This window comes from Rhipicephalus sanguineus, chromosome 2, assembly GCF_013339695.2.
Source record: "Rhipicephalus sanguineus isolate Rsan-2018 chromosome 2, BIME_Rsan_1.4, whole genome shotgun sequence".
Classification (NCBI taxonomy): Eukaryota; Metazoa; Arthropoda; class Arachnida; order Ixodida; family Ixodidae; genus Rhipicephalus; species Rhipicephalus sanguineus.
Window position 1 is genome coordinate 219,445,981 of NC_051177.1, and position 63,887 is coordinate 219,509,867.

The window sequence follows — 63,887 nt, forward strand, 5'->3', positions numbered from 1 at the left end:
GAGGTGTGCTCGCACATTGCAGCGTGCTGTACACCTTGGCATATTTTGCCAAAAGTTCATGAAAACCTAAACTTATTTCACTTTTCTCGAAGAGCTGATGCTAATCGGCACCTTTGCTGCTTCTCACCGACGACACATAAGTGCTCGCTACTGCAGGTTGATACTCAGCTGTAATCAGTACGCCGAGAAACTGGTCGCGGTCAAGGCTGCGGTGCACAAGTTGGCTTGTTGCAGTGTCGATGCGCGACTTCTTCATCGCCGATGACGACAAGCCCATTTCGGCAACGGGCCGCACCTCAAGTTTTTTCATGGCAGGAGGGAACCAGCTCTAGGAGCCGTCTGTGCACGAGCGCTTTTCACGCGCTCGCAGGCCGTACGCCACGTAAAAGAGGAGCGCTGCGATGTGGGACCACGCCTCGCCGTTTCAGGCCGTGCGCGGCAAGGATTTCTCCGTCACCCTTCCCAAGGAACCACACTTCGACTTGAGGCTTGTCACCTTACAAAAGAATGCAATGATAAATATCTAAAACATCCTTACAAGCTTACCTGTGTCATGATGATCCCGCTATCGGCAGCATTTTGCTTCATTCGCGGCTCGCTTACCGAGCCGCTTGTCACGAAGTTGTGGCCGCCAACGGCCTCCCTTTCTTTGAGCTGCGGCCGCGTAACAAAACACGTCCGCAAGACCACAAATTCACGAATGTCCGAGGCATGGACGAGTGGTCAGAAGTTCACAGCCGGCTGCCTGCAGCGTGAACGGCTCCACTTCGGATAGTTGGATTTTCTCGTTGTATCGCTCGCGGTGTTTAAGGGAGAGCGTGGGCGTACATTCGGTCTTCGCTAACTTCGTAGTTCATGCTCGATGCTCCTCACAATGAGAACATGCGCGATCGCGCCGGCACGTCTGTTTGTTTACTCGGAGCTGCCGCACGCGCACGCTTCCCGGCTTGGTTGACTATGACTTCAAAATGGCGGACTACCCACAATGCTCAGCTCCTCCGCCGCTTGTGAAAGCTCCCTATATACGCAAGCAAAATTGAAAAATTTCGGGGGGGGGGGTTTGAACCCCCCCAACCCCCCCCCCCCCTTGGCTACGCCCCTGAACGGAACACAAGCATTTAACATGCCATTCAGTAGCGCTTGTGTCACAGCCACGGAGAAAGGTCACAGCCATGCTGAGACTCTAGCCGTGTACTTCACTCGCATGTTGCAGGTTCGATCAGCACGATCGAAACATGAATATCAAAAAGAATGCACACGTATGCTTTTCGCAACGTCGAAGAAGTTCGCCGAGAGGCGTGGATTGTGGCCGTGATTGCACGTTCCATCGCTCTAACCATTTCGCTTCGCTGGTCGAGCCTAAGCCCCTCCATCGCGTCTGCGGAAAACGCATGGAGGGGCTTTAGTCGAGCCGAGCGTGTTGGCGGCATGCGGCGCTCCATAATATCCACAATAATTGTGATACATGCAATGCACAAGAGGAACTATGCTTTTATTGTGATCTCGCTCAAGGATATTATATATTAAATACAATCAAAGTGACTTACGAGCGTGAAAGAACATTAACGCTCGAGGCAGGGGCGTAGCCAAAGAGGGGGTAGGGGGGGGTTCAAACCCCCCCCGAAATTTTTCAGTTTTGCTTGCGTATATAGGCACGCACACATACAAACGCACGCACGAACCTACATAAAGTATGGTTGAACCCCCCCCCCCCCGAAAAAAATTTCTGGCTACGCCCCTGGCTCGAGGGGACGTGAAGTGCAACTCCCTCGTCGTGAGTTAGCAGCGGGTGGTTCATCGTCGCTATCACTATCGGTGCTTTCACAGTCTTCTACGTCCAGTGAAAAATCCTCGTCGTCAAGATGGTTTCTTTCAACATCACTGCTGAAAGCAATCTGAAGAATTTCCTCCGCCGAACGACTTCGACCACTCTGCGACACCACGTTTACAATTAGAGAGACGTCTGGGCGCGGAGAACGTTTTGCTCTCAGACCGGACAACAAGCAAATCGCTTGCAGTGTGCTGCCACCTATCAACAAACGTACAAAAACAAGCGGCGCAGCAGTGGCTATGAAACCCAACACACTGGCGAAGGACGGCGTGGATGGAAGGCGTTCGCTCCACGAAAGGCGTCGAGCAGACGCGTCCTCCAATGATTGAAACGTCGCTCGCACGATTCGTAACAGCGCTTTGCTGACAAAGGATAGAGGCCCTATTTTCGCCAACTTGAGATCGCTCAGTTATTCGCAACTTCCAGGTACCGTGGCGCCGCCGAGCGGTGGCCGCCGAAAGCTCTGTTGAGATTATTGAAATGTCGGACCCGCTTGAGTCAGCGAATGTTGCCACTTTTATGGTGGCTAGATGGGGAGGTGTGCGAAACGGAGCGCCGTGGAGAGAGCGGACCTTCAGGACGCTGCGGCGGCGCTGCTGTCGGCACGGAGATGCGAAAGACGCGCGACCGGTCGCCTCCGCTGCGAAATAGCGGACTTCGCACGCTCTGTAATCGAGCTATCTGCCAGAAATTTGTAAGATCAGTGGCAGCGCGCATGTCGTAAGTTCATCTTCAACTAAATACACTTTCACGTCGACATCATGCGAGGTAAAAAAACATACGGTCGCCTTCTTCTCCGTGTGTTAGACAACGGTGAAACAAGGGTGGTTGGAACCCCGTCGTAACTTTCAACTTCGCATGAGTATATATACACGCACGGACCAATGGCGTAGCAGGGGGTGGCACACCGGGCCCGTGCACCCCCCCCCCCCCCGATTTTTTTTTTTCTGCCATGGGATACGGAGCACAAAATGACGCTCGACCACATCTGCCTGCCCGGTACGCACATCATTCAAGGAGGTGCCTCCCCTCCTGGCACGGACAAGGGTGCTTGAACACCCTTACCCACCCCGGAAAAGGTTTCTGGCTACGCCACTGGTGTTATAGACAAGCTGGTTCTGTACACTAGGGCTGTCCCTTGAAAATATTATAACAGGGTGAGAACGCCTTTTAGCCATTAAAGTGGTGAGTGCATGCAATTCTCATAAAATTAAGTTCTGGCAAGGATTGGCTGCCTTACCTTTCAAAGTACACAACGAGCAACATGTTCGCTTGGAAGAGCTCAGGACAGGGCCATGCTTAAAATGAACATTTATTCAAAAATCTATAAATCTTTAGCAAAGTACAACTACATAACATGAAAAAAAATATTTACAAATTCACATAATGCACAGAATTTTAACTGGTACAACTGGAATAATATAGCAAAACATCACATTTATGAGGTAAGACTTCACATTCGCAGTAAGGAATGTTGAATGCTTCTGGGCAGCAGAACTTCTTAATTATCAACTCTTCGAGTTCACATAAAATAAGGCAAAATGGAACTTCATATTTATACAAACACTGAAATGTTCACAAGATAAATGCATTCCATCATGTTGTTCGCCTCATCTTAAGGTGCTTCATCTTGTCTCTTTTAGCCTGTCTTGATGCGTTCTCATCTGCCACTAGAAAATGAAGCCTAGTTATCACATAAAATATGATCACTTCGTTTGTGACCTATACATTGTGCTGTGCGTAGCCAACCGTGTTAAGCTTGTTAATAGAGAGGCAGGAGATGAGATCTCTTATGCTGTTGCTCTTCAGCTTGTTAAAGCTAAAGCAGTGCGTAAAGGCATCTTCCATTTTCAAGACCAGCTCAGTGCTTGTGAAGGGTACATCAGTCCTCTATCCATGTGATTTGTTAAACATGACTATCTTGGACGCGGGCCCTGGCTGACCCCTAGCAACAACTCTGCACAGTCACCACATTTGGTTTTCTTTAGCATTCTTCGAGCTACATACCCACAAACATAGTATGTTACACGCGAGTCACTTTTTCCCCCAACCAAATCACGGTGGTCTGGAAGGACATCACATGCATTTAACATCTCATGGACCTCATTGAGCTGCCATACATCTAAGAGATCATCAAGCTTGTTTTGCACAAATTTTAGGTCGCAACTGTTGCTCGGACCCAAAAGGCTATTTAACAGGCCCTCTGAAACATTGCCACGCGAGGGAGACCGTGCCAAGGTCTGAAAACTGAGGCAACCATTCGAAGCTGCTGTTTTCCTTTTCGGTGGGAGCTTCTTCGTAAGGTACGACGGAACATTCGTTAAAACAGTCCGTATGGAGTCGGGAGTCAGGCAGGGACGGTCTCGGCGAATTTGTACGGTTTCACCATTGATCACATGTTTGTACGTCCGAACGATCAATCGCTCATCTAAATGCGCTTCGCAAACGACACAGTTTTTCTCCAGTGACTTGTCTGCACGCGGGATCAAGCCTTGCTTCGTTCGTCGTCTTCAGGAGCGGTGAAAAGGGACGCCTTGTTACCTTGCTTTCTGGCGGAAATATACCAGTGCATCCTGGAGCAAAGCAGTGTCTCTGTCTCTTTTCAGTCACCGTAGCTATAAACGAGCACAGCCACATTGCAAAAAGAAATCACTGAAGGCAGCGGCAGCACGGCAGCATTTCGCTAAAACATACGTGTTCCCCGATGCACCACGAGCATGAAGGCATCTCCGTGGCGACAAGCGCGCCACCTAGCAGCGTCATGGAGCACTGGCGCGCCTCCTCTCGCAGCGCAGGCTGCCCGATGCTGACACCTCCCCATCTAGCCACCATACCACTTTTTTTGTCTCGTTTGGGGTCGTTTTGCGACGGTGTGCACGGTCTCGATACGTGACACTTTCGGTTCCTCAGTGTGAACGGAAAATAAAAGAAAAAGGCAACTGATTTTACTGCGGGCCTCGGTGCTCACAGCGTACAGCGGGAGGCAAAGCAAAAGCCTCCCCTTCATATTAGCGTCTCGAAAAGCCATGAGTGGTTTGAGTGCGGGTTAAACTTCGCAAGCAAATAACCAAGGCCCATGAATGTATGCAGAATCCCATTTTGTGTTTGAGTATATGTCTACTACCTCACATCACCTTTCTCGCGCTTCGTTCCTCCGCTCGACACAGTCGCTGTGCAGACAATACCAGAACTGATAAGGAATGCGTTCCGCCTCTAGAATATAATGAAAAGTCCGCTTTCAAAGCGTCCATTGCACCATTCCACGTGTGAAGTGGCTGTGAAGTGCCTCCGTGACCTTCACATCTCCAGCTCTTTTTGTTCTCTATTACTTGCTGATGGCGCTGTTTTTTCGTCCCTGTCCCGTACGATGTTACTTCACTTCTCATAAACACCGAAAGCGTAGGATGATAACAGAAACGTCCCTTCTTAAACGTGAAAATTGCGTCTTGCGCTGGTTTCATTCGCTGTTTGTCGACCTATTGTGGCAATCCGCTGGTTTTTTTTTTCTCTTTTTTACCAAGAAAGCGCAATAAAATCGTATTTCCGATAATCGCACATGCCTCAAGTGGTTCTTGTGCTTCGGTCTCGAAGGACAACACTTTTTTTTTTCGTTTACTTACATTACTTCGTGCTTTGAAGGGAGCTGAGCTAGCTACGCGGCAGAATGCAATGCAAGCAAAAATGAGATAAAGCATGTCTCCGAGATTGTCTCTGATATTGCTGAGACATCTTTACTGAGTCTCCTACTACCATATCGTGCTAACAACACAGCGGGGGTTGCAACGCGCGATTAAGCGCCGCAAGCAACGCGACTAGTGTGTTTGCTTTATTTACAATTGTGTGCATATTTATCTTCCTAATGAGGTTCTAATCACGTACCCGACATTCGTTTACTTATTATAATATGTCACCGCCACCCTGCTTTCACTAAAACATAAATCGGAGTGCAGCCGAAGCGCAAAGAACTGAACTCTTCGCCAAACATGTACGTTCCTAAATCGTCTGCAGCGGGCCGATAATCTCAACGACCGCCATGTTGGATGTACAGTCGCGCCACCTATAGGCCGTGAAAGTTGCGAATACATGAGCACGTGCATCGCGAGCCCGCGCGACCTCGATCCCTCCCGCGTACAGTGTTATGGGACTCGTGCACTACAAGAAACACTGACCAATTATATATGCAAGTAAAACAGGGTGAGCTTCAACTGAATATGTCAGACGATAACATTTAACTTACCTACGTGGCTACAGAAAGCCTCGCGAAGCTGATAGTATGTGTACACTGTGGGCTAGCATTGAAAGTGCGAGTTGCCACGTATTTTCACGAAAACTTCGCGTCTCGCAAGAACGAATCAGATTTCTCGTGTCACGGATCGGCCCGGTTTGTTCACTGATGCAGGGAACATGCAAAGTCGTAGTGTTCCTTTCTTGCCAACGCGTTAACGCTGAGGCTAGCACAGCCGAACAAGGGAGCGACTGCATAGTGCCGCCATTTTGTCGTCTACTAACCCTCCTCGAGAGGACGCTCCTGAATTCCGCTCGGTGGCGCGACAGTCTATGGGCATTGCGAATATATATCACAATGCACGGCGCTATCAGATGACAGCCAAGGAACAGCAATATTTTTTCTTAATGCGCGTATACTTGAAGTCAGGCATGTTCTTTTCTTGCTTTCACAACATTTTTGCAGGAAGGAATGAGCAGAATATATGCGCATTGTAGGAACGACAAGAGACGGCTTTCGTACGAAACAGATGAAATCTTGTACTGCGAAACTTTTGTTATTTTAGCGTTGTGTCGTGTGCACAAGAAAAAAAAGAACATTCGCGGCAGCAAAGGTGCTCAAGCAGCAAAAAGGTCGTTCGCCTAGTTTTTTCTGCACAAGGTGGAACCTTACTTGTTTTATTAGACAGCGACTGGCATCCCTTTCACGCGCGGGGAGCGAGCAAAGATGACATCGTAAGAAAAATATTAATCCAAATTAAGACACACCATAGAAAGAGAAACTCCAAAGAGAAAATGCCGAAGATTCGTCGATACGTGCACTTTGAAAACAGATGGTTTCACGAGTGGTACAAGCTGGATGTCGATCAGGAAACGGAACGCATTCAGGGCTCAATATCCAGAGGCATAATGAAAGACGAGCACCGCCACGTGTAGCGCATTTGGTTATACAGCACGTGTGGCTTACGTGTTCGAAATTAATTACACATAAAGAGTAAAAAAAAAAAACAGAAAATAAAACATTTTAGGGCTGCATAGGCCATGATGACGAAACATTCCACAGGATGACACGGACTGAGTGGGGGCGGGGAATCACTGCATGCGCTTCACCGATCGGAAGTTTTCGCCACCTGTCTATTCACGCGGGCCTTCCGGTGCAAGTATTTGTAATAGAATGACGACACATGTTCATTACAGCTGGGAACACTTAGGGCTCGAAACGCAGCGAGCGGACTTAACACGAGCTCAAAAACTCCCGCGGCGCTGCGACCTACCACGAAGAAAGCAATGCATATAGCCTTTGCCACGGCCGCTCGATCTCCCCCCTGCTAACAAAACATTCCGATGTACGGCATGAATAAAGGTGTGTGTGTGGGAATGCTTTCAAACGAATGCACCATTATGTCATAAAAGGGAACTTTGCAGTCGCTTTCCACAGCACAAACACATTAGTCTTAAAATAACCGCTCTCCACAAAAATCTAGGAAAATCTAGGGAATTTTTTCACTCCAGAGAGGGAAAAAGTGGCTCCGCAGCTTTGCAGCACGGCTGGTTTCCGCACCTGACATTCACGCGCGCTCTGATCCCCGTTCTGCGCATGCGCGAAATAAGGTCCATTCGTTTCACCTGCACTTCGTGAACCGGTTCACGGTGGTGCTGGCCGCCGGCATTGCTCGGTGGCACACGAGTCAACATAATGTGCTGCGTCGGCACCACGACGGTAATGTGGCGGTGTTACTCAAAAATGTGAAGCATCGCAGTCCGGCCGTGAAAACATTCACGAATCCCTGGCACTACTCGTGAGGTAGTGCAGACGTCCGTGCATGCACAAGATGGCTGTTAACCGCAGCAGGACGCACGCAGACGACTGCATTCTCTATTTTAACGGTTTGAGGGGGGGGGCGCCAAGGAATACTTCATGATGTTTTCCGGTAGGTTTGAATGCCCAGGCATCGTATCGGGCGGCCACTTTTACGAAGGTCACAGACGCTGGCACAATTTCGCGAGACAGCCGACCGTAGCGGAAGGGCTATGGCACGACTTCTTGCACTCTCGTATTCGTTCGCTGCATCTCGCTTGCTTGTCTGCACTTTCTGAACGTTCCCTGCTCGACTACGGCACTCTGACCTAACTCCCCCCACATGGAACCAGTTCAGCATATGCAGGGCTCTGAGGATCGGAATGTTAGGGTGTTGCGTTTCTCAAACTTTAGGTACTTCTAGGTGCTTCTGTGAATCGCTCTGTTTTCCCTAGGTTAACGGCTCGGGCAACGTTTTTGTTTTGCTCAGAGGCTCGGCAAATCGTCAGCGCGGGAAAGATGGCAGTTGAATGCGAGGTAGGTCCTTCGTTTTTCTTTCACGATTTTGCCGTATCGGAAAATGATAGCCGCAATTAAAGGCGCGTTGAGGGCTGAAATGGGGAGGCGATGTCGTCTGATGTAGAAGGGTTTACCGCCAGAGCGTTTGCCGGGTTAATCTACTGAGGTGCACGGCGGTTGAAACGCGATCCTTTTTTGGGAGTGTCTAGCGTTACGTCTAGACGTAACGGTACGAGCCGTTGCAGTTACGTCTGGACGTAAGAATAACTAGCCTTAAAAGTTACGTCCAGCGTGGCAATACAAATACAGCCCGTTAGACCTACCGAACCGATTGGCCTCAGTGGCGCAGCGGCTAGCGTGTCGTGCTCGAAACTGCGAGGACGTTGGTTCGAACCTCGCTGCTGGTGTTTTTTTTTTTTTTTGTTTTTTTTTTTCTTTCTTTCTTTCTCGGGTGTTGCTGAAGTTTGTTGCCAGAGAAGCGCGACGCGGCTCTTGGGTTACGTACGCCTCCGCCTGCCCCGAAGGGGCAGGCTGCGCGGGCTAAACAGCGCGTGGCCGCGACAGCGGCCAGTAGCGCGTGACCGTGACCCTGCCAACCGGCCATTGAGCGTTAGCGAAATGGCCGCACTCGCGAAGCGAGGGCGAAGCCACGATTAGGTTGCCGCGCCCGAAGGGCGCAGAGGGCCTTCACTAAGCAACAGGAAAATAATGTACTCACGTTTGTGGAAAGCCACATGACTAGAGTCCCTAGATTTTCCCTGCTCTTCAACAGGGAAAAATCTAGGGACTTTGGTCTGGACGTAACGATAGCGGTGACTACAGTTACGTCTGGACGTAACCCTAGCAACAGCCTCCTTTTTTTCGACACTCGGCGGGCGTTTGAGGTCGCCTAATCGAGCATTTGTCACGCAGTTTGATTACTTCGATTTAGATTGCGTTATACAGAGCCATTCTAAGACCGCTATACACGAAAACTGCGGCTCGACGACGAGTCAGCAAGTTTATGAGCTCTCTCACTTTGTTGATAATCTGACGGCATTCCCCCGGGATATTGACTAAAAAGGTTGGAGTGCGCGTTAGTACGATGCACGCCGAAAAGTCCGGCACCTTTCGCGTTGTAAGAATTAGGGAAAGATCTTTTATTTATTTATGCAGGTGCCCTCTCCAGTTCCCCTGATGGATCTGCGGAGTCGGATATCTGGCGCTGCGGAGAACCGAGCTGATTGCAGTACCAGCACTCTGAAGCACTTATTTGAGCAGGAAAGATAAAGGTGAGCAGAAAGTTTCGAGGCAAGACCGACTTAACGTGTGGAGTGGAATCATGTTGATATTCGGTGCAACGTTGGTGTGCGGCCCGGGCCCGGCCCGAACCCGAGAAAAAAAATTGGCCGCGTATCTGCGTGCTTCGCTGCAAATGTCGTGTAAAGACGATAGAAGAGGCGCTGTGTGAGATATAGACGCCATCTGGCAATACGTCGGGAAACATGAGTGCTGTGTTGCGTGCTGGTAGTCCCGGCACAGCAGCAGGCGAAGACCGGCGGTGACCAACGCGACCGGCGGGGACGCCAGCCAGCCCGAAAACGCGGTTTGGCGCGAAGTGCTGAAGCAGAGAAACGTCCGCACTCAACGAGTACTCTCCACACACTCTTATTTACACGTCGCCTGGGTAAAACAGGAACGCCAGAGCGGCGCCCACAACCGGCAGCCTGAAGGCCGCCCACAACGCTGCTTTTTCATTTTTTAAATATTTTGTTTTTCACCTTCTTGGCCTTCTCAAAAGTAAAGTTTTTCAACACCAACCCATGGCATTCGTACAGTGCAATACAGAACCGAAACCGAAACACAACAATGAGCTCGTGCGAAGGGCACGGAGGAAGGCAAATTTCAGCGCAGTCGCATTTTCAGCTTTGTTGAAACAGCGCTCACTAGACGACGACGAAGTAAAAGAAGGCACGGGACAGGCAGCGCCTGTCCTGTGCCTTCTTTTACTTCGTCGTCGTCTAGTGAGCGCTGTTTCATCAAAGATGAACGCATACCAACTCGCTCAAGCTTCCATTCTTATGCATTTTCAGCGCAGCTTAAGAAACTAGGGTCCTTAAAATTACGTATGTATGCATTTTCTATTAAAGGAACACGCCACCTAATACTTACCTTGTGATGTTGCACCTCAGATATGCATGATATTTACTTTTTGATCGACAACGTTCACAAGTATGAACAGCCATACCAGTTCAAGACGGCTGGCCCTTGTGCAAGTGGTTCAACTTTGGCCGAGTGGCTGAATCGAGGGACGTGCCGACAAACAGAAAGACAGAAAGACAGACCAAAATTTCTGCGTTTAGGTTCCCCAAGAAAGACTATCGTCTTTAAAATTTCACATACCCGGCCCGGCCCGACCGCAGATCGGGCCCGACAGGGGCCCGGGCCAATAATCTAGCTCGTGTTGCCCGAACATGGAATCGACAGCAAGGCGTTTTAAGTAGCAAATATCTACGTTTTGTTGGCACACGGTACGCTAACAAGTATGCTTTAATCTACGGTAATTCTTACGGTAAAGGGTCTCACTGTGGTAACAGGTGACCGGACATACTGGGTACAATGAACAGTTATTCGGCAGCGGTATACTATGCATATTTTTTCAACAAATACAGTGGGAATCCTCAAGGGCGTTTCGTAGCAGATATTGAAGCAGAAAAAGGTGATTTCATGGCCAGGAATTGGGGACATTGATGGAGTTGAGGGAGCTGCCACTAAACGCACCAGTGGTGAGACTGACTTACTGAGCCATTGAAGCACCCTCTTCGCCTCGCTCTGCCGCACACGCTCCCGAGCATTGTATTCAAAAACTTTTTCAGCACCGCGAGCTGTTCCAACATACTCTGATACAATGAAAGAACAGATGTGGACTTTGGAAACAACAAGAATAAGGCCGACAAACGCGACCGAGGAAGTTACATGGCATTAGCTACACAATAAAGCAGCCTATCAATTGAACAAGCGCTTCTCAGCCAATCTAAAACCGGGAGTCATTTTTGAAACCTCTTCTTTGAGCTTCGTAATTGAAGTCGAAAGAAGCCAAAGTGGGTCTGAATTTAGGCGGCTCTCACAGGCTGCATGGTACAATCTTCAAATGGCCTGGGAAGGTAGGCGCTTTGCGGCACGTTATTAGAATTATGCCTAAATTGTTCAAGTGGTTCCCTAGTATCTGAAACCGACAGTCGTTTTCAGTACCATATTTTGTTCGTGAGATATTATTTTTGTGTGTGTGTCCACATAGGCGTGCGCGCAGGGGGGGCAGGGGGGCGCCCCCCCCCCCCTAATCACCAAAGAGGGGGGTGCAAAATCTGCCCCATACATTGACATAGTAGGGTGGGGGGCGCTGCGATGAACCTTCGCCCCCCCCTGATGGGGAACCCTGCGCACGCCTATGTGTGTCCATGCTTCCCATTCAGTTACTGCAGGGCTCCCTGCCGCCGCCAGGAGATAGCGCGACATGCACATGTCCCGAAATAATGGGGACGGCAGCATGAGTTCAGTTTCAACAGGGAGCGCAATAAGAACAGAGGAGACAGAGAATAGAACGCTCTCTTGTTTTTATTGCGCTCTCTATTAAAACTTAAACCATGCTCTGCCATCAAACCCAATCGTGCACCTTTCTGGATATGTAGCACCTGTCTTCAGAATGGTAGCACCTTGCCACGGCAAGAGAAATAGGGGAAGAGAGCCAAATTAATTATCTTTGTTTTAAATACAGTAACCTAGATAAAGATCATAACGAACTCCGTGCACCACATGTACTTTTCGAAATATGTATAAACAGCCGAAAGGACGAAAAAAGCTATTTGCTATAGCATTATTTCCATATATCACACCTCTGCTAGTATATACAGTCTATAGTGCCGAAGAACTTTTTCTTTATTTATTGTGTGCTGCAATTCTTGTTTGCTTTTACTTCTATTTCTTTACTCACTCCCCTCTGCGATGTCTTTGGTCTTAAGGGTATCAGTAAATGAAAATTAAATGTAATAAGTTTGTGTGGCATAGTTTACAGTTAATTTCCTGACATGTCATTGTGCAAAAAGTCAATTTTTCAAGAGATTCCGGCTGTAAGCATGCCATGCTCTGTTGCATCAGATATCCTACTGCTCTACAGTTTCTTGAACTGCTTGCACTAGCCGCAGGAGCGCACGAAATCTGCCTTGCGAATTGTGAAGGCTTCGGCAGTCATAGTTCCCAGACCTCCCACACTCGAGAAAATTTCGGGCATCTCTGCGGACTTCTGCAGAATGTACAGAGCTTTCCAGCTCATCGCTTCATTTGTCTTGTTCTGGAACGTCATGCCCTTTTCAATATAACCTATAAAACTCCTCTTTGAGGGCTTCTCTTTTCTTTCTTTCGCGACTGATCCTGCACTTGAGGTGTATTGATATCACGGGTAATCCAGGGGTTCCGTTTGTTCGCCCTTTTCTTTGTAACAGGTATGAAGCTGTCGATGCTATGGAAGATGATTTCTTTAAATTTAACCCGCATTACTTTAACGTCAGTCTCAATGCTGAAATTATCTAATGAATATGAAAAATAATCGATTATGCTAGTGTCATCTGCTTTCAAGAAATTAGGCACGTAAACGAGGCGTTCCTCAAGTTTAGTACGCACAGCTACGTGTTTTATTTGAACGAATACTAGCTCGTGATCCGATATTCCCTTGTCAACTGCTAATTCATAATTATCAAAGCACCCGGGCAGAAATACTAAATCTAGGATAGACTTTGCTTAACCTGCTGTTTGTGTGTATTGATGAACTATTTGCTTTAAAGGGGCCCTCCAACACTTTTTTTGAAGCGCCTACATCGCTGCTGACCGCATCAACGCGTAGTGGCGCTCGCCAGAACTATTGCGGGCGGAAATGACAAAGATGAGCGCCGGCCTATGATTGGATAAATGTAACGTTACTGCAGCGCCCGGCAAAGAATGCGCCAAACGCCACGGCGCTGGAGGGAAATGCGCTCGGGACGCTCCAGGCGCCGTTGTTTGTAGAAACTGAAGGGAAAAAAATGTAAGAGCGTTGATATAGACACCGTCGCAACAAGAAACACGACTAAAACTAGAAAAAATGTAGAGGCGTTCACGATCTGCCTCGTTTTGCACGCGCAGTTCACTCTTAATGCACCACATTGTTTGTTACTATCGCAACAGCGTCATCAATACGTTGGAAAGAACAGCCAACATTGTATGCAAGCTTCCCGTACGTAGGATCTTTCAGTTCATTTCATTGGGGCGCCATCAGACGTCACAGGGCGAGTGAAACGTGGTCAGGTGACCCCGCGAAAATCGAGTTGAGGGTAGGCCTCCATTTTATTGTATTTTGAGTGTTCTAGGCTGAATAGCTTCGGACTGCGTGCCCCTACCGCTGCCGTTCTTGCTGCACTAATCTCTTCAGCCTCCAGTCTACGCAACCCGAAAGTAAAAACTGTAAAACAATGAGGTCAGGAAAAGTGTTAGAGGGTCCCTTTAAGTCATGCGCAAAAGCTATATCAATGAGAGCGTCACACTCTGGGCCCTCTTGTGAACCTACAGTAAAAGAATCCCAGTCAATACCTGGTAAGTTGAAGTCTCCCGAAAGAATAATACAACCATGTCGCGGCTTGTGTTGATCTAAATAACTTTTTATATATTGCAAGTATGAAGCCGATTTATTAGGCGCTCTGTAGATAGCCCCGAGGAGAACAAAGGCATTGCCAATCCTGACGTTGCACCATACACTCTCGTGGTTTTGGATTCCTTGCAAACGGATGCATTCAACATAATCTCTAACTATGGCAACGCCACCTCCTCGGGATTCACTATCATTCCGCATTATCTTATAACCAGGTGTGCTAACTCATTGTATCGAATATCAGGATTTAGCCACAACTGTGACAATGTGTGGGTCATAATTGGCTAGGGTGTATTCCAGGTCGCCAGTTTTATTTACCAGGCTTCTAGCATTTAAATTGACGAGACGGAAGCTGTCTCTTTTGTTAGGCGCACACCTTCAATCATGGCCTCTTTGCGCCGACGGGTGTGGGCTACGTTTAACCTTGACTCGGCGGTTTTTTGTGGAGTCCCAAGAAAACGCTTCATTATTAATGTATATTTTGTCGTAGTCAAGACGCACGCGCTGTTCCTTCTCCCTTTTCTTCGCAGCGCGGAGTTCCAAAGCAGCTTACGTTTAGCCACGGTTGGGCTAGACCGCACGCGCGCGCTCACTTCTTACGGCCTTCGCATCGGGTGTAGTACATGCCTCTCGCCGCTGCTTTGAGGGGGGCACTGTGACCCTGACCCTCCTCCGCCGCTCCGTGCAGCGCGCGCAACACCGGCACATGAGTTCAGGCGCGCTTCTTCACTCACCACGAGTTGAAAAACAAGTTGCCTAATCGTTGAAGACGCACAAATGGTTTATTCTGACTTCTTATATGCGCAATGTGCATCGAGCTTAAGCTTATCAAAAAATGTATAAATGCAAGAGCCGGGAGTACAGCGCTCCGCCATCAAACGTGTAGACATTCTGAGGTCTGGAAATAAATATTTATTGCTCGTAAGCACTCGCAAATAGTTGAACGCTTTCAAGTGAAAACTTTGCCGGACTTCACAAATGTCTCGTTCACAACCTAAAATGCTTCCTACTCGGCTTGTGTGCGTAGGTGGAAGGCTTGTCATTCGCATCAGTCAGTTGGTTTGTGTGATTGACGAGGAGAATTCTTAGGAATTTTTCGGCTATGAGATCTGCGGATCATCGCGAGTGGCTGTCGTCAACGCCTTCAGGGCAACTTAAAATGGGAGCGCGTTGCAAGTAGGGCTGGACTGCTGTTTCCAAAACTCCTAGCACATTCCTGCGTGGCACGTGTTCAGAGGCCTTATCGAAAATGACCACTATCTTGTCCAAAAGAGCTAGAAACTCAGGCCTCGGGTTGTGTAGTTCGTTCCTGTCGTGTGCTCGCAGTAGCTTGTACAGCTGATGCTGCCTGTTGTTGGTCGTCAGTAGCACAGTGCAAGAGTCAAATCCGAGGTCTGTAATAATAATAAGCGACAAGGAGAGTCTGAAAAGTGCGAGCGATTTGAGCGGTTGTGCGTTTTAGCGGTGCGATTAGAGCGGTTGTGCGTTGTTAGCAGTGCGATTTGAGCGAATATGCGTATGCGACTTTGTGTTATGAGTTTTGCGTTGTAACCAAGTTGTTGATAATTAAATGTAAACTTCTTTTTCCCTTTTAACTGTGTGTCGTGCGTTGCGTTTTCTATTGTGTCTTATTTTACGGCCCAGCCATCCCGACGCTAACAAAAGGACCGCAAAAGAGCTCGGGGTCCCTGGAATTAATGTTTCCAGGTGGTGTTAACACCACGTGCCACTCTCGGGGCGTGCCGTCCGAAGGGGTTATTCAGCAGCAAGAGTCCTCTCTTGCTTTTTTTACTTTCTTTCTCCCTATACGCAGTTATTTTCAACCATTAGAGATACGACTCACGTACGTGCTTCAAAGAGCTGTCAAGCTGCAGACCGCAGCTTTTAGCCCTGAAAACCACTCCAAATGTATTTGGAAAAATAAAGAAATAGAAAATAGCTAGCAAAGGCAAGGCGAGCTCTCTCAATTGCGGCCTCATTGTCCAACGAGACCAAGGGCCAAAGGTATTTGGTGCTCTCTGCTTGCAGAACAGGTGCAGCGTTATTTATCTCTCTCTCTGATCGTTGCCAGTGCTTCATGCCTCCTGCATTATGCCTCATGATGGTTAGCGCAAACGCAACACGGACAAAAAGAAGAAAAAACGACGACACAGTTGAGCGCTATCTAACAACTGAATGTTTATTGGAAAAATCGCAAATATATATGTCTAAGAAAGAGAACTGCGTGAGCTGCCCTTCTATCGCTTTGATTGATGAGGAAGTGTCTTTCCTAGAAAGGGCGTAGTTTTGTTATCATACACGTTTTTATCTGTCAATTATCTTTGGCGCATGTGCGGGTTTGTTGTTTTTTCTCTTTCTTATACATATATATTTGTGATTTTTCCAATAAACATTCAGTTGTTAGATAGCGCTTGTGTTGTCGTTTTTTCTTCTTTTCGTCCGTGTTGCGTTTGCGCTAACCATCATGAGCAATTTCCAACTCACCCAATTCGCTACCCTCCTGCATTATGCCTCGTTAGCCGATTCTTCCGCAGTTTTACTGAGTTTAAGCTTGTATTATCCATGAGCACATGCATACCGACATTATGCGGAGAGCCGTCTGATAACATTAGTTTTTTTTTAAAGGAGGCGATCCTTCCTCTACCCCTGACTTCTTGAATAATCCCCCTCCCCTTTCTCCGTCGAGAACCCCCATTCCGCGGTTTCACATCGAGCTAGGTTAGGTTAGGTTAGGTTAGGTTAGGCGCAGCAGATGCATGGTCAGGGTCGCAGCGCCCCTACTGCCGACGGGCGGCGAAACATACTAAGAAACTCTCCCATTGCTTTCGCGACGGGTGAGAAGGCCGTAAGGAAAGAAGCGCGTGCGTGCGGTCTAGCCTGGCCGTGGTTTAGCCAAGGTTTCCTTGGAAAAATTATCTGAGACTGAAATACCAGTTCCTTTCAGATTCTTACAATTTTTGTAGAGCTGCACGTTTTCCCTGTAATCATATAATCTTAGAACAACAGGGCGAGGCCTCGTGGTCTGCTTTTTTCCTATTGTGTGCAAGCGTTCGACAGTGTTTAGTGTAACATGCAGCTTCTTTTCCATTACATCATTTAGCACTTTACTGCGCAGGTCTTGTGGTGTTTCATTCGGTTCCTCTGGTAGGCCAAATACCATTAAGTTGTTCCTTCGGCTCCTATCTTCGAAGCTAACAAGCCTTTCCTGTTTTTGAACAGTTGCGCCCAGTTCCCGTACTGTTTTCGTCAGCTGTGAGATAGCTTTTTCATTTTCTTTGAGGATCTGTAGGCTGTCTTCGACCTGTTTAATCCGTGTACATAGCCCCTGCAGTTCGTTTTGAATGGTAAGAAGCAAGCAAAAGCAGGTGAAATGTAGATTGTTTCTGTTGTACTGTGACATAAAATGAAAACATAATCACGACACACAACATAAATAACATAATGGAGCTGCCACACACAAAGGTTCAGGCTATCCCAGGTAAAAGGTTCCTCCCTTCTTTATGAAATATTGACAGAAAAAGACACTGAAAGTAAAAAGCAGTGACACTAAAACTGCACAGGACAATCGATCAGTCAGTCAATGAACTTTTTCATAAATTGTCCAGAGGAGCCGATTACCCTTGAGAGGGAGGACCAGCTGCGGGCCGCACCCACGTGGAAACTGGAAGGGCGAGCCTCTCCTGGACAGCCCGTATTTGGATCTCCTGGTCTGAGCTGATGATTGCCATCCTCCGGGCATAATCTCTGCTGAGAGGCTCGCCATCGTGCAGCGCTATGCATCGCCAGAGCACGTGAGGTAACGTTCATCGTCTGTTGTCACATTAAGGGCTTTGCGGCTTTAAGCCATCAATAAATTTACTGTAGACTAAAGGCAACAGATAAGAACCCGTTTGCAGCATTCTTAGGGAGATTGACTGGGCCCTCAAGAGTTCAGGGTGCGACAGCAAAAATGTACACCTGGCCAATTGATAGTGTTTACATATTTCATTAAAGCGAGGAGTGGATCAAGCTGCCGGATGCCTTCTCCCAAATTAGAGGTCGATTGCCTGTCACGGTGGAACAGTTCGCATCGCGGGCATGGGCAAATTCATTGGCATTGGGAATAACCAAGTGGGCATCTGTGCCCACCCGGCTATGATGTATGGTGTAGGTCTGAGCTTCGAGCTTTTTAACAGTAGAGCTGTTTGAGCTGACCATAGTCTCTGCAAATCGAACAGAAAACTTATCATGAACCGGCACACGCTCTTTTCGTCCTCTTCACCTTCTGCTTTGCTCTCAGAACATGTGCATCGATTTGTCTGGCGTGGGATGAAATAACTCTGATGGGCAAGAGAAAGGGTACAGAGAAAGAGATATAAAAAGCAATAGAGAGACAGAAAGGGAATAAAGACAAAGAGTTAGAAAGACTGAGAAAGAAATAGACAGAGAGAAAGATGTAGATACAGACACAAAAAAAGAGATAGCAAGTCAGAAAGAGAGAGAAAGGCGTAAGTGTAGGCACAATAAATTTTTACATAAATGCAAATAATGTAAAAAAAAAGTTTGCAACCATCTACAACAGCAAAGCAAAAATTGGGGCAGCTGCACACTGGTGGTGCGAAAAATTGGGGTAGTAGTGAAGCTAGCCTGCACTAGTGGTGCAAGGCTGGAAGCAACAGCAGAGCGAGTACTCCCGAGGAAGAAGAAGATGCCCTCCCAAGCCTATGTCCCTTCTTCGCTTAAACGACATGGGTTTAGCACGAACATGTCGCGTGACTAGTGCTATGCGATTTTGCCGGGAACATGTCACGTAGTTTTGGTGGGAAGATATCATGTGACTAGTGCTACATGATTTTTCACTCTCTCTCTCTCTGTATTTCTCACTTCTATTTCTCTCTTTCCTTCTCTGTCTTTCTATCTTTTTATTTCTTTTCTTTTTTCCTTTCTGTGTCCGTTTTTCTCTTTCTTTCTGTCTCTTTATTTCCGTCTCTGTACACATTCGCTCGGCCATCCGTGTTTCTGCATCCCACAGAGGAGAATTCGCCGCAGCAGGAGAGAGCCCACTGGGCTTACGTGTTAGGGGAGATGAAGAAGACGACGAAGAGAGTGCGTGCCGGCATGATGACTGGTGCACATGTTAGGGGAGATGAAGAAGATGACCAAGAGAGAGCGCGCGCCAGCATGATAATGATAATTTATTGCAACACCAGGCAAACTATGGCGAGCTCCAACAGCTTCGCTGTTAAAATAGTATTGTTTATGATGGCACAAAGGCACAGGCAGTTGAACATAGCCGTGCAATTGTCCTTTTTCCCACACAGTTCACAGAACACTGTCGCTGCTCTTATTCTGTAGTATCGTGAGTGAAGAGTCTACTGTCGGATCAACACACTCCAGGGTCTCTTTCTTCTCGACATGGCTGAGAAGGACAGCACAGGAGCAGATAGCCAGACCGCTAAGAGACCAAAAGGGAAGGATGCATCGTGTGTGCCGGGTCTGATCACATAGGGTCAGTTTCGCCCCTGTCGGTGAACACCTGAAGAAGTAGATTACAGACAAAAGAAAAGCTGCATGCACATCACATTTTTCTTTCTTTTGCTCTTGACTCTCCTTCCCCCTGACGGCTCTCCACAGTTCCCCATTCGCCATTCGTTTGAGTCATGTCAGCGTGGCAGCATATAGTGGCCGGTGCGTCCTATTTCATTGCCGCTAGCGGTTGTTTTCCGGAACTAGAGGACTAGGTTGAATCCCATAGAGTTTCATACAGTCAATGTTGCCCTGTAACATGAATAACGCTCTCAAACTGTGATTGAAAGCGAATTTTGAGGTTAAATAGTGTTCCTATAGGTGCCGGTTTTGAAAATAAGCATTTATAGGCATTTAGGCACAAATTCCAAAAATAAGCATTTATAGGCATTTAGGCACAAATTCCAAAAATAAGCATTCATAGGCACTATAAAACACTCTAAAAGCCTTACTTCAACTCAAATTCATGCTCATATATCAGTATGGGGCAATAGGAACGCAAGGAACAAAAGTCTGTAGTTATCACTACCTTGTTCTCACGGTGGGTTTAGTCCGTTTTTCGGAGCATGTATGGTCTTGCCCATACAATCGAGAGGGTTCAAAGGAATTTTGGAGCCTCGCAGGCAAATCAGGAGAGTTGGCAGGTATGCAAATATAGTTGCATTATGACATGGTGATTCCACAAGTAGCACGTGACATACTGCCCATGTGTGACTGCCATGTTGCAATAAAGCACATCTCCACAGGTGTGCATGTCAGCTGACTGCAAGGCATACCATCAACTGTTACATTTTTTTTTCCCCCGCTGGCAGCAGTGAGACTGGGGTGCTTCACCTATCAATGGGCATCACTATGTGCCATTGCCTTGTGGCTCCAAAGCAGTCATTTCCCCAGATTTTCAGCGAAATCATGTTTGGGCATTGCCACACAGCACCTAAAATCTTTAAATTAGCCGGGATGGTGAAGTCGCTACTTCGAACTTTCCTGTGAAATCTATGTTAGAAAATATGTGACCACAGAAATTCTTCATTAAGCAGGATTTTGACATAACAGAGTTTGAGTTATCATGGTTTTACTGTAGTGAAATCTAGGTAACGCATTGTCAAGCAAACACCTAGCTAGGTTTTGCTTGACAATGCTCTCGAGCTCTGCTCATGAGACATGTAAGAGATGCAAAGCTTGCAATGGCAAGCCCACCAGTGGTTTTGGAAATGATATGCATCTGTAAGTACCATTGTTGTGCACTCAGTACAAGACAAGTGACCTGCTGAGGCACAAATTGTTGGAAACAGCATGGGTGCAGTGTACTACATGCTACCTCACATGAACATTGGATAAAACAAAACAGTAAGCAGATGACCATTGTTTGACGTTTCTGAAGAGAGAAACGTCTGCATTATTTATGGCAAAACTACCTCTCGAACGTAGGCATTGGTTCCCTATTTGCCCTGAGGGAAGAGGGAGGCAAAAAAAATAATTTTGTCATTCTTGTAACCAAATTTTGGAAGTGCTTTTATGCACAGTTCATTTCAGTAATGTAGTACACCTCTCCAGGACAAATGCAGATAGTAATTGGGGCTGCTACGATATGTCAACCACGGGGACGTATCCTCCTTGTCCCTGCTTGACCCAATACGGTGGGGGGAGGACACTCTTGCCCCTCCCCCTTCGTTAGCTGATGAGTCTGCTCTCAAAGCTTCTATAACACCCTCAGTGTCACCGATGAGCTCGTATTTTAAAAATCATTTATTGGAACACCCCCTCAGGGTTTGTACAGGCCCTTGAAAACCCTTGAATTTTAAAAGCATGTTTTCAAGGCCCTTGAAGGTCCTGGAATTGTATTCTGCCCTTAAAAACCCTTGAATTTCGGGACCAGTGCAGTCTAAAGTCCACAGTGCGACCTGCTTTCTGTGGTAGATTAATGTCGCTTCGGCAAACTTTCCATTACAGAAACAATACGCCGTGCGAGTTTGCATGTGTTCTGTTTGTTCATGCCTTGTCCTATTCTTCATTTCACGCCTCACCCATCGGTTCATCGTGTCCTGCATTTATGCTGCTTTTTTTCCTGTCAAGCGAGTGGTGCATGTAGTACACTAACGATCGAGAATCGGGAATCCACTCTTCGAACCTGGGACATCTTTTGCAGCGCTTTCTTGGAAACTTTCACAAGCGTCGTCCGAAAGGAAAGGGCCGCAGCCTTGCTGGAGACACGGATGCAACTCCCAAACGAGAGTGTAACCGTCCTTGCGGAGCAAATGACCTGTCTATTCCGCCACGCTGACCCTGCCATGACCAAGGAAAAGGTCCATTACCTCATGCGAGGAGTAAAACAAGAGCTCTTTGCCGGGTTGATGCGGAACCCCCCCTTGACAGCTCAAGAATTTGTCTCCGAAGCAACGACCATCGAGAAGACGCTGGAAATGCGAACCCGCCAGTACAATCGCCGTTCGACTGAAGACAGCCCAGCTGTCCATGCCCTCTGCTACGACGACCTGCGCGAAACGATCCGAGCGATCATGCGGGAGGAACTGCGCAAGCTGTTACCCTCACCACAGCCTCAAGTGGACTCGATCGCAGATGTCATTCGAACAGAAATCCAGCAGTCGTTGGGCAACCTTGAACTGCCACTGCCTCAGCCGCAAGCCACGAGCTATGCTGCTGCAATCCGACGCAAAGCCCACCCTCCTTGCGTACGTCAAGACGCCGCGCCGCCGCAGCAGTTCCGCCGCCAGCGGTACACGCCGAGGAAGACCAACGTTTGGCGCGCCCCCGACCACCGCCCACTCTGCTACTATTGCGGAGAAGCTGGCCACACCTACCGCCGCTGCCAGTACCGACAGATGGGGCTGCGTGGGTTCACCATTGACGTGCCGCTTTTACAGCGGGGTGAACGACCATCGCCGACTACCTCGCAGGAGCGCAGTGGACACCCCGACAACCTTCCCGTTTGCCGTCGCCAGGCCGCTACGTCTCTCCCCAACGCTGACCATACACTGGTCCAAGTCGGGGCCGGTCACCTAGGCCTTTTCCGGAAAACTAAGGGCAGCAACCGATGGAGGTGTGGTTGCTGCCCTTAGTTTTCCGGAAAAGGCCTAGGTGACCGGCCCCGACTTGGACCAGTGTATGGTCAGCCAAAGAAATACCAAAGATCCTCCGCCGCCGCGACGATATCTAAATAATATGCCTCAAGCTGAACGGAGAAGAAGACCTGACGATTCAACGGGGAAGCAGCGGAACAAGGTGACGTAGCCGTGACCCGACGCCACGACCTAACTGCAACGCAAGACAACGAACTAGCAACCTCGACGTTCTTATCGACGGCCACAGTGTCACAGCTCTCGTCGACACCGGAGCCGACTACATATTGTGTCATCAGTGGACCATTCACCACGAAGCTGAAGAAAGTTAGGACAGCCTGGGAAGGCCCCGATATCTGGACAGCTGGAGGTCATCTAGTAACACCGGAGGGAATCTGCACAGCGAGACTCACGATTAACAACCGGATTTATCCCACGAACTTCGTAGTCCTGCAGCGTTGCTCGAGAGATGTCATCCTTGGTATGGACTTCTTAACCTTTTCAGCCCTGGACATTTTCTTTTGTTCGGATACTTTTTTTGTGCGTGTTTTACTAATAATTAGGACCTCAATAGACTACAAACGAAAAATTGAGCCAGTCGTGCAAGTAATAATGGATTTACAGACATGACATCAAATTAGGTCATCAGGGGTCAGCGGTCGTTAGAGAAAAATGGATTCTTTTTTCCTGCTACTCACTAGAGTACACAAAATGTGAACGATGTCTGATTTTTCAGTGTGATACTCATTGAAACAGCTTCGATACGTCGACCCGAAAATGACGCTTACCCGCCTCGGCGTCACCCATGACTTCGCTCAAGCTTCGTCGTCTTTGCGGCTCCCAGCTCAGCAAGGATGTCGCAATTTTGGTGTCAATCGCAGTGGGCATCATTGAAGTATTCCCCCAAGAATGATCAGTTTTGGTTTCATTTCCAAGGTGCTAGGGAAATGTTGTGTGGTGGTGTCAATTGACACCGCCAGGGCCGAAATGGTTAAGCCTTCATGGTGCACTCATCGACCTAAGATCCAAGTCGATCACACTATCCACAGAAAAAGCACAATGTCACGATCTGCCCCGGGACCGTGGACGAGGGGGCGCCGAGGCACCCGTGCTCTAGCAAGGACGACCCAAACGCATGGCGGGGTAACAGCTACCGACTGCCGAGGCGTGCTCGTCAGTGTTTATTATCCACACGCCACCAAGGTTGCCCGCCGAACCTGGCGAGGTAACGAAACTAAGCTAGGCAGGGCGCCACACGCTCGTTACATCCTTCACCCCCAGTTATTGCACAAAAAAAAAAAAAAAAAAAAAGTCCCAGCCTGTTCGACGTTAGCTTAGGCGAAAAGCGGTCTGTTGCCCTTCGTCGTTGAGTGCTCCGCCTGGGTACAGGTGTTGAGGGATGTTGTGTAGGGCAGGAGCGCGGCGTAACCCGCGCGGGCCGACGGAGAGGCCGAACGACGGGAGGGCGCGTGGAGTGACGACGCAGGGACCAAGCTTCGGCAAGACTGACTGGAGACTGCTCTCCCGCGTTTATTGCAGGCGGTTTTAAGGAGGGAGAAGAAAGGCCATTGGTCATCGAGGCACGGGTCACATGACCGGCATGACCACGCCGGATTGGAAGAATTGCATCCTTATACAATTCTAAATGAGGTACCTGCAATACGCAGAAGTTCAGTCTAGGAGAACACACACACACAACCTAGGTTACAGAAAATTCATCTCACCGACACCTAACACAAGTGCCAGCTTGCACTGTTCAATGAACATTCACACACGCGCACTAGAGCAGTAGGCTGGCGCTTACGCGTCCGCTGTGGGCGACGTGACCCAGGCCCCCCAGGAAGACTTTGCGTGTGGCGGCTGTCGGGAGCCGACTTCGAAGACATGTCCCCATCTCTCCAAGAACTTGGTGGATTGCGGCTGCCGTGAGCCGATTCTGAAGACCCAGTCGCATTACTTCCCTCCCCCGTGTTGGAATTCTTTGCATTTATTGCAGGTGAGGAGGAATATCCAGGACTTTCCTCCAGAAGTCGCAACGGGTGATACTGGGTCGCAGGCAATTGAAGCTGCGCTTCCGCAGATGTAAAGTCGCACGGGACAGCAGGGCCACCGCGAATGGCCTGCGCAGGGAACACCTGGTTGCTGATGCACAATCTTGAATGCAGCCGCCGACCGCGGCCGTCGTCGTCCTGGAGTCGTCGCAGCTCGATGGCGTCCTGCTGCCGTAGCGCCAGAGGCAGCCGACACAGCTTGGCAGACAGTGGCACGATGTGCTGCCGCCTCTTGGCCCGGTGGACGTAGTCCTTGACACGTCCCAGGGCTCCGCTATGCAGGTGCTCGAACCCCGGAGGTACACCTGCAGGAAGCTGCGATGAAACTGGTGTAGCCGGACGACACGTCAACGTTGCGCCGTCGATCAGGAGTCCCAACTGCTGGATGGCATCGAGTCCCAGCAGTGAAGTGCCGTGTGCTGTCACGTAGAAGCTGACAAAGGCCCGCTTGCCATGATGCTGCAAGTCTGTGCGGAAATAGCCCAGGACCGGTATGCGATGCTTCGAAAATTTTTTCAAGCGAATTGACGCTGGCAGCAGGCGATGCTTCGAAGCGAAAAGCGCGTTGAAGTCCCTCTTCGTCATCAATGATGCCGTCGCTCCGGTGTCCACTAGCAATGACATGTGGCTATGTCCTCCGACGACAACAGGGATGCGCAAGTCCCTTGGGCTAGACGGCGAAGCTTGCACGGACAGGACTGTGGCAGTGCCGGAGTCAGAGTCTTGGGCGGGGGCAACTTCCTGCACCGACGCTTGCCGTTTACGGCAGACTGCCGCGAAATGCCCTTTGATACGGCAGAATTGGCAAATTTTCTTTTTGGCCGGACAATTTCTGTAAGTCGCCAAATGCCCTAACTTGCCGCAACGAAAACAGGGGCCGACTTGAGGCTTGGGCGCAAGCTGTTGCACTTGCTGGCAGCGAACGCAGTCTTGTACACCCGCCGTCGAGCCCGCGCAACCATCTTGGATGCGGCTGCCCGACTTGGGGGGGAAGCCGCCGCCATGTTGAGTCACATGCGGGGCTAGCGAAGCAGCCGACCTGCCATTTTGAGCTGCTGCGACGCACTGGATGCTGCCGCCGTAACTGGAATGCGAGCCGAGTAGCCGCTCATTTTCTCCGAACGCCGCGTTGGCTTTGTTGAGCGCCTCCAAGTCGCGTCCAACTTCTTCAGCTTTCTGCAGCGTAAGGGCTTCCCCGTACGACAGTAGTTTGGCCCGTACATGTGCGTTGGCGACCCCGTGAATTACTTGGTCCCGTACTCTGTCGTCGTAAGTGGCGCCGAACTTGCATGACAGGGCCTTTTCTTTCAGCGCGGTGACGAAGTCGAGAAACGTTTCGCCGGGCAGTTGTTTGCGGCTCGTTAACAGGTGCCGCTCGGCTAGCACGTTTGTTGTCTCGGCGAAAAGCCCGTCTAAAAACTGGAGCACCGTGTCGTACGTCGTTGCCATCGCCGCTTCTGTCTTCGGCACCGTGCCCGAACCAGACGCCGTAACTGCGCCTTCCGTTTCAAGCTGCTCTTGCGCGGCGAAGTATTTGCGTTGGCCCTCGATGCCGAGCGCACAGAGGAGCGCTGACGCACGTCTTTCGTCCTCCCAGCCGCTTCCGCCGGCCGCCTTCAGGTGAACCTGGAAAATCTTGTGCCATATATGCCAAGGAATGGGAGGCCTGCCGGGCACGTCGAGGAATGGAGGGAGCTTCGCAAAAAGGGCCGCCATGTGTGCAGGAGGTAGGCGTAGGCTCGAGCAGGAAGGTGGCGTCGTTCGGTAGCCGGAGCAGGAACAAAGGAATTGCAGGCCGACGCCAATGTAGCAAGCAGGAAGAACAAAGCACCGACGCGCAGCAGAAAAATGTGACCAGTAGCATAGTGTCACGTACGTCGTGCTCTTCCTGGCGTCGCCTGTCGAACCGGGTTCAGTACCTCGTCGCCATGTGTTGTGTAGGGCAGGAGCGCGGCGTAACCCGCGCGGGCCGACGGAGAGGCCGAACGACGGGAGGGCGCGTGGAGTGACGACGCAGGGACCAAGCTTCGGCGAGACTGACTGGAGACTGCTCTCCCGCGTTTATTGCAGGCGGTTTTAAGGAGGGAGAAGAAAGGCCATTGGTCATCGAGGCACGGGTCACATGACCGGCATGACCACACCGGATTGGTGGTAGCAAAGAGGCATGGCAGAGACCCAGCTCCCACCAGTAGCATGAATAGAGAGCACAACAGCACTGGTGTCTCAGCATGTCACCAGGGGTCGCACGACACAACAAGGGACTAGGTGCGGCAGCACCAGGTGCTGCCTGAGCCGTGCTTGATTCATCCTGAGGCTCTGCCGTGGTTGACAGAAATGGCCGTGAACTTGGCGGTGGCCCAACTAGTGGCGCACAACTGGAGGCGCCTGTCCCTTGCGTAGTGGTTGTCGTCTCACTGGCTGCAGCTGGTGCTGCTGTGGATGCAAGCCGGGTCCCGCGGTTAGCCCTCACATGGTCAGCATGCCGGTGCCATGTGGTTCCATCCTGCATACGTACGAGCAGAGAGGAGGAGCTTGCAGGCAAGAACCCTTGTCCAGCAGACTAAGGTGGGCCAGAACGGAAATTCCTGGCGAATATTGGCACTCCAGGCTCAGGCAACAATCCAGGACGGCACCCTTTGTCAGCAGCCAGATTCTGCTTCAGCTGCTTGAGCAGCGCCGTGGACCGGAGGTCTGGATGCAAAATGTCGAACGGTGTCTTCACCATCCGTCCCAGCAGGAGCTCACAGGGGGCACGGCCGGTGACATCATGGGGTGTATTCCGGTATTGGAAAAGCATGTGGGCAACTTGCGTACGGAAATTCCGAGCCTGGCTCTTCTTAAGTTTGACCTTAATAGTTTGCACCACCCGCTCAGCTGCACCATTTGAAGCAGGGTGGTACGGGGGAACCAATGCCGACCAGAGATCTTCAATCCGAGGCAGTGGGTACTTTTCAACGGTAGCGACGGGGTTGATCATAACCTTGAAATCCCCACAGATTCTGACACTACTCCGCAGTCTTGACTGGTACCAGGATGCCTTCTCGCTGCAACCGTTGCAGCTCCTGGGTGACCCCGTCCTTCAGTGCGAACGGCAGTGGGCGAGGCTTGAAAAACCGAGGCCAGACTCCCTCGGGTACATGGATGCCAGCAATCGTACCGGCGAATGTGCCCACCCCTAGCTGGAACAGTGACTGGAAATCTGTTGGAAGGCTCGGGATGTCTTCTACGGCATGTAGGGCTGCTTCCTGGCCTTCTGGCAGCCGAACACCTAGTGCGCAAATCCAATTTCTGCCGAGCAGCGTCGGTGACGACCCCTTGGTCAAATAAAGAGGAAGGGTTGCTTCCCTGTTGCCAAAACGAACGCTGCCCTATGAAGACTGCCTTCATAGCACCAGACGGCCTCTTTGAGTTCAAGGTCATGCCCTTTGGTCCTTGCTTGTCGCCTGCGACTTTCCAACGCGTTCTGGATACAGTACTGGCAGGCTTGAAGTGGCAAACTTGCCTCGTGTACTTGGACGACATCGTTGGGTTTGCCTCAACCTTCGACGAGCATCTGCAGCGCCTTGAGGCTGTAATTCAAGCAATCAAAACCTCTGGACTCACCCTGAAGCCAGAAAAAAGTGCCGCGTCGCGTATGAGGAGCTCTTGTTCTTGGGCCACGTGATTAGCAAGTCTGGAGTTCACCCGGACCCACGGAAAACAGCTGCCATCCTCACAGAGCGTCTAAACAAGACCATCACCGACATGCTGGCCATGTACGTCGACGTCGAGCACAAGAAGTGGGATGCCATCTTTCCGTACGTGACCTTCGCATACAACACGGCAATACAAGAAACCACGCAGCTACCACCGACGAAGACAATCTCGACGTCGCCACTCATTTGCAACATGCCGAAGAAGCTCGACAGCTCGCCCGCCTGCGTATCAGGAACCAGCAGATGATCGACAGCCGTCACTGGGGCTCTTCGATTTTCCACTTCTGGCTACCCGCGGGCTGCCAGAGCCAGCCAGAGCGCGCTCGTTTTTCTCGGGTTGCTCCGACCCCCCCGCGGCGCACTTCCGGTTGGCGTTCGTTTTTCTCGGGTTGGACGGTTCTGGCGACCCGCGGGGAGCCCAAGGGTCGCCAGAACCTTCCAGGACAATTTAGTCGTGGAAGCTCTCTGGAAGGTTTCGGGCTAGCAGACGCCGAAAAGAGACGATACGCGCTCGCCGCCATCTTTGTGAGGACTCGACGGATTGCAATGCGGGCGCTTGCGGACTACACCTTTGCTTGTCCTTACGCTCGGGCCGCTCGGCGCCGTCCCGCCGTGCGAGATGGCGCGATTACGAGTGGCGGCGAGCATTTGGAGCTAATGTTTATTGCTTTTCTTATGTGTCCCGTGAAGTTTCCTTCCGTGAACAACACGGCGAACTGTCGCGTTCTAACCATTCTAACTGCGTCGTGCACATGTCCCAAAAGTTATGTACACGTTCGTACGAACGCATGGAGACCCCCTTCGAGTTTATTTTTTCATAGTAGTATTCGATTGTGGTGTCGTGTGTGCTTTATGTGCATTTAGCTGAGACGATTGTGATCGAACTACCTATTTCGCTCCGTCGTATGTTTGCGCGCGTGAACCCCGTCAGAACTTAACTATTTCAGCTAGCTAGGTCTTCGATGTTGATAAAATGCACTGATCGAATAAAAGCGATCGCGACATTGTTTTTTGTGTGATCCTCGTTGGTCGCGAACGGCGTGCGAGCGTACTTCGTATTATGTTATGCTACGACGCGTCGATGTGAAAAAACGAAGATGAATTCAGAAATGTACACATCATTTTGCTGCTTATTTCATCGTCGGCTCAAATAAAAGCTGAGCTAGTACATGAGATTTTTGGACTGCCACTTAGGACTGGAAAAGAGGCTCAGGCAACATCTGCCAAAACGAGTCGAAGACGCGTCACACAGAAGTTTATTTTAGATATAACGCGCACTCGTGGTACCCATACCGCCGCATGTCTCGAGTTATGACAAAACGCAAGCTGGTCAAGCGTGTGTGCGACGTAGTACGCGGTAGATCCTCGAGCTCTTTTGGGGACACGATCACTTTCGCGAGATTTTCGCGTCGTGTTGTGCAGCGACTGTTACACGTACTAAGCAGACGTGAGCTGGTTAAGCCGTTAGCGGCGCGGTAGCTCACCTTGCATCGCTTTCGTGGCGCCGTGCGCCAGCTGGCTGTTTTGTTCGCGGACGGGGCGAGTTGCGCACGATTTTGCGAACGTACGTGATCGTATCCCAAATCCGTATGCTCGAGAATATCACTTCAGCTCTTCAGCAAACCTAGCCACATATTTTCAAGCGGGCAATGCAGAAAAACCAACGCGCACGCAGCGCAAAGTTTCGTTTGTTGCCACGGCGGTAGCGTTTCTTTACGTTTACGCTGGCTGTCCCAGCGTTCGATTTTGTAATCTTGGGGCAGCTTCGGGTTGTCTCGGGCTTCCCACACACGTGACCAAGACGCTGCTTCCTGTCTCGACCGGAACTTGCTGGCTGACCCTCTGGCTATCTCTGGCTGCCAGAGAACTGCCAGAAGTCCGAAAATCGAAGAGCCCCACTATAATCTTTGGCGACGCCACGCGGAATACCAGCCCGGTGACCCTATTTGGGTCTGGACTCCGATACGCCGACGTGGACTCAGTGAAAAACTTCTTCGGCGATACTTCGGGCCATACAAGGTGCTTCGACGTCTCGGCGCTCTAGACTACGAGATCATCTCAGACGGCATTACGAACTCCCAGCGAGGCCGTGCACGACCTGAAGTCATCCATGTCATGCGCCTTAAGCCGTTTTTTACGCGTTAGTGAACCTGTGGGCTCTACTTTTTGCTTTTCTATTGTAACTTATTTGCGTAGGCACTTGTTTTTACCCCTTCTATGTTCTGTCACAAGCATCGGGACGATGCTTTTTCAGAGGGGGGCAATGCCACGCGCGCTTCTTTTGCTATGTTTTTGTAACTTGTCCGTTGCACGTGTAATCGCTGTCTTGCGCGGACCGCACCAGAATGTCTGGGAACATTCCAGACTGTAGTAGATCAATTTGTCAAGATTGCGCACATGAGGTGAATAGTCAAGATTATTCCAGAGCTTGCGCGACCACCAGTGATAAGGCTGGAAAGTTCAATGCATGATGTGTAAAAGACAGCGCGTCCCAGCCATGATGAGTTTTATCGACGGCCGATGCTCTGTTTGCCGCTATCAGTGTACAGTGTGTATGCTATAGTTTAACTTTCCGTTTCCCGGCCACAAGTTCGGCCAAATAAAGAGTGTCATCTTCGACACGCCGACTGGTGCCTTCGTCTACGTCATGACCACGTGACAGTATACAGTTAAAACTCAAACTAACAAAACCCAATTTTCAGTAGTTCCCAGTCTAAAGAAGAAATTTGTATACGCCGGCAGCTACTCGTAAGGTACAGTGTTGTTTCAATCCGAACTAACAAAACTAACTTGGAACCAAAACCGATTTAAAAAGTTTTTCTGAAATTAATAAGTAAAAAGAAGCACTAATTTTCTGCCTTTTTTTTTTACACAGATGGCTGTTTTCTTCAAGCGTGGACACTAATGCTATGGTGTTAAAACACCTGTTGCCTATAGTCACAAGCCTGGATTTATTTTGACAAGGATACACGTTACTCACATGCACTCACATGCACAGTGGACTCAACAGTCTCGCTGTTACGTACCAGGTGGTACTACGGGTGGCGGTGGTTTATTCCCGTCAGCGCTCCCACAGGAACACTACTGTGTGCTTTCATTAATTCGTGATTTATGCGACAGATGACCCTGATCATCTCGCAACTTTCGTGCTCGCCCTGCTCGGAAAATCGCTGCATTCGTTCTTCCCTTGCATTTCGGCTGCATGTCATATTTCATGTGACTGTCTACCTGGCCTCCCTTGCCTGGACCACATACGTGAGGCTCAACGTTCGGTAAATCTGAACACACTTTTCTCACAAGGATGCGTGGTTAGCAGCAAAAACAATGCTGTGGTAGATTTTGGGTGTGTCTGTTCAGTTTAAGTTTTCGAAGGACTGAAAAACCCCCTTCCCGATTTAACTAAGTAATTCGAACGTGGTGATGACTTTGTGGGATGCCGTGTAGATGGAAGGACGCATCCCAATATAAAACGTAACGACTGTTTATTAGCGTAGTAGCAGGAGCGGGGCGAGCATACTGACGCTGCGCTCAGTTGGGTAGCGAAGGAATGGGAGCTTCCGAGCTGGGCAGCTTGGGTTTATAGCCACCGTCGGTGACGCAAGCCTCCGATGATGCTGCGGTGGCGCTGGCCCTTATCGGAGGCGTAGTGCAGCATGCAGCCGTGTCATGCTGGGCTAGCTAGTGACGAGGTGGAGGCTGCATCGGTTTGTGCGCAGTGTGTCGCCACAACTTCATTAAATTGAGTTCTAACTGTATAAGTGCGATAACTTTAGTCAGTATTTGAAACATTGTCATAGTACAGAAAAACAGAAATGCAGCTCCACTCAGAGTATCTACCAAATCTTTCCAAATTACCTGACTTTTCCATGATGATTCTAAGCAAATTACATGACTGGTAAGTCTGCTTGTAAAACTCTGTGCACTGGAAACAAACCCTCGAGTGGTTTCAAAAAAGATGGAGCACTCACGTAAACTGCAAGCCATGCCACTTTATTACATTGGCTGAAAGCATCCTTTACAATAAACAAAATATTTAAAAAAACAATAACTATCTACAAACAGAAAATCTGGTTTATTTGCATTGGCAATGGTTTTACTGTCAAAGATTCAAGCTGTTGCTGCACCATAAAGTCTTGAAGTCGTGTGTCTTCTATCAGCTTTAGCTTCTTATGATTCAATCTCGTTCACAAAAGCCAGTTATCTTCTTTCTTTCAACATCCGATAAGTCCAACTGTTCCTTCAATTTCCTCTCCATGTCTCCTTTCCATCCGATGCTGGCACTTCAAACCATGTCGATCATCTTGTCTGTTATGTCAACTTCTGCAACACCACCTCCTCTGGACACCTCATCGTACACTCCACGGAAGAATTTCAATATGAAAGGCAATGTGCCATCTTCACAAACAGCATTAGTTCAACAAGGTGTGGGTTCGAGCTAGGTGGTACTCCATGATCAACACTTCTTGCGCCCGTCTGTCTGTTTCGTCCGTTGTCTAAGGAATTTTTGCCCAAGAAGTGTTGAGCATTAGTTATTTATGAGAAATTTACCATAGTTACACCCACAGTGTCACTAAGAGCTCTCTTGTGCAATCAAACTTTCACAAACACAGGGGTGAGACGGCTGAAATTGATTTGGGAGCAGTTTTGAGCAGCAAAATTTCGATTTTGGAGCAGAAGAACCCTGATTTGGAGCAGTTAACGGAATTTTTTTGTCATCTCAGGAGCTTGAAAAACAGATTTGTAGCAACTTGGGGGGACAAGTACATATTTAAGTTGGCCTAGGATAAACGTAACACAGAAGCAGCCTTTGGAGAATGTATCGCCAGTTATGAACTATACTACCTCTTTAAATATTATACGACCTATCTAGCCCGGGCAAGAAACGCATGAAAAAGGTTCTGCAAACTAGGTTCACATCATAAAGATGTGAAAAAAGCAAAAAAAAAAGTGATTGCACAAGAATTGCAATTACATAGCAGTAGGCCTTTTTTAGCAGATTACTGCTTTGGCTTTTATTTCGATAGCAATTATATGGACATTCTGAACAGGTTTTTGCCGTCGGCATCGCAGTCATGTTCCGTACAAAGTCCAAATCGATAACATCCTGCGCGCATCATGTTTTACCCTTAGGTAAGAGCGTGCGAGCGAGGGCGACGAACGTGGCTGAGGCAGAGATGTAAAGAGCCGACCGTTCCCACTCATGCAGAGAGGAAATGCGCCGCCCCTCTTGAAGGAGCACGAAGGAACGCGAGGGGGGGGGGGGTGTCCCTCAAGCAGCAACTGTAGACTTTGACTTTAAGGGCGCGGTCGCGATCTCGGCTGGCATCACAAATGGCTCGTATGCCCTTCTAAGTGCTGTGATCTCAGCGCTTCTCTCCTTTGAGCAGCCGTATTCTCTTACACCAGCGTTTTGTAGTTACGCGAGATCGGATCCATAAGTGTTGGTTAGCTGCCAGCCTTACTTCGTATAATATTACAATTTGATGCTATCGCATTCATTGCTTCACTAGTGGTGGAACTGATTTTATTGCGATAGCTATTATATGGACACTCTTGGCTGATTTTTGTAGTCGCCGTCTGTCGACGCCGTCATGTCCCGGATATGTATATGTATGTGTATATATAAAAAAGGCACAAAGAAAAATAAAGCAGAAGAGAAAAGTTCTGAAGTACCGGACCGCGGATTTGAACCAGCAACCCCTCGCTCCCCAGCGTGCTGCGTTAGACAACAGCCACACGCCACGTATGCACCGGCGAAATAACGGCGAGCTATTTATATACACCATGTACCGCTGGTGGTAAGCAAATCTCGGAGGAGCGTGAGCGTGTTTTCTATCACGCAACGCTCCTAATTTTCTTTCAATTTGAAAACTGCCCCTGAGTCACGCACGACAAAGTGGCCTTTTCTGTACCCACTCGTGATGAGGAAGAAAAAAAAAAAAAAGAACACCGGGAACACCTAGAGTCACTGTATATGCTACCTTTAGGTAGCAGAGTAGTGCATAGGTCCGGCTAGCAACCACAGCTATGCGGTGAAGTCGCACTTCGTTTTTGCAGGCGACATGCCTACCGTGTCGCCGGTTAGCCTGCCTGGCGTGTCGAAGACCGGCGATAAACATTGGCTGTCGATGGCTAGTGTTAATTCAGTTCGCTGCAGCGGCGGCGTCGAGAAATAAAAAATTGGCCCAAGCGGCAGCTTCTCTGCAATGCATGGTTGCTAGCGGCGTTGGAAGACAGATGCGCAACTCTGCTACCTAAAGGTAGCATATACAGTAACTCTAGGAACACCTTGCATCAGACGCCCCTGTGTGGCTGGAGACGCACGGGGTAACTCCACGCGCCACAGTTTAAAAGAAAAAGAAATATCTAAGAGTGTCTGATTCTCGATTGTCGTCACTTGCAGACGCAGCGCTCCTAATTTTCTTTCATTTCGAATACTGCCCTTGAGATGCGCACGACAAAGTGGCCATTTTCTGTACCCACATGGGATGTGGAAGGAAAAAAAAAGACAAAGGACACCGGGCGCACCTTGCATCAGATGCCCCCTGTGGTAGGAGACGCAGAGGGTCACTCCATGCGCCACAGTTTAAAAGAAGAAGAAATATCTAAGAGCGTCTAAATTCTAAATTTCCCCACTTATTAACCGCCGGTTTCATGGCCAATCCCCCGTAGTGGGTAAGAGCCAAGAATTAAGGGTCAAGCAAGGAAGCGTCTGATTCTCCATTGTCGACACTTGCAGCGTGTTGATCAAGCACATAGGGGTAACAACTGTGACAGTTGTCAGTTCACGCTTGCCCTGTGCATGCCTGTGCATTCATTTAGGGCATCCTTTTTTGTGCTTCAGCAGCACACTGCAAGTATCGAGCTGCTTCTGGTTCTTCGTGTGACATTTCGATTTCTTGCTATCGCATTCATTGCTTCGCCCTTGCGGCGAAACTGTGATATTTTTTTTGTAGATCTGCTTATTTAGCTTTTCAAGCTTTTCCAGAGCTTCCTGTAGGTCAGTGTTTGTAAGGAGGACATCACAATAAGCGCCTTCAGCTCGGCCGCGCAGTTGGCGTAGCGTCAAACCTACTGCACGCTTTGAACAGGCGAGAACAAAGGCACGCTACCGCCGTTCGCTGCCCCCTCGTGCGGAACCGCCTTTGAGAGCGCGGCGCGGGCGCCAAGATACCTCGCCGCATTTACTATCTCATAAAGCTATCTCGCACTGACTATTGCGTACGGTACTGCGAGCATAGCGCCGTTGTAAGCATATTTCACACTTACACGTAGGCGCTTCGCATCAGTCCGCTGCCAGCTTCGGCGTGAAAAACCGCCAGAGCATCTCAGAGACGCGCCGTATGCAGGAAGCTAGTTGTCGCCGCGTTGATGCAACAAGGGTGATGCCTCTCCCGTGCACGGTATGGGTCGTAACGGTACAAAACTCCCACAGCCAATGCGCGCGTAGGTGACCACACGCAGCAGCGTCGACGTGCATTGCGCGTCGACGTGCAGCAGCATTGTGACCGGAGGAGCATGCTATGCACAATGAAGAAACTGAGAGCCATTCCCACTACACATGCCACTTCATAGCGCCAGAAGACACAGCCTAGCGAGAAGCAGCAGCACGCTCGGGGCACGGCAGAACATTTTTGGGGCGCCATGTATATTTACAACAACTCAGAGGAGGTTATGGCGGCATCATGGGAGCCCTCGTTAGAAAGGTGCATAGAAGCACGGTTGGGCGCGTCTATGCGTTTTGCGAACGTCTCATTTTCTTGGTATCCCAGTCGCTGCTATAGGTGCAAATTGGAAAATCATGTTGTCAACTCTGCCTTTTTTCCCAACGAAGCTGAGGTGGGCATAGAAATTCTGGCTTTCGAGGCTGTTTTGGAGCAGTTCGGCGCAATTTTTGCGATTTTCATGCTTTTGGAGCAGCTTGGCGCAGGAAAGCGGAATTGTATCAAAAATGCGCAATATGCGCAGCTGTCTCACCCCTGCAAACGCACTTTTGCAGTGCTGGTCAAGCACGCTTGCATGTATGACTGACCTCTGTAGTTTAGATGAACTTGTTGTTGGGCAAGTTGGTGCATCTTAACAAAAAGTAAAACCCTGTGCAACCACACAACCCACACATGAGCACAGTTTGTGTGTCTGGTATATGTGTTTTTGTGTTTTTTCTGTGGTGGCACAGAGGAATTTGTCATGCTGCAACAGACGGTGGGGCAGCACCATTGCCGTATCAGGAGGCAACAGTTTCCTCAATTCCGTGGAGGAATCATGGAGGTCGGTGCATTCCTTTCGTTTACGTACTCTTCGATAGACACGATGCTCAAAAATAATCACAGATTTAATAATACGATTTCAAGAAACCGAAATGAGATGTATAGCTGCAGTTATGCCATGCTACCCTTGAAACCCGAGCTACCAGCAATAAGTGTATAGCTGAGGACATTTTCTGTTTCATTGCCATTGAATAAGCTTGACATGGCCTGGTGAGCCTCTGCTGATGGTACTTCTAGCCTATCCAGCATGCTTTCAAGCTGAGCCGAGATTATGACCAAGACAAGGATGCACAAACTTATCGGCGTGAGTAACGTCGTGCTTGGGATTTGAGAGATGCTCTGTGATCTGTAGAAGCAACAGTTATGCACTGTCTCTTTTTTTTTAACGCTTCTGCTTAGGTGTTCACTGTCACTGCAGCCAAAGGAGCGATTTTTCAAGCTCTGATAAAAGGTAAAGATTATTTCCATGACGGTCACACAGACTGCTGTCAGTTTCCATGACCTGGCCAGGTTTTTCAGAAATTCCATGACTAGTCCCTGACATTTCGAGATGTGTCCAAATTTCCTGACTTTTACAGGTTGGTAGACACACTGTCCACTATTGTGAAACCTGAGGAAGTGCGTAGCACTAGGCACCCAACAATTCCCGTTGCGCTGTTATAGGTAGCATGCACTGAGCCTTGATCCGCAAGGTGGCAACACCATCGCCGTGCCATCTTGGAGGTCTGTTCGTATACGCCGTCCGTGCGTAGGCGTGCAGGAGGTGTTACGGAGGTCTCTAGTCATTTGTGCCGTACGGATCTCTGACACAGCACGTGCGGAGAGTGCGTGGACCGTCAAAATGGCAACCCCACCGCTAGCGCTCCTCGCGGATGACGTCAAGTGCATACCCCCTATTGTTATTGATGCTAACAATTGTTGTTGTTGCAATGTGGGTATTATGGTATCGTGAGGTTTTAATGTTATGTTCTGAGCGGTAATGTGTAATGACGATTAAATGCTGTTATAGTATGGTTGTATTGTTGCTGGTGTTGTTGCACACAGGAAAGGTAGTTGAGTTATTCTGGCGCATTTGACATTGCGCGGCAGCTACCTTCTCACGCACCATGGTTGAATTAGTCTGGTGCTGTAGAAGTTTCACTTGTGCTTGCTTTACCTTGAGTTTAGGATCGGCTTGCCTGCACTAACGAGCCGCAGCGGTCCTAGCTTTAACGATGCCGGGGTTCTGTTGTCATCCCTTACGTTCTGCAGCTGCTCACTGGGAGTTCACATGGAGAGGCAGTGGCTGTTGTTGCTCTTGTCAAGTGGCGGCTGCTTGTGAGCCTTCACCTTAGAATTTGTCTGGCGTCGACGCTGTCTTGCGCGAGCCAGCGCTCGCTGACGCTCGATGCACTCTGGCACAGCTGGATCCATACGGAGAATTTAGGTGGAAATGTGAGGAGTGGTTTATAAAGGTTCCGTGCAGGTGCGGTTGCAACACAGCACGTGCTAATTGGCCGCCAGAGTAGGTGCCGGTGGGAGGAGCCATCGCGCACTTGGCGAGACGGCGGCGCTCTCTCTTGTGCAACGCCGGAGTCACTCACATGTTTCCAAAATGTTTTACTGTGTTAAGTTAATTACAGCAATTACTTCTTTGTAACTTCTGTTAATTATATTATTTTAAAACTGGTTCTTTCATTTTAACGTGATTTTGAGCATTGCTAGCCTTGTTATGGCCTTCACTGAGCTCTTTACTGTGAGCCTGACTACGCCACGAGATGTATGGATGGACGACAAGCCGGGCCCCTAAAGTGCGCCGCACTTCAAATCATCATGTGGATGCCGTTTTTTAGTCCTTGAAAAACGTGCGACAGGCTCTTGAAATTCCTTGAATACCCTTGAATTTTCTTCTTTGAAACCTGTATGAACCCTGCGGGCCCTAATTGTTGCTTGCGAGAGGTAAAGCCACATCGGCGAGGCATCTAGCAAGGGCTCTGTGTACCAGCCACATGGCTTTACCAAGATTTCTTGTCTACCAATGGTTGTGCCACAAATAGCAACTCGTTAATGCATTTAGCTGGGCTAGTTGGTACTGATTGAATGCTTCCATATTACTAGCGAACACACACAAGGACTACAGAGAAAGATACAGGACAACCGCTAGAGGTGATTTGCTCCGTGGAATTCATGCGCAACGGTTGCGTCGTCCACGATGCCTAGTCTTCCTCTCGCCGATTGTCATGCCGTGATGGTTGCCTCGTCCGCCAAGCCGTGTACCTCTCACCGACCAAGGTTCGCCTTTCCGTGATGTACCCGTGCCCCTGGCCGGTCGTGGCCCCGTCCCTGAACTCTGTTGACCGGACACCCCACTCTTTCCTATTATACTTTTAACCCCTCCTTATCTTCCGCCTGAGAACTACTGCTGAGGTGTCACCCCAGAGATAGACAGTTGCGGGGCTGTTATTTTTCTTCCCTTCCTGTTTTTTTTTTTTATTATTAAGAATCACTACCCCCTCCTCCCCCCCCTAACCGCTAGACTTCAACTGAGTTGAAGTCTAGCGGTTGTCTGCTGTATTGTAGCGGTTGTCTGCTCTGGCTAGAATAGTTGGACTTTTATTTGTTTCGTTGCCGTGTGATTGTGTGCTTGCCTAGCACGACACTTTGCAAATATTGCGTACTATATTTCTCTGGTCTTTCATAAATGCGAGTATAGGGAGGGCAGAAAACCTTTATATGTAATGTGTATCCCATATAAAGACAGCAGCTGCTGTGAGGTACATGGTTCCTTGACTCAGCAGCCTGATTCTTTGGGATAAATGGTGTTCAAGATATCTTGTATAAAAAGGAAATGTCACATCGAGAGAGTGAATGAATGTTAAAGCAAATCTGGGAAAGAAATAAAATATTATTGGCTGATTTGCAAAACTTCATGTCATTTAATTCTAGTTAAATGAAAATTTTATACTTGTTTTTGTTCTAGACACTTGTTTGCAGTAAAAAAATGCCTCATGATTTTCCTCACAAACAGCTGATCTCGAACGTTAGGTGCTTGATGCTCTATTAGGCAAGCGTCTCGTTATGGCAGACTCCATGCCTTCAGGTAGTATGCAAGGGACTTTTGGTCAGCTACCAGCTCGTAAAGAGCTCACGTGCTACATAACGCTAGCAGGCAGAACAAGAGTGTTCCACACTCGCCATCATGACTACGAGAGGGGTGATTAACACTCCCAAGTACCCGTTAAAGTGGACGGGAGGATGACTGCCGCCGTAGCTGAACTGATAGAGCATCGGACGCGTTATTCGAAGGTTGCAGGTTCGGTCCCTGCCAGTGACAAGTTATCTTTTCGTCCAGTTTACTTTCTTCACATTTGCATCATAATTACTATAAATAACATCCCCTATACTCTCCTGGGCTTGATTGTCTATTTCTCATTAATGTTGCATCTAACACCCCCCCCCCCCCCAAAAAAAAAGCCGGTAAAATTCATCTTTTGTTCTATTAGGTTTCTAATCCATGCACATGTTTATTTCCTTGTGAATAAATCTTATTGGTAACCACTTTCTAATACAAAAACGTAATGTACAGTATATTTTTGGTGGAAGTGTGGACAAAATTAGGCAGCAAGCAGACCAAATTACGCAGTCTTCCACTCCAGTGCGAACCACCAGAAGATAAGTAAACTTAATTACATTGTGTATGACACGGTGCCGATCCCGACTGCGGCGGTTAAACACTAGAGGCCTGTGTACTATGTGTTATCAGTGCACATTAAAGAACCCCATGCAGCGAAATTCTATGGAGCTATCCACGATGGCATGCATCAGTCATGATCATGTTGCACTGTTGGCCATAAAACCCCGGAAATTATCAGCAAGTGGTCTTTTGTTAAACATTTGTTACCCTTACTAGAATTTATTCTATGTAAATGGCGACCAGCATGTTTGATTCAGTCACCAGTTAATGGACTTTGTATAATTTTGCATCACCTAGGGTAGTTGTCAATCCCTTTAAGGAATGCGTGGATTTATTTTCTGCCTGAGAGTGAACCTACTGGAGACTGGCTATTAATACAAACATTTAGACTTGAGAGTCCGTGATGGTGTAAAACCCCTGCCTCATGGCTTCTTTGGTTTTGTGAGGGTTTGCGCTAGGGCTTCCACTGTGTTTGCTGAGCCAGTCTTGGGTGAGGCGCAGGTAGATAAACTGTTAGCGGCCATCCATATCTTCTTTCTCTCATTCCTCAAAGAGGCATATCCACCAACCTACCATATTTTCCTGAATGTAACGCGAGTTTTTTTTTTCCGTATTTTTGCTACTAAAGTCAACCCTCATGTTGCAATCGAATACCGAAATTCTATTTTTTCTTCCTGGACGCAATGAAAAGTCACCCGTCACGTTACAATCCAGTAAATACGGTATGTATTCTTATAAAGATTTACAGGGAAATTCTTCCCCCTTCCCAGAAAACTGGTCCCCCAGCTTTGGGGACGTTAAAGGGAGGACACTAAAGAGCAAAGCGATTTTTCTCATATTAGTAAAGTACTCTTTCACGATACCAAAAACACCAAGCTTGCTGTGAGAAGACGCTTAGTAAGCGAGAAAATAAGCGAAAACAAAATGTGGGTGGCGACGCCACCTTGAAGTTTCCGCACCATTCGCTGTGACATCACGTTTTTGACGGCGGCTACCCTACTATGTAGTTCCTAATCAGTAAAAATGAAGTACATTGTCCTCTGAGGGGGCCATGGACTTAACATAGCAAGTTTGCTGTAATTTGTTGAGCCAATGGCGCCAAAATACGATAAATACACTTTGAAATCCGTGACGTCACGCGGGGAGATTTCAGTGCGAAATTTGAAAATGAAACTTTGAACTTGATTTTGTCCTCTATTAGTAAACCTATGATGGCGAAATTAACGACATTAGAGTTCTCGGAGCACAGTTTATCGATCTAAACCGATTCATTGTTTCTCTTCAGTGTCCCTTTGAACTTTGCCCTTCCTTGGTAACGAGACAATGATCTCAACACGAAGCGCCCTATTGCAGGGCGGCACAACAGTTTAGTCTACATTCTAAAGCTGTCAATGCATCCATTTTTTGCTACAGTGAAACCTAGCTCCCAACAAACGTGGCCAGCAGATCACTGACGAGGAAGAGGAGGCTCAAGTAACACTCCTCAACGAAGCTTGGCGGGCTCAGCTGCTGAGGCCTGTGGAGCCCTGGACTGGGAACCTCACCGACATGCTTCTCCAACCTCTTTCCTTTTACAATAAATAATTCTCAGTTAATACTTGAAGTCATATGCCATAACCAAACGTGCAAATGGTTCAGCCAATTTAATATAGTTGTCACTGACACATGCACTTTTGATTGCAATCGGGGCCGATCCGGATCGGACTTCTTGAGCGCGATTAGCAAGTTGGTCGCTGCTACGCGGTGCAGCCTGAGCCAGGTTAAGTTTGGCATGGGCATCAGCCAAATCGTGATGCACGAATTGTGATACTTTTTGATCGCAATTAAATGTGACCGTGTAGCAGCTCCTTATCCGGATCGAGCCTAATCCAGATCAGCCCTGATCGCGATCAAAAGTGCCCATGCGACACCGGTATAAGACGCACATGATGCTTGCAGAGGATGAACATTCCAGATGTCTTGTGGTTGGATTATGTCCAGCGTGACAAAAGCTCATTAATGAACAATGATTCCTATTGAAGCCCTTGTCTTGTCGTATAGAATTTGCCACACAACTTAGGTTACAAATTAGGGTGCCCTACGATGTCCATGACTGAACCCCCCCCCCCAAAAAAAAAAACATCAGTATTGAGTGACATGACTACACAGGTGAAATTAATGAGACACTACGTGCTTCATATGCATAAATAAAATTTCACTTGCAAACTATTTTCTGTTGTTGCAATAGTCGTCCTGCTACAGCATCTGCTGTACCAGCCCAAACAAATAATGTTATATTGATTTGGCAGGCTGGAACTAGACCTCACTATGCTAGTTCAACCAATAATACAGCAGTTTATATAAGTGTGATGGCACGGCAGAGGTTTGTGGACTGCAGTAATGTAAATGTTATGCGAGTCCTTAGACTGGAGTCATAGAAGTGCCTTATATTTATTGGCTGCTGTTGTGGTTGTAAACTACTGAATTTCAAACTTCAATGTCACGTAGCTGCCAATTTTCTTCTGTAAATATTTATTGCCATGTACTACCTGTTAGCCATACGCATGCACTTGCAAAAATGTAAATACTTTCCGTAAGCCTGTTTATCTCATAAGCATTCTTTTTGAAAACTCGCCAGACATATGTCTTAAGCAGTTAGCAGTCCCAATATGGACAGGTGTCAAAGAAGTTCATGATAAAACGGTGCCCTATTCAAGGTGAGCAAATGCATGGAGAAACTGAATCCTCTTGCCAGACATCTGTCTTAAGCAGTTAGCAGTCTTAATATGGACAGGTGTGACAAAGATGTTCATGATAAAACGGTGCCCTGTTCAAGGTGAGCAAATGCATGGAGAAACTGAATCCTATAGATAGCTTGCACGTGACGTCCTGGACGCAGCTTCTGAATATATTGGCACTCCACGATGGCAGCTTTGATGACAAACAGGTTGCGGTTAACCTGCTTCAATGTGATAATGACGAGGCAAGAACGCCTCTGTGCATGAATAAAGAACGGACCTGCATGCGGTGCTTTGATAACATTAATGTGACACTGCAAACACCGTGTCCCCCCATGCTGGTACTCCAACACGGCACTGCGGTTTCAGTGATGCCCCTGCAAGCCATCTATTGTCTTTCCATTGCAGATCCTGCATTGATTTCAGTTAAAACATCTGAGCTACAAATGACGAAGACTGGCACAAGAAAATATGCCTTTTTGCTGCTAGTGTTGTGCTAATGCTCTGGTTTTCTTAATAAAAAGTGCACAACTTAACCAAATTATGGGGCAGTTGCCTATGCTGACCTTATTTGCGCTAAGAGAGCACTTGCGGCCACTTTGCACATATATTAGACGCACGCACAACATCATGTCGGCGAATTCAGGAGACTGCAGACTGGGTGCCTGGGCATCCACAAAACGCTCCCGCGCACGTATAGAGCTCAACACCCTTGTCAAGAACGCTGCAGCGCCGCATTTATCTTTGAAACTTTATTCATTCCATCATTCGGGATGCTGAGGGCTGGGGTCAAAAAGCCTCTTCACGGGCACGACTAGGACCACGACCCCGTACAATTTCAGACTGCATAAACGGCGTTTACTGATAATGCGTGGCTTGAGGTAACCCTAATCTATTTGGACGAATGCAGCGCGATTTAGACGAAGTCAGGAGAGACATGTAAACACACACGACTCGCCCAAGTCAAGGTAGTATTGGAACCCAAATTTAAGCATGCGCAGCTACGAGTGATGCACGACTAGATTGGGCTATTTCAAACCAGACTTCATCGCTAGACGCCACGTGTGCAGTCCCGAACTTGCCGCTCAAGCGTTCGCGTGTCGAGCTCTGTACAACTTTGCAATATTTTACTAATATCGCGCGAGCGTTGACCCCTAGTGCCTAATATATGCAAGAAGTAACGAGATTTCCTGCATGATGCGCAAGCGCAGAGAGCACACCCATGTGCAAGCGCCGTATGCAGCACTATTTGCTAAGTGATTCGTGCACGCTATCAACCTTATTTGTGCGATCACATCTTCAGAAAGCCGGTGTGACGCTGATCGTCGTATCGCTGATCTCGTTGCTTCTCTCCAATATCAAAATCTACCGTATCGTAGCGTCGACGCTCGCGCGATATTATTACAAAATTGCACGGGTGTAGGGATAATGATCAGTAACCATAGTTATCTCATACTTTCCGCTATGCATGCAGAACCATCACAGACCGTACAACACACAGTGCAAGAGAACATTTCGAGTAGCAAGAACGTACAGTCAATACTTACTTGTGTATGCACGAAAGCTAGCGCAGTTGCTGCGGTTCCGCTTGGTACTGACGGAGACACAGGCCTCTTGATTTACCGACATCAACAACAACTTTTTGAGCACGCGCACATTGTTAATAGCAAGTTGGATACATCGATAAACCCATGGCTGTTGAGCTCGCAGCGATTTCTTCGCCGCCGCAGTGGTCCATATTGTAGTGCATGGAATGCAAGTCAACAGTAGTCACATAATGGCAGTGAATAACAGTTAAACAGTTCAATGGCGTAGACCGCACCGCAGCAATTACTATAATTCTCATCAAACCCCGCAATTGCATTACCCGCGCTAGGGTGGCCCGCGCTCCGCTGCGGCGCCACGGTCGCGTACGAGCAGCGATGGCGATGGGGCTGGACTAGAACAAACAGCAAGATATGCATTTTTTTTTTCTGCTTAGCCGCAGTGCAGTTCTCTTATGCAGTTAAACATGCACAATGTTTTCAATGGCTTGAAAAGAGGGTGTAAATCGGTGCAGCAACGTAAGAAACGGTTGAGAAGGTCTACTTGTGCACTTTTTACACGTTGAGGCACTCTCCCAGCGACAGGAACGCTTCAATGAGCAAAACATTACAGTAATAACTGTACATGCTCATCCGCAAAAAAATGTCGCATGAAAAAGCAAGTTATCAAATCATGCACCGCATATGAGACAGCGCACAATCCGTTTTCTTTTTTACTACCTCCGTCTTTGGCACTGCTTGAACAATATCACGCGAGAAAAGCTCGCGGTTTACAATTTTTCCGTTCGGGGCCAAAGTAACGTGATAAATAGTTTTGAACAACGATTACCAGTAGTCGTTAGAAGTACCGGCGCTCGCAATTATAAGACGCGTCCGCGAATGTACTATTACGAAACCCTTTTTCCACTCATAGTGCACTTCATTGCACGACACTGCTGTAACGCAGCGAAGTAAACTTCTGCAGCGCAGCGCGCAGTCTTTTTTTTCCCCCGCGAAAGCAAAACAAGCTGTTGCATGCGTCACACTTCGTCTACTAGGTACCACTTTACGCTGCAGTACGACGCGCAAATGATCACTTGTGTGCTAGTTCCTGATCGTAAAATAACAGCGCAAAAGACGACGGACGAACACAGAGACAAACGAGCGCTCTGTGTGTTCGTCCGTCGTCTTTGGCGCTGTTATTTTACGAAGCAAGGTGTGTGACCGGGCTAGTTGGTATTCCATATTGACGTGAACAGCGCGTGTAATACACAAGGACGAAGAAACGACGAGGACTAGCGCTGACTTCCAACTGAAATTTATTAACACAAACATAGAAAAACGAGAACAAGTAGGCACACGTGATCAACGCTCATTTGAATTGCGCATGACGGCAGGCATGGAGAGGGAACCAAGAGCCAAGAAGAATTATTAAGCAAAAACCACGAAACCGCGGAAAGACGTCAGGAGAAGCAACCAGAGTATGTCTAGGTTATCTGGCCGGATGAACTTAGGTAATCTATTTCTTTTTCAGTGAGGGCGATTGAAGGTTTGCTGATACAATTGCCTTTAGCAATGGCAGCAGCTTCAATGATTATGCGCGTGCTATCCTGGCGATGCCTAGCTAAAATCTGTGTGTTATCAAATGCTGGAGCGCACCCGCATTGTGAACAGTGCATTGCAAGAAAACCTTCTGTCCCTCTGCGTACCTTTTGGTTATGCTCTTGCAAACGTACATTAAGGCACCTGCCCGTCTGGCCGATATAAGTCTGTCCGCATGAGAGTGGAATGCTGTAAACAACGCTACTAGAGCAGTCAACGAATTTGTTCTTGTGGTTAATTTTGCATGCGCTTTCATCCCGTATTAGAGGGTTGGTCCTGACACTCAGCTCGGACAGCTTGTGCGGTGCCGAAAATACGACTGAGATGCCCGCCTTTTCACCTATCTTTTTTAGCTTGTGAGAAATGCCATGCTTATACGGGATAACCGCCACCTTATTTCTCGCTGGTGCCTGAAGATCAGGAGACCTACTCGACGGCTTGAACTTTTCCCGCAGCTTGTCAGCGACAGAGACGAGAAGGTGACGGGGATAGCCGGCTGCCTTCAATCTGCCTATCTGCGAGAAGAAGCTGTCGTGAATGGAGTGATGGCAGGACTTAACAAGGGCGTTGTGCAAGCATGCTTGGATGATTCCCCTCTTAACAAGTTTACTGTGAGCGAAGTGTACGGCAGGAGAGGTTTTTTGGCGCGGGGCTCGTACTTCCAGCACACATGCCAGTTAAAAAAGGACAGTTTTAAGTCAAGATATTTGAGCACTCCCTCATCAGCGAGCTCATGTGTGATGACAAGCGGGTCAAGGCAATCCTCGAAAATTGACAAAGTACCGCGACACAAGGACCCAAAAGTGGCATCGTTACACTCAAACAAGACAAGATAGTCGTCCACGAACCGGAAGCATTTTGCCACATTGGTTCCTTCCAATCTCGCTTCAAGCTTCCTATCAACATGGGCTAGAAACAAGTCACTTAGTATGGGAGCGATGCACGAACCGATACATACACCACTTTTCTGCAAGTACACACGCCCATTCCATTGTGCGAAGGTAGAGGTGAGGTACACTTTGAGTATATCAAGAAAGCCTGCTATTGTGACACCGCACTCGTTTTGGAAAGCAACGGCGCCGAAATCAAGGATTGCTTGTTCAATGACACTCATGAGAGCGCGATGGGGGATAGAATAATAAAGGTCCTTGACGTCGATGGACATACCCTTGTACGATACAGTGTTATTCTTCTGATGTCATCGAGTACCTCAATGAGCATAACACTGTATCGTACAAGGGTATGTCCATCGACGTCAAGGACCTTTATTATTCTATCCCCCATCGCGCTCTCATGAGTGTCATTGAACAAGCAATCCTTGATTTCGGCGCCGTTGCTTTCCAAAACGAGTGCGGTGTCACAATAGCAGGCTTCTTGATATACTCAAAGTGTACCTCACCTCTACCTTCGCACAATGGAATGGGCGTGTGTACTTGCAGAAAAGTGGTGTATGTATCGGTTCGTGCATCGCTCCCATACTAAGTGACTTGTTTCTAGCCCATGTTGATAGGAAGCTTGAAGCGAGATTGGAAGGAACCAATGTGGCAAAATGCTTCCGGTCGTGGACGACTATCTTGTCTTGTTTGAGTGTAACGATGCCACTTTTGGGTCCTTGTGTCGCGGTACTTTGTCAATTTTCGAGGATTGCCTTGACCCGCTTGTCATCACACATGAGCTCGCTGATGAGGGAGTGCTCAAATATCTTGACTTAAAACTGTCCTTTTTTAACTGGCATGTGTGCTGGAAGTACGAGCCCCGCGCCAAAAAACCTCTCCTGCCGTACACTTCGGCTCACAGTAAACTTGTTAAGAGGGAATCATCCAAGCATGCTTGCACAACGCCCTTGTTAAGTCCTGCCATCACTCCATTCACGACAGCTTCTTCTCGCAGATAGGCAGATTGAAGGCAGCCGGCTATCCCCGTCACCTTCTCGTCTCTGTCGCTGACAAGCTGCGGGAAAAGTTCAAGCCGTCGAGTAGGTCTCCTGATCTTCAGGCACCAGCGAGAAATAAGGTGGCGGTTATCCCGTATAAGCATGGCATTCTCACAAGCTAAAAAGATAGGTGAAAAGGCGGGCATCTCAGTCGTATTTTCGGCACCGCACAAGCTGTCCGAGCTGAGTGTCAGGACCAACCCTCTAATAACGGGATGAAAGCGCATGCAAAATTAACCACAAGAACAAATTCGTTGACTGCTCTAGTAGCGTTGTTTACAGCATTCCACTCTCATGCGGACAGACTTATATCGGCCAGACGGGCAGGTGCCTTAATGTACGTTTGCAAGAGCATAACCAAAAGGTACGCAGAGGGACAGAAGGTTTTCTTGCAATGCACTGTTCACAATGCGGGTGCGCTCCAGCATTTGATAACACACAGATTTTAGCTAGGCATCGCCAGGATAGCACGCGCATAATCATTGAAGCTGCTGCCATTGCTAAAGGCAATTGTATCAGCAAACCTTCAATCGCCCTCACTGAAAAAGAAATAGATTACCTAAGTTCATCCGGCCAGATAACCTAGACATACTCTGGTTGCTTCTCCTGACGTCTTTCCGCGGTTTCGTGGTTTTTGCTAATAATTCTTCTTGGCTCTTGGTTCCCTCTCCATGACTGCGTCATGCGCAATTCAAATGAGCGGTGATCACGTGTGCCTACTTGTTCTCGTTTTTCTATGTTTGTGGTTAATAAATTTCAGTTGGAAGTCAGCGCTAGTCCTCGTCGTTTCTTCGTCCTTGTGTATTACACGCGCTGTTCACGTCAATATGTTATTTTACGATCGTGAACAACCAACTAGCCCGATTTACCGCCATCATGCTAGTCCGCAAGGGCGACTTATATGAACATAAGTGATTTACTTGCACTTAACAAAACCATCGGTGCATGTTGCCGCAAGCAAAAGTAAACAGGGGGAGGTGGGTTCAAACCCTTCCCGAATTTTTTTCAATTTAGCCACTATATTTATGCAATATATGCACGCACGAAAATGCATAAAGTGCACAGCTACGGATGAGTCGGAGTTCTAAAGTTCAGGAATTCGTAACACCCACTGAATTGAGTGTGATCCGGGAATGGTACGAGAAATAAACTTTCTCGGTGCATTTAAGGGGTCAAGAAAGGCTGCAGTAACCAGGAATTATTGTCAGAACTTCACTTACACCGAAACCTCACATTGAATGGTATCACCATCCGTAAATTGAAGGAAACCAGAGGGATGCACACATACACAATTCACTTCAACTATTTACTTCTTGAACGAACATGATAATGAATACACACAAAAAGCACTGCCCACTATATTACATGATTCGACATCGCTAATAAAGAGTCCAAATCACAGCCTAATGTCGCGGCACGTAAAGAAGTCCAAATTTACTTTCGTTTGTGTCGGTCGCCGTCCGGGGTTGCACTTGTGAGACGTCCCCCCCTTGCTATCGACCGCCAAAGAGGGGGAAGCCAAGTCCCTTTACTCGACCAACGCTAAGGTCGCCACTATCTACTCTCGCTCACACCTCTTGGCTATGCGTCTCAACAACTTCTACTCGAAAAGGATTCGTGCTGGGGCCGGGAAGGAAGAGAGGCAACGAGCTTCCCTTGTTTACAAACAAATTATTAATAGTAATTATGACTGACATACAAACAGGCTCTCCGCACACGCCACACAATGTCATAACAAAAGAATACAACACTCGCGACAACATTGCAGAATACAGGATAGATATCAATGACAATAAAACCACACGATTAGCACGAGAGCGCGAAGATAATTAGTCAAACTGCGCAACGTCCCAACTCGCTGCTTCCCGCTTCGCTAAGTTCGTGAATATATAAAAAGGGTGTAGCTCATCTCACAAGTGAGTCCATGATGTCGCAGGCCTAGGGGCTCGTTGTTCGGGTCGGTTCGGGTCGAGGCTCATGAGTTGTCTTCCGGGTCGTGGTCCACTCCTTCTAGCTACTCTCAACTGAAATCCCCACTGTGCAATTCCCACGGTGCAAAAGTTTTCCTCTCACTTCAACGAGGATGAAACTCTGCCTTCACTTTCACCTGCAACAATGCATCGCATGCTGAGGAAGATAGGTTCTCGGTTTAAGAAACGGTCTCGCAACGCCCTCCTTATTGAGGCAACTCACATAGTTCAGTGCCGATGCAAGTACTTATGGCAAATAGAAGAATTGCGGCGGCAAGTACAGCCAATTGTCTACACTGATGAAACATGGGTTAACGTAGGGCACACAACAGATAAGGTGTGGGTTGACGAGAGTGTCAAAACTGCGGAACAAGCAAAAAAGGCTGGACTTTCAGTTGGCCTGAAGAACCCGAGTGCAAGGGAGCCCGATTGATCGTGATGCGCTGCGGAAACGAGAATGGCTTTGTGCAAGGTGCCGGAGAAATATATCAAGCAAAAAAGGGCACAGGAGACTATCACGAAGGGATGAACGGCCCCCACTATGAAAATGGTTCGAAGAAACTCTACTACCACGCCTTCCTCCGAACAGCGCGATTGTCCTTGACAATGCGCCGTATCACTCCGTGAGGCAAGAAAAGGTCCCCTGCATGAGTAACCTCAAAAGGAAAATGCAGGCATGGCTTTCAGAAAAGGGGGTTCCGTGGAGTGACAATATGGTAAAGGCAGAGCTGATGAAGCTTATTCAGACTGTGAAAGTAGATGGCAACTCATATCGTGTTGACTGTATTGCTGCTGCAGCCGGACACCTCGTTTTAAGGCTACCACCGTATCACTGCCAGCTCAATCCCATAGAGCTGGTGTGGAGTAATATGAAGCGTTTTGTGGCTTCTGCGAACCGGGCAATTAAAATGGAAGCGCTGAAGAAACACGTTGCAGAGGCCATAGCACAAGTAAGTCCGCAGAAGTGGAAGAACTATGTTAAACATGTGGTTGAGGAAGAAGAGAAGATAAAGCATCAAGGAATTATATCAGCCGAAAACAGACGAACACAGGAAATGGTGACTTTCACCGTTTCCTGTCATCGAGAAAATGGCACGTGAAATACTTGAGGCCTTTCACATTGCGATGAAGGGCGAAGCATGTTGTAGTGATAGCTCTGCGGCATTGCACAGAATGGAAGAAGATTTCCTACAATCTTTTTTGTAACCTCGAGAAGGAAGTGAGGATGCGAAGATGACACACAGTAATAGCATGCCATGTTTTGTGTTATGCCTATATGGTTAGTTCGGTTGATGTAAAGAGCAACAGTGATATGACCATGTGACCGCATGAGTGTATATATTTGAGCCTCGCTTTGGTGATTAAATGAGTTGGTAGTCTAGCCACTTTCCTGTCTCCTTCACCGTTTCCTGTGTTCGTCTGTTTTCGGCTGGTATAATTCCTTGATGCAATGCACCAACTAGCCCAACAACGAGTTCTACAAGATGAAGCAAATGAACCACATCATTGACGATGTAGTAGGCAACCAACAAGCAGTCGTAGTCAATTTAGGGGAGGACACAACTGAGGAGGAGGAGGACAGTATGGACGATGAACAGTTCGAATGGCGGTGACTTATAAAAGTTGAAAAAACTTTCCCGTAACATTTTCTTTACCAGTTACGCAATAAACACTGCAGCACGATTTTACGTTGAAAAGCATGTTTTGTTTATTCACTTATTGCTCAACTGAGGGCACGCACAGTACGTTACGCATTGAAGCACCCACAAACTGTAACGGGAACTAAATATTGAGCTGTCGGGTTGTCAGTATCAAGCTACTTTCGGCAGTACCATAACTGAGCCTTAGTGACTTTAGTTGGAAGATATAATGTTACACACTTCGCGAATGCTGTAATATACGTAACGTTAAAATAGCCACACTACGTGTAGATAGGGGTGAGGGGAGTTATTAGCCTTATTTATTTATTTATTAACATTTTCTGGCGTGAAAACAACCTATGTCAACTATGGAGAGCAAGTACCGAAAAAGCAGGTGAGCCGACGCCAAAGAGACGCCCTGCAGACGACGCAACACGGATGAATAGATCTCGAGGGGCTTTCGAGTTTCCCATTGGCTAAGACGCCCTGCAGCTTCCACAGTGCTGAGATGAGTATAGATGGTTCGGAGGAAGGTGCGCTGCACGCCAGGCTCTCCGGTGTCAACGATGTACCACCAGAAGACCTTTATCTGTCACACTTTCCTCTCACAGTGCTCTTGGATAGAGCGTCCTCTTTATAATGGGGCGGTAACGTGCGCAACCAGGCTCGAAAAAAAAAAAAAAATACGCGCCGTTGCTACAGCCGTCGCATTCGGCGCGTTTGCAACAGAAGTGTAACTTTGTCAACGCTTTAACCAGCGCTTTAACACACCGCAAGGTGGTGCTTTTAGCCGCTCATAGCATCCATCCATATCGAAAAGTAGCTCTCCGACGTTTGCCTGGCTCTCGCACCGCGTTCCCCGCTCGCCCTGTGAGAATTAACGGCCAGGCTAGAGGGATGACACGACGCGCGTAGCGTTCCTCTTCGCGTTTCACGACGCTTTGAAGGAATGCATATCGAGTATCAGTGTTTACTATGCGCTTGTTGATGCCATCTTTGCACGGGATTCACCATATGCGGTGTCCGGGTATATAATGACAATTTCACCTACCGCAATGGTTAAATCTTGATCTTGGGCGTTAGTCGTCGGTACGGAGATGTGCCACTAGGCGTTAACGTGAGGGCGTTCACATCAAGCGGTGCTATATCTGCCAAACAACAGGAGACATGGTACAAGCTCTCATATACCAATGCACTATAAACAACCAACTACATCCGTGACATGTTTCACTTTCATGTTATCCCGATTCCTATGACAGAGGGATCAGCCATCTTTTTTTGTTATTTATAGCGGCTCTCCGGCCGCCATCTTGAATTTCGGTTCGGGACCGAGCAAGCACCCCCCTCCTAAATCTGGTCGAATTATCCTTCGCCGCATGGGGGAGCGCTTGCTCGGCATTTTACGGTAGTTTTTTTTGCCTCAAAGAATGTGTTCATGCTATGAAAATATACCAACATATTGTTTCGCGCCCCTGATAATAATAAATAAACAAATAAATAACAAATTTGCCCCGCAGAATTGTACTCTAAAACAAGCAAAAAACAGCTCCAATACTGTGAAACCTAACGAAGTGTGTAGCACGGGCACTCACTAATTCCTGTTTATAGAGTTTCCGCTGCTCTGTTTACGAAACTGTGGATAATGTCAATGTTTGAGGTAAGCATGTAGGGTTTCCCTTGCATGAGTAGAATCTTGTTAGGGAGATTCGCTAACTCGGTGTGTGACACGCGCAGTACTTTTTACAGCGAAAGCTGTTATGAGATCGTTTCACCGGCCGTTTTTGGCGCCGTAGTTGTCCGCCGCCGGTGTTCGTAACCGCTATCGCACGAAATAAGAAAAAAATATCCAAGATGGAACAGGGTTCGAACCTGGACCCTCTGCGTGGGAGCCCAGTATTTTACCTCAGAGCCATGCCGGTGCTTCGGAAAAAGACCCTATAGAGGCTTCATGTCGAGAAGGAACCACATTAACATATGTAATATAGCATGGTAGAAGAGCAAAATAACTACCAGGCGTCACACAACGCAAATCCTGTAACCAGGTGTCCCACAATGTGAACTGCGTAATGAGTGGGTTGTTGAATGCGTCCAACCCATTACAAAGCGCTCTGCCATAATTCTTCATCGTCATCAGGCACAGCATCAACAAAGTGCAAATAAGGCCTTACAGGTGTTTGGCGAATACCACGGTTCTCCGCAGAATGACGAATAATGTCATAGTTGCTGCTTGCCTTCTTCAAAAAAATTATGATTTATAGCGTAGTGGGTTCCTCCCAAGTGCACTTGTATTGGTTGCCAAGGAACCCCATAGGGCCCCCATGATCTATTTCCTCAGGGTCTCAATAAAGTTCTTTCCTTCTCTCTCTCTCTTTCTCACATTAACGTATTTTATAGAGCGTGGTGGGAGAGTGAAATAGTGACCGGGCATCACACAATGCGAATTGTGTAACTAGTTGGTCATTTAAAGCTTCAAACCCATTACACAGGGCTGAGCTGTAATTCTTCGTCATCAGTCGTCCTCCGGCGCGTGCTAATCGCGCGCAATGAAGGACCTCAATAAAGTTATCCATCCATCCATCCGTCGTCGCATCAACAAAGTGCACATAAAAATGCCTTTCAGATGTGAAGCTGGTTCCTCGCTTCTCCGCAAAGTGATGTAAAGTGGCGTAGTCAGTGCTTCCCAGCTTCACAAAAATTATGAATCATGGAGTAGTAGGTATCTTGCTATTGTACTAGGTATTAGCAGCCCTACAACGGGCTCTAGAAATGCCGCTCTTCCAGCTTTCGCTGACTGTGCTGCGCTTTCCGCGCAGGCCCGGCATTTTTTTGCTGCATTTTATCGACTTCCTGCCTGTTACGGCAGTTGAGCTACGTGTCGTCTGCAGCAACCGCCGCCGGGTTGTTTCCCCCTTCTGACGAAGTGACGAAGGCAGCAGAGAAGCGCTGGTCAGGGGAGCGATTGCGCGCTTTGCGAGGCAGTAGCGCACTCTCTTGAGAAGCGTGGGTGTCAGTCGCATGTTCTCAAAGTGTTTTAGCAATTCTAAGTTAATTATTGCGATAACTTCTTGATTATTTCTGTTAATGACATTATTTTAGACATTGTTTGTTTACTCGAATCCAATTTTGAGCATTGCTAGCCTTGCTTTAGCCCTGTATTTAACACTTGATCTTGAGCGTGATTACGCCACATGAGGTCTACGGATGGACAACAAGGCGGGCCCCTAAAGTGCTACGCACTTAATAAATAAAAGACTTTGCTGTCGTCTTGCTGGGGGTGCGGCAGTTGCATGCCACGTCACTGCAGGCAATGCAATGAAAGGGTGGAGCAAGCGTTCATACACCCTGAAGAACTACAACATAAGGATAAACACTGATAATTGCAAGTTGTTCCTACAGTGAGTAAGATACCTAGGCCATGAAGTTGACAAGAATGATTACCACTACAGACAAAGTAGCAGTCACAAAGCAATTGTTGAGTCTGGACAACTTAACTCAACTGAAAGCCTTTTTGGGGTTGATTAATTTCTACTCAACACTTTTGCCTAAACTAGATATGGTTCAAGAACCCCTGCATGGCTTGTTGCGTAGAGAAACAGCATGACATTGGTCGCATCAGTCTCATGGTGCACTTAGGGCTTCTAAAGAAATTCTGACCAATGAGAGTGCGCTTGAGCTGTATACTGTCAAAAAAAAAAAAAGAGATATGGCGAATGTGTGATGCAATGGAATACATTCTTGGTGGGTGCTGACTTTATCCCATGTAGTGGATGGAAAGGAGATGCCAACTGCATCTGTGTCACGGTCACTGTCACATACTGAATGCAGTTATGGCCAGGTAAAAAAAAAGAAATAACCTTTCAGCACTGCGTATGGTGTGAAAAAATTTCACTACCACTTGTATGGTTGAGCTTTTAATGTACTAACAGACCATGAACCCCTAACTACGCTTTTCGACCTGAAAGAAACTGTGCGGCACTTCATGAAGTGTACAAATTCAACACAGCTACCACATCTGGCTCTGTGCAAAATGTGCAAACACCTATCATTAAGGGTGCACCTTGACTTTGGCAAGAAAGAAGGGAAATTGTTCCTTTTTGATGTGTACAGCAAGTGGTTGTAAGTTAAAGTGTGTAGCTCAACAATGGCCATCATGACAGTTGCAGTAATTAGGTCTCTGTTTGCAGCACATGGTCTGCCTTTAGAAGTGCTATTACATTCCAGGCCACAATTTCATGCAGATGGGTTCCAAGACTTCTTGAACGTGCAATATGTAAAGTACACATTCAACCCTCCATACCACCTGCAGTCCAATAGGGTAGCTGGGCGCGCTGTACAGACTACAAAGACAGCACTGCTCAAGCTGTTGCTGGAGGACAGAGAAAAAGGCAGTACAAGGACCTTGCAGCACAGAATACATAACTTTCTCATGCTAGTGAATAATGCCACACACATTCACCAGGACGACATTGACAGAATTGTAGCAATTGTAAACCAGATTTTCTCTGTCAATCTGACAAGGGCCATGACCAAAGAAGAAAGGGTGAAACAATAAGCTGATAAGCGCAAAAGGAAGCCGCAATAATCTGTAGCTAGTGGCCTTGGGCTGGTCCATGCCATGTGAGATGAACCGGTGAAGTGGCTGCCTGGAAAAGTTAAGCAAGTGGAGTCTCCAACTGCTTATCTGGCTGTTATTAGAAACAAAATGAGTTTTGTACATGCAGACAATTTAGACATTCTGTGCTTGACAAGGGAAACCAACATAACAGGGAAATTTGCTTGCCATTCACATTCGAGGCCACCTCTCCTTCGCTGCCTGTTGATCAGCTAGAGCCTCAAGTTTAACCAATCTGATACCACAAACACAGAGCAACCGCGAAAGGCTGCCTCCTGCACAGTAAGGCTACACCTGCTTCTGATCTAGCACAGATGTAAGTGTTGCACTCATAAGCGCGTCTACCAGGGGGGCGCTAGCCCCCCCTTTGAGAAAAGTTAGTGGGGCGGAGCCCCCCTACCTTAAAAAGTGGTCACTGTATGCTACACACTGGGAAACCAACAACTAAGACAGCAATCATTCAACACGGCAATCACGTAATCATATAATGAAATTTGTCCGACGCTTCTGCTGTGAGGATTGTCCTCCGTGTCTCAGGACTACGCACCGTAGGCTCTCAAGGTGCAGGCCGCTAATCGGTGACGTAGCCAGGGGGGGACACACCGGGCCCGTGCCCCCCACCCCGAAAATTTTTATTTCCATGGGATACAGAGCAAAAAATGACACTCGACCCCATTTATCCGCCCAGACCCAATGTCGGATCTAGGAGGTGCCCCCACCCCTGAAAAAAATTTCTGCCTATGCCACTGCCGCTAATGCGATGCTTTCACCCATTGCAGAGGAGGCTACCGTTAAGCAGGGGTGCTATAATGTAGGAGCACTCTGTCATGCTTTTGTTCGGCTCTGCCTAGCCTAAGTTTACATCATCGACAATGCAGATATGGGAGGAAACCAGTAAACATTTTGTGGACCGATCAAATATTGTTCCTGTTTCAGGGAATTTATTTTCTTTATTCGAAAAAGAATAGCTTTGAGCTGCATTGAGTCAATGAATGTGCAGAAGTGTTGAGTGTTTTAGTTGGGCCGAACTAGAAGAGCTAGAAAAGATTTCTGCTTTAGTCTCTGATTAACCTTCTTCACCTTGCTTATCATACGGTAGCTTGCAGCAATCACAGAGGCTTGCAAGGTGACAAATAAGGTAGGTGACTAGAGCGATTGGGATCCCCACTTTCAAGCTTACCCCTCACTGACCTACCGGACCAGGGAGATGGTCAGTGTCCACGGTTTTCTGGACCAAGGAGATTGAATTGGAAGTCGGGATAGTTGGGTTTATTCATCTTGAACTACCTTGTACAGCGCAACATACAACTTGGACTGCAAAGAAGCGCATACACTCAGAGCTCTAGGTTTGTCTATCTCTCTTTTTCTGAGCAAGGATGAGTTCACAGAGTTCTATACATGTAGAAACAGCTCAACGTCGTTATACTGCATCTCAAAATATTTATGATACTCATATGAATCCATCTCACCAACCGCTATAAGTAGCCGCTGCCAATGTGATCGGCGGGCAGCCTTCCTGAATTACGTTCAGAATGAGACACTGTCCGGTCATTCCAAAAAAGTTTAGCTTTTGTTCAGCATAGTAATGCTCTGTTTAGTGTGCACACATCATTTTAACTCTGCAAGATTTCACAGGTTTGTGACGTCGCATACCAAGCAGGTGATTTTATGACACACCAAAAATTTTTGACGAATGGCGAAGAACCAAAGGCCAAAACTATGCTGCACTAAAAATAGTGTATTATCTTAATTTTTTACGCAGTCGTGTATAAGTCGTCATTACGCGATGGATAATTTTCGCCTCATATGTTGCATCACGTTACAAGCAGGTGCTGTGTGCGTAACCCAGAAAATTTCGACCAGTCATAAACAGCTGACAACCAATGCGGAGTATTTTAACGTTATAATCACCCACATTTCTTCAAAGACGATTCACGCTTACACCGTTTGCATAGGTGTGTCTACTTGGAGTGGCCAAGAAATGTTGCAAATACAAATACTACAAATAGGAGTATAAAGTATGTACTATGCCTCAGTACCACAAGTTCTTACTTTTTAAAAGATAATTCATGGTTGACAAGTTAGCAATAATAGTCAAGTAATAATGCATTAGAAGCGCTATTCCAACTAGGGGCAAACAAGGTAAAATATAATATACGCAAACCTGAATATGTGAAGGAAAGAGTAGCACTGATTATGGAAAAGAAAAGGCGCAGTTACTATTACCTATATTAAAAACGCAATTATTAGTGAGCAGCTTTTAGACATTAACGAAACTTCATTGAATGATAGAAATCTATACTATTGGGAAGGCTGCCATCGAGATAATTGTATTCATGCATAAAGTTATGTGGTGAACGTATAAAAAATGTTGCTTGTAACACTATGACGTGCATAACATGCGTATGTATGGTTGTCCCAGTGTATGCCACATATAACCGTACTTCTTCTATAATGTTATGAAACACTGCTAAGCAAATTCTATCTCTGTATATGATATATCACATCAAATTGAGTGCGACTTTCCCTATATATATATATGTATGTATCAGGGGCGTAGCCAGGGAGGTGGCTTATGGGGCTTCAGCCACCCCCCTCCCCTCCAAAAGCTTTTCATACTGCCATGTACCGCCGACCAAAACAGCCACCTACGCCACAAGTCATCCCGGATTTTTTCTAGAATTCCTTTTCACAGTTGAAAAGACATTCTGTTGCAGATATTACTGACCCCTGGAGGTCTTTTATCTGGCTGTGCAGCGCATTACCGTCAGAAATACTTTAAAAACAGAGGTGTAGCGATACGCTGATTAACGAGCTCCGCTCTCCCAAGCTGAGCCCTGCTACCGCGAAGAAGTAACTATTGTTGACGAACTGAACGCTCGGGATTAAGCTGTAGATACGGTATTGTGAATACACCTTTGCGGCGGGGACATCTTAAACATGAAAGGATTATATTTTGCTAGTGGAGCTTAGTCGAACACGGTGGTGACCCGTTGTGTGCAGTGTCTCGGAAAATTGGAGAGTTATAATTTCCCCGCAGAAAGCACTCTTGCGCAAAAAATCAACTCCAGCGCTTGTTAAATGGGTGCCGCAAAGCTATACAGGTGACTTGCAGAGAGGGGGCGAGCCCCTCCTCATAAAATGGAGGGGGCGGCTGCCCCCCCCCCTGCCCGACTTAAAGCCCTGGCCCCGATCACACAAAGGCAGGAAAACGTAGAAGTTATTCGTGAATCAATTGCCTCCATTGCAAGCCGAGCACACACCATTTACATCCGCCATCCCCTTTTATGGGTACCTTACATTATATACATATAAGACATAGATGTGTGCAAACTCTGTGCCATGGCCAGCGTCACTTCTGGCCGTGACAGTGATTATGGCAAGATCTCTTCTGCCCAAGAGAACCACAAGATTTCTATATTTCAGGAGCAGGCAGCTGACTATAAATCAATGTATCAGTAAATGTTTTTTGACTGAACACAGTGAGCACACCAAAGTTGCACCGAATATCAACATGATTCCACTCCACACGTGAAGTCAGTCTTGCCTTGCCTCGAAACTTCTTCAGAGTGCTGGTACTGCAATCAGCTCGGTTCTCCGCAGTGCCAGATATCCGACTCCGCAGATCCATCAGGGAACTGGAATGGGCACCTCCATAAATAAAAGATCTTTCCCTAATTCTTACACCGCGAAAGGTGCCGGACTTTTCGGCGTGCATAGTACTAACGCACACTCCAACCTTTTTAGTCAATATCCCGGGGGAATGCCGTCAGATTATCAACAAAGTGAGAGAGGCGACGAGTGAGCAACTAGTCGTCGAACCGCAGTTTTCGTGTATAGCGGTCTTAGAATGGCTCTGTATAACGCAATCTAAATCGAAGCAATCAATCTGCGTGACAAATGCTCGATTCGGCGACCTCGAACGCCCGCCGGGTGTCGCAAAAATGGATCGCGTTTTAACAGCCGTGTACCTCCGTAGATTAACCCGGCAAACGCTTTGGCGTTAAACCTGTCTACGTCAGATTAACGCGCCTTTAATTTCGGCTATTTGAGGACTTACCTCGCTCGCAACTCCCATATTTCCCGCGCTCGAGCGGCCCGCCACAGAACACTCGGGCCCGCCGACATAACAAGCTATAACCTAGGGATAACAGATCAAAAACGCGACTCACTGAAGTGACTGAAGTATCTAGGGAGTACCTAAAGTTTGAAAGAAGAAAGATCCCTAGCACTGCAATTTTTTTTTTTTTTTCGCGCATGCGCAGAACGGGGATCAGAGCGCGCGTGAATGTCAGGTGGTTTCCGCTGCGCGCCTCCATGGACATGCGTTTCGCCGGAGTCTGGGCTCTCTCGCGAACAATAGATGACGTCACTGCTACGTCACTCACGTGTGACGTCACTTGAAGACTTTCTTTCCCTAAGTTAGTTTTGACTTTTCCCCGTGTCGCCACGGAGTGCCTAGTATGTCACGTGCTTGATGAATTTCGTCCCTAGTGTCCTAGTGTCATCTTCACCTCCGCCGGCGATGTCTCCGCGCACGTGTCACGAAGTGTCGTCGGTGATGAAATGCGACGTTTGTGGCGTTGGCCTGTCTTCACTGGAAAAATATGTGGAGCACCACATCGCAGCGCACAAATTCGCCGCTGACTACGTGCAGCAGGCGTTCCACAAAGATAAAGGTGAGTACCCATCCTGTTTTCAGTTTATAGTTGTTGGAAAGACAGTGTCAGTGCATTTTTATCATCTTTTGTGGTGAGGCTGTACAGCACATGACCGCTTCCACGTGCATTCACTGTGCCAGCTAGTTATAATTCGCATGTGCTTGTCGCGTAGAAAAAAAAAAAAAGAAAAGAAGTATGCACAGAGGCACTAATTTTCACAATTTTGCTCGATCACACTGAAAGTACTGCCGCTTGCGTCGCTTTTTGTTTTCCCTCTAAAAACAAAGCAGAGCAAATATGTCCGGTGGATACATGATGTGTTGAAACAGGTGAGCGCACAAGACAGGGACAGTGAAAACGACATATAGAGCGCTACTTCAAACTAACATTTAATGCACTACACTCATCACAAGACTATCAAAAAAAGAATTTAATTTTTTTCTTCCTTACGCTTTTTTTTTTTCTCGCTAAAGATTACAGGCGGTAACGTGCCCATGGAAACAGGGCGACAAAGCGAAAAAACCCTTGATACCATACAGAAGTTTTGACCGAGCTCATGAATGCGTTATCAACGGCAAAAACGGCTGTGTGATAAATGCGACATGAGATGAACATGGGTTTTAACAAAAAGCGGGTCATCCAAATGAAGAAACAATGATGCAGCTGAACAAAGGAGGCTGTAACAAGGTATTAAAAATGGCCTTGAAAAGATTAACACTTAAAAAGTGAGAACAACAATAAAAGTTTTGCAAAAACGCAGACTCTTTCTTCGAGAGTGACACAGGGGGCATGCTGACACAGCTGGGCCCGAGCTGTTCTGCACTTGATGCATTATATATTTCTCGAGCTATGACAGCCTGGTCAAGAAAGGGGGTACAACCGCAAGCTGCACAGCGTAAGGCCATGTTGCCGTCAGACTTTTAAATTGTTGGCGTGTTCACGCAAGGGATCGTTAATACATTGGCCAGTTTGGCCGATGTAAACACATCCACAAGAGAGCGGAATCTTATACACGATGCCGCATTTGCAAGACAAAAACCGCGTGGTGTGCTTCTTGCAGCATGTCAGGCCTTTCACTGTTCACGTTGACACGCTTGCACAGGCCTCCAAAGTTTGTTGGGGGCGGTAAACACTACACTGACTCCTGCGCACCCTGCAGCCTCTTAATCCTATGTGACACTTGGTGCACGTATGGGATAACAGCAGTTTTTGTCCCATCTCTGTTTTTTGGAGGCACATCACTGGTTTTCTTGAGTCTGTGCAACAAGGTCTCCGCAAGGTCACACAAACTCTGGAAAACGTGTGCTCTCGAAGAAAGATTTTGTGTTTTGCAAAACCTGTTGACTTTTATTGTTCTTACTTTTTAAGTTTTAACCTTTTAAAGGCCTTTTTTAATACCTTTTGATGACCTCCGCTGTTAAGCCGTATACTTTGTTTCTTCATTTGTATGACCCATTTTTGTTAAAACCCATGTTCATCTTGTGTCACATTTATCACCCAGTCGTTTTTGCCGTTGATAGCACATTCGTAAGCTCGGTCAAAAACTTATGCTTCAGAAGTTTTTCAGAAGGAATATCAGTGCACTGAATGAGATGAAGGTTAGCTGAAGGACTTAATTTATTTTGTGAAGCAGAGAGAGTGAGGGAGCAAAATAAAACATTTGGACATTAATCTATGTCTAAGGCCTTTGAACTATTTTTGTTGGTTTAATGTCTCTCTCTGATACTATGTTGTATTTGTATTACAGCATTCAGTGAATGGAAAGCTCAGGAAGAGGCGAATGAGAACTGTTGGTTTATTCTTCGCACGGCTCCTAAAAAGCTGGCCAGTGGGGAAACGAGGAGCCACTACTACTCTAATAGATCAGGAGTGGCTAGGCCAAAGGAAGGTCATGGTAATCGTCGAGAGAAAAGTCAGGGTACCTGCAAGTCCGCTAAGATGTCTTTCATTTATTACTGTGACGAAGAAGGAGAACACTCAGAGCCCGGCACCTGAAGATATCACCATAAATGTAAGGTACCAAAGAAAGCATTATGGCCATAAAGCAGAAATTCAGCACTTGAGGATGAGTGACAAAGAAAAGGCCAACGTTAACCAACGTAGCAGAGGACATGGGAACCATCGTTAAAGGCGCAACACCACACAACACAAGAGAAGACCAGACGAGCACAGGCGCAACTAGCCCAACAGTCAACTCTCTTAAAGTAGCAGAGGACCTGGAGCGTGGTGTGCCCATGAAAACCATATTGAATAATATAAGAACATCTGTTGCATGTAAGCTGAGGCCAGCACATTTGGCAGAACGCATAACTCTGCATAACATCAAACGGCAGTTTCACATCGCTGCTCCTGAACAGTGTCACACCAATGATGCTGTCAGTGTAGATATGTGGGTGAAAGCAATGTAAGACAAAGGTGGAACACTTGTCTGTCTGTATAAGGCACAAGGTGCAGTGGACCCAACTGGTACTTTTGGTGCAACAGATTTTGCCCTTGCTTTGATGACAGAGCCACAAAAAGAGCTGTTAGAAGAATTGGGCACGGGCACTGTGTGTCTTGACTCAACACATGGAACTACAGGGTACCAGTTTGAGCTGACCGCTCTTCTAGCGCTAGATGAGTGGGATAAGGTATACCTATAGCCTATTTCATCTGCAACAGGATGAATGAGGAAAACTTGGCAGTTTTTTTCAGGTCTCTTGATTGTGCCATCAACAAAAAGTGGCTGCTAAGACATTTATGTCTGATGACGCCTCACAATTTTACAAGGCATGGTCGTCAGTTATGGGTGTCCCTCAGCAGAAACTTCTCTGCACCTGGCATGTGGATAGGAATTGGCAGAAGAAGATACATGAGTGTGCAGAAAAACAACTGAGGCCAGACATGTACCACAACGTGCGACTCCTTTTAGAGTTCCTGACCAGCAAGAATTT

General features: G+C 47.7%; 2 long non-coding RNA genes across 2 annotated transcripts; one reads left to right on the plus strand and one right to left on the minus strand.

The window, feature by feature from the left end:
* Positions 1 to 31,531: 31,531 nt before the first annotated feature.
* LOC119384095 (uncharacterized) lies at positions 31,532 to 41,893 on the plus strand. The gene is made up of 3 exons (XR_005181852.1): positions 31,532 to 31,628; positions 36,533 to 36,624; positions 41,710 to 41,893. It is a non-coding gene; the product is annotated as an uncharacterized LOC119384095 (long non-coding RNA).
* A 17,789-nt stretch (positions 41,894 to 59,682) lies between these two features.
* Positions 59,683 to 60,339, minus strand: LOC119384096 (uncharacterized). Its single transcript, XR_005181853.1, has 2 exons — positions 60,033 to 60,339; positions 59,683 to 59,944 (listed from the first exon to the last, which is right to left on the minus strand). It is a non-coding gene; the product is annotated as an uncharacterized LOC119384096 (long non-coding RNA).
* Between the last annotated feature and the right edge of the window lie 3,548 nt (positions 60,340 to 63,887).